A 72,089-nucleotide genomic window follows, 5' to 3' on the forward strand; every position below is an offset into this window, starting at 1 on the left:
AATAAAGAATTTTTCTACGGCTCAAAAAGGCAATTTATACGCCAATTTGAGCACAAGCCGGTCAAAAATTCAAAAACGACCGCAAAGAGGCAAACGTGATTTTATCACGCCTCAAGGTGACCTAAACTACCAATAAGGTCCTTTTCAAGGCAAGCTGACTCAATTTAAGCCCAAACAGGCGCTTATTTTGTCAGACGTAAGACCGTCACAAAAGGCAAAAATTCCAATTTTGCCCACAATACCCAACAAAGATCCACAATGGCAAATACGGTCTTTCCCGACTATAATGCAACCTAGTGGGGCCCATTATCCAAGCAAATAAACTTGGCGTTGCGAAAAGAGACGGTTTCTCACCTCACTCATGTTTTTCGAGCATGGGGAGCGGGAACGGGGACCAAAATGCAAGCTAAAAGCACTCCTATACTTCTAAACAGGTTTCTAACCTAATGCAATCATCAATTTCACTTGAAATAGGCTCAATCAAAAACGCCCAAATCAATTTTCTAGGGTAAAACTTTCGCCCTAATTCAATCTATCAAGTGACCAACAAATTTAAATGGATTGAAGAGGAAATACATACCTTGAGATGACATTGATGATATCGGCGCAAATGAAAGCAAGCTAAAGGACCAACAATGGCGTTTTTTGGGTTTTCTTGTGTCGAAAGGTTGAAGATGAATGACGAGCAGCCAAGCCTCGCGTCTTTTACAGAAAAATAGGGAAGCCCCTTTGGTTCGTCAGGTGGCTCGCGCCTAAACCAGGCCTCCCCTTGCTCTATTCAGTGAATTATGGGCTTTGGCCCAATTCCCACTTAACAAACTTCAAATTTTCATCGACGACCTTCAGGACCGTCGTTTCTTCAAATACAAAAACAAATAGTGAAAATATAGATTCACTATTTCCTCAAAATTCAAACGACGGCAATTAAAACCGTCAATTTAAAAATAATGGTGAAGATTCCAAATTCACTATTTCCCACACATGTCAACAGCGGCACATAAACCGTCACTTCAAAAATAATGGTGAAGATACCAAATTCACTATTTTCCACACATGTCAACGGCGGCACATAAACCGTCACTTCGAAAATAATAGTGAAGATTCCAAATCGACTATTTCTTTCAGATATCAACGACGGCACATAAACCGTCACTCCAAACGCGATAGCAAAATTCAAAATTTGCTATTTCCTTCAAAACTCAAACAAACAGCGACAAAAACCGCCACTTCTAATTCATAAAGCAAATGAATAGTGAAAATTCCAAATTCACCATTCCTTCAAATGTCAACAGGGGGCTTCCTCGCGGAACCTACTCTTGTAAAAAAAACAGTGATAGTGAAAATTCGAATTCGCTAATTCTACGGCGCCATCATGAGTCCGCTATTTTCAAAACAAGCCCATCCGACGCGGCTATTCTCACGGTCGATCAACCGACCGCCCCTTGGCTGGCGAGCTTTACTACACATCGCGGCTGGCGAGCCCTCCTCATATACGCCCCATGGCTGGCGAGCCTTACTACGCATCGCAGCTACCGAGCCCTCATATACGCCCCATGGCTGGCGAGCCTTACAAAGCGTCGCGGCTAGCGAGCCCTCCTCAGATATTCCCCTTGGCTGGCGAGCCTTACTACGCGTCGCGGCTGGCGAGCCCTCCTCATATACGCCCCAAGGCTGGCGAGCCTTACAACGCGTCGCGGCTGGCGAGCCCTCCTCAGATACGCCCCTTGGCTGGCGAGCCTTACTACGCGTCGTGACTGGCGAGCCCTCCTCAGATACTGTAATACTCCGTATTTATGAGTCTTGGGGTACTCTATCGAGTAGGCCTTACTCTGTCGAGTAAGGGAGTTTTGCGATATAAAATAGTTTCTGACCTGTTGGGTACTCGATCGAGTAACTAGGGTACTCGATCGAGTAAGGGGGCACTCGATCGAGTACCTTAGCTACTCGATCGAGTAGCCGGTTTACGGGGGCTGTTTTGTCGGGTTTTGTTAATAATGCGATTAAAGTATAAAACACTTCCGTCATTGTTTCCAAATCACTTTTCCAAAACCTAAATTTCTGTTTAAGAGAGAAAGCAAACAAGTTCATCTTCTTAATCGCATTCTTAGCAATTCCCGGACTTCAGACGGTCAGTTCTTGTTGTTGTTTATACCGTTGAGTTCCTTGCGTCGAGGGTAAGATCTACATACCAATTTTATAGTATTTCGTTAAGTTTCGTTAAACCCTAATTTTGGAATTGGGGGTTTTTGTTATGTTTCTTGATTGGTAGCAATTGCATGATTATATGCTAGGAGGAGGATTCGTAGGAGAGGAATTTTGATACAACTGTTGAGACCGTCTGATTGTGTCGCTGTTCCAGGTAGGGTTTCCCTACTCAGTATTACTTACATAATGTGTGGTGATTGTGCTGTAATTAGTGTGATTGATTGATTCAGACGGTTGTGCTTATACATTGTTGGTTGATTCAGACGATTGTTGATATTGTGATTGTGATTGTTTGTCTGTGGTTCACGAGATGCGTTCTCGGCTGTGTGGAGTCACTTGCGGGAGTGGCTTCACGCCCTAGTTTCGCCCTTCGTGGAACCCGCCACGGAAGGGGATGTGCAATTAATGGGACAGGGTTATCGCTCGGTATGATGAACGGGGCTTAGGTAGGAACGGCTGCGGTCCCCCACTGGCAGGGCTGGTCCAGTGGACAGTCGGTGACAGAGATTGATTGGAGTGGGTGAGATTGTGTTTGTGTGACCGTTTGAGTTGTGTTGTTTGTTGTGTTGTTGGATTATATAAATTGTGTGATTAGTACTGACCCCGTTTAAATGTTTTAAAAACTGTGGTGATCTATTCGGGGGTGGTGAGCAGTTTCTTGACAAGTATATGTTGGATACGCGTGGGATCTAGCTGGGGATGGAGTCATCACATATCAGAGTCTTTAGTCTTCCGCTGTGTTTGTTAGGACAGTTCCTTTCAGTTGGTTTATAGTTTGAGAACAGTTGTATTTTGCTTACAGTTGGTTTTATAATGTAATCACTTAAACTTATTTAATAAAGTATGTTTCTTCATTGTCTTATGATTATCATGCCTCGGGTAACCGAGATGGTGGCATCCTTATACCTGAGTGGTCCTGGTAAGGCACTTGGAGTATGGGGGTGTTACAAATGGTATCAGAGCGACGATCCTGAAACCTGTAACCAATGAATCTAATGAATCTAGGGAGTCAATTAAAATGAACCCGGGGTAAAGGTTGTAGGAGCTAATGCAAAGGCTTGGGAGACGTCCTAAAGTCGCGAACTCGCCTTACGATTTTGAACCGGTCACCATGGGATATGAGTCGGGATCGCTATGTGTTTATTTTGTGAATTGTGTAACAATATGGTGATGTGTGGCATGTATAAGGGTGATTTTGTATGCTGTTGGTTGAAAGCATGTTGGATGATACTTGGTTTACCATGTTGATTGGAATAGTTGGAAAAGTATGTGAGAATGACGAATGATGTGGTGGAAAAAGGAAATAGTTTATATGTGATGAATAATGATGTGTAGGATGAATGATTTATAATGAGGCAATCCTAATAACATGTGGATAGGGGGTGTGATAAGATTTGTTTTCATAGTTTTGTTTGCGTAAAGCTATATATTAAGTTCGTATAATTGTCTACTATCGTATCATATGCGCTTGTTAGTCAAGTATGTGATTGAACTAGATGAATTGATTGGAAAAGATGAAGTGGCAATTTCGTAAGGATATGAATTTCTTGATTATGGAAGTGTTTATGTGATGAAGTGGATTTGTAATGTTGTTGTATTAGCAACATGGAAATAGGATTTGTAGTGTAAGGGTGTGGTTTGTGTCATGAAAAGTTATGAAAATTAAAAACATGCGGGTAATACATGATTGAAAATTGAATGTTATATGAGCATGATAGATGGTAATGTTTGGCTTTTGTTAAGTAGTAACATGAAGAATAGAGGTTCAATGATATGTGTTTTGTATAACAAATTGGATGAAAAGCATGATGGTTGTTTATAACGTGGCACTTGATAACACGAAGTAGATTATTATGTTGATTATATGAGGAGTCGCGCAGATTTGAATGCATAGTTGTAATCATAATGTTGAAATAATAATGAATGCATAGTACGTTGGGGGTATGTTAGATAACATGCGGGTAGTATTCACGAGTCTACATGATTCGATCGAGTGGGTATTTGTCGTTATTTTGACCAGAATCGTGTTTTTGGGCACTCGATCGAGTACCTCGGGCACTCGATCGAGTATGGGGTCACTCGATCGAGTAGCCTGGCTACTCGGTCGAGTAAGTCGAGATCGAAGGTCTGTTTGGGTTAAGAGTCGGGGCACTCGATCGAGCATGTTGGGCACTCGATCGAGTAGCCTCAACTCGATCGAGTAGGTTCTGGTACTCGATCGAGTGGGGTCTGTGCAGGTCATATGCGTGTTTCGGGTCATATGTTTATTTTTGACATTCGTTGCATATTACGTTTAATCCAAAGGTGTTGTATTACTTCTTTATACATTGTTTTACGTATGTGTTGGTCCTGAAGCGTAAGTTACCCAATCTTATGATGTAAAGAGTGGCACTTATGATGAATATGAGTTCGGTGGGGAGGACATGAGATATATGTGATTATGATAGATGGTGGAAAAAAAGAAAAGGAAGATTGGTATAGTTTACTGAGGCATAGAGCACGTTTTGCGAGACGGGATGAGTGATATGATTATGTGTTGAGTAATGTAAAAGTAAGAGAATATGGGCAAGAGATGATGTGAGTATAATGAACGTGAGAATAAAAAGATTGAAAAGTAAGGATGCGGATAGTGGCAGCTTGAGATGTGTAAAGAATTATGGAGGGAGATGGTTAGAAATAGAGTTGAGTAAGGATATATGTAGTGAAAGTGCGTTTTAAAGGAGTTGAGAAGAGTAGTATATAGTGAACTTTGTGGAGACATGCCGCGAGGTGGATTTAGGAGATTTGGTTTATTAAGAGATGAAACTACTGTGTGATTTTCTTGGGCAATTAATGGTACAAAAGGAATTTTGATTTCTAGAGAGGTACAAAGGAGATGCAATTGTTAGAACAGTGAACGTTGATTTTATGGATAAACTAGAGGCAAGGGTGATTAATGGCATAATAAGATAATATTTATGGTAAGAAAGAGTGAGATGATATCGATATGAAATAATGGGATTTGAGTTTTGGAGCAATGAAAAGATAATCGGAGCACTAAAGAGTTAGATAAAAGTAATAAGGAGCTGAGCTATTAATGGTATTTTTTAGTATAACGAGAAAAGAAGGATAAAAGTAAGTTGAGAAAAAGTTCACCGGAGTTATGTGACATAAAGTAAGGAATCGTCGAGATGTATGATACTATCAAGGGTAAGTAAGTTAATAGTTATACAGAAGTTTCAGGAAAACATGATTAATCATGAGTTTCGAGGAATAAAGGGAGTATGAAGTTGGGGGAGTATTTGCACGATACGAGATTTTTGGTGGAGAGTTAGATGATGATACAATTAAGGATAGTATTGGGAAGAATGTTGAGGTAATTTTGTTAATGGATTGGATGTTCGTTATTTGGGTTGTCAACCAAAGATAGGAAACAAATCGTGATGTTTAGAGATGAGTGTAAGAGGTTTGATGCCCGGACAGCGGTAGTGTTATGGTTTGTGACTAGTGGTTAAGGGTAATGGTATATTAGAAAGGTAACAATTCTAAAGAGGTTGATTTTGCGGAGACCAGTTTGATAAGTACGATTATGAAAGAGTATAAGATGTGGTTATATGAGGCGGTTGTTAGTAGTTGAGTATTAATGGTGTGGCTACATTTGGCAGAGGGTGATGGATATGCGAAAGGGAGAATATGTTATGAGGTGTATACGAGTTAAGCTCGGGCGACTGGTAACCTATGTTGAGTGGTAACTTACGTAATCAGGATTGACTAGTTGGTTGTGATTACTGGTCTATGATATGTGTAAATGTTTGTGTGAGGTTCTGACCTCACAAGAAGTGGTATGGTGTGATAATTATAAAGTTGTTTTATGAATGTTCTGTAATATATAGGTTGGACACGGTAATTTAATTGAATAATATCCAAAAAGGTAATAACTTGATTAATTTGACATGGCTAGTTATAATTTTATGTGTATTAATAACACATGTGTATTCCGTGAAATGGTAGAGATGATGTTCATGAGATGCTTATCTGTTTATCCATATAATATGTCGCGTGGTGATTTAATAAAGTGGATTTGAGTAAGTTTTCTTGTCTGAGAAGTTATGCTCAGTCAGTGTTTATGGGAATCGTATGCAGTTGTGATGTCTATCGGTGTGGTTGTGGTGCCTCGGGTGGTGATCCGGGCACGGTACATAATGTTGTGATGCGGGTATTTTTGCACTACGGTGTGGCTGTTGGTGGCGGTGTTGTGATGCCGTCACCGGTTTTGGTGGAGTAGGCGGGATGATTATGATTCGAGTTTCGAAAGTGCATACCAGTTATTCATAGTTTGTTGTTTTGTTTGATGTTGCTCCTGCGAGTTTCGGTTTACGAGATAGACGGTTGTCTTGTTTATTGATGTTTTCTTTACCAGGTTAAGTTGGGAATGAGGGTATAATATGATATGAAATAGAGTCGTAGATGTTTTCGTGGTTGTCATGGTATAGTGATGTTCTATTGATGGGACACGGTTGTGAGAGGTTATTCTGATAATTTTGATCTTGTTCTAGATAAGGCTTTAGTAGACATGGTAATGACAAGTGGTCCGTAGAACATGTGTGGTAATGATCTGAAAGCTGCAGGTGGTTCATAATCTTTTGTTGGGACAGTGAGTGTAGGGTGTTGGGGGAATTAGTGTCATATTAGGTTATGTATGAGTCTTGCGGTAATGAAGGAAAGAACTGGAGGATCTAGTGTGAGCGTACGTAACGAGTGTGGATCGTGAGTTATGCGTTTGGGAGATAGGTGCTTTATATAGAGAGGTATGTCATGTTGCGGTAATGTGGAAAAGTTGAAGTTTTGGGTTAAGATAAAGATTTTGAGGTATAGGTTAGGTGGTGTGACGAATGAGTTGAGGTATGAGGAATGTTTAAGTAAGAGAGCCTTGGATATATGCATGGCGAGTGTTTAGATTATAAGTGGTTGCCTTTGACATGCGGTGGTGATGAGGATAATGACACGATATAGCTAGGATTTAGTATTAGTGAGTTACGAGGACGTAACATTTGTCTTAAGAGGAGTAGGATGCTATAAAAGAGAGTTTCATGGTGGTGCACGTTGTAATATAATTAGAAGTAGAGTGTTAGCGTAGCGTAAAGGAGGGATTTGTTTTGTGGATGATACTTATAAAAGGCCATGGCCGTACTTGTAGTAGTGTGATGCTTCGAAGTGTGAGAATATTTTATATAGTGTTGACAGTTGGAGGATGGTGTTATGAGTCTGAGTAAACTTCGAGGACGAAGTTCCTTTTAAGGGTGGTAGAATATAACATTCCGTTTGATGTTATGAGTATTTTGGTAGTGTATGGAGTTAGTGTTGAGAGAGATATAATGGAGTGGATACGATATCGTGAGCCATGTTGTGGAGGTAGGAATAGTTAGTGGAGTTGGTGTTACGAGTTCATGTTTGGGTTGGAGTTTTGTTTTGAGTTCTTAGTCACGTTGTTGTGTCTTGATCGAGTTAGTATGTTTGTTTTCATGTATGGGTTGAACTTCGGGGACGAAGTTCTTTTTAAGGAGGGAAGACGTAATACTCCGTATTTATGAGTCTTGGGGTACTCTATCGAGTAGGCCTTACTCTGTCGAGTAAGGGAGTTTTGCGATATAAAATAGTTTCGACTGTTGGGTACTCGATCGAGTAACTAGGGTACTCGATCGAGTAAGGGGGCACTCGATCGAGTACCTTAGCTACTCGATCGAGTAGCCTGTTTACGGGGGCTGTTTTGTCGGGTTTTGTTAATAATGCGATTAAAGTATAAAACACTTCCGTCATTGTTTCCAAATCACTTTTCCAAAACCTAAATTTCTGTTTAAGAGAGAAAGCAAACAAGTTCATCTTCTTAATCGCATTCTTAGCAATTCCCGGAGTTCAGACGGTCAGTTCTTGTCGTTGTTTATACCGTTGAGTTCCTTGCGTCGAGGGTAAGATCTACATACCAATTTTATAGTATTTCGTTAAGTTTCGTTAAACCCTAATTTTGGAATTGGGGGTTTTTGTTATGTTTCTTGATTGGTAGCAATTGCATGATTATATGCTAGGAGGAGGATTCGTAGGAGAGGAATTTTGATACAGCTGTTAAGACCGTCTGATTGTGTCGCTGTTCCAGGTAGGGTTTCCCTACTCAGTATTACTTACATAATGTGTGGTGATTGTGCTGTAATTAGTGTGATTGATTGATTCAGACGGTTGTGCTTATACATTGTTGGTTGATTCAGACGATTGTTGATATTGTGATTGTAATTGTTTGTCTGTGGTTCACGAGATGCGTTCTCGGCTGAGTGGAGTCACTTGCGGGAGTGGCTTCACGCCCTAGTTTTGCCCTTCGTGGAACCCGCCACGGAAGGGGATGTGCACATTAATGGGACAGGGTTATCGCTCGGTATGATGAGCGGGGCTTAGGTGGGAACGGCTGCGGTCCCCCACTGGCAGGGCTGGTCCAGTGGACAGTCGGTGACGGAGATTGATTGGAGTGGGTGTGATTGTGTTTGTGTGACCGTTTGAGCTGTGTTGTTTGTTGTGTTGTTGGATTATATAAATTGTGTGATTAGTACTGACCCCGTTTAAATGTTTTAAAAACTGTGGTGATCCATTCGGGGGTGGTGAGCAGTTTCTTGACAGGTATATCTTGGATACGCGTGGGATCTAGCTGGGGATCGAGTCATCACATATCAGAGTCTTTAGTCTTCCGCTGTGTTTGTTAGGACAGTTCCTTTCAGTTGGTTTATAGTTTGAGAACAGTTGTATTTTGCTTACAGTTGGTTTTATAATGTAATCACTTAAACTTATTTAATAAAGTATGTTTCTTCATTGTCTTATGATTATCATGCCTCGGGTAACCGAGATGGTGGCATCCTTATACCTGAGTAGTCCTGGTAAGGCACTTGGAGTATGAGGGTGTTACAGATACGCCCCTTGGCTGGCGAGCCTTACTACGCGTCGCGGCTGGCGAGCCCTCCTTACATACGCACCACAGCTGGCGAGCCTTTATCCGCAAACATGCAAGGACGTATCCGAATATGCCTCAGGTATGACTCTTTCTTATGGATGGCGAGCTTTTGTACATAATCTAACGGACTTTAAACGACCCGCACGGATAGTCGACAGACTCTAAACTGTTCCCGAAGACAGGTACTTGGCTCGTACCCTCGGGTCGCCCTTCCCGACGGCAGGTCCTTGGCCCGAATCCTTTCGAGCCGCCTCGACGTCACTTGGGTGTCCAGGTTGTAATCTTCGATTGACCTGGGGGCTCTACTTTGACTTTCGCCCTGTCCAAGCCTCGGTCAAAGTGGGGGCTCTGTAGATACCCAGTATCTGCTGAGACTCCAACAAACACCCGATGATTATCGGTCTATAACATGTTTCGGAATCGCGGCGTTTGATCGACAGCTTGTGTACAACTTTACGTCAGAAAACTTAAAACGATTTTGAAAATAAAACATTTCAAAACATTTTAAAAATACCTGGAGTGTTTAATGCACGATGACGGGGTCGCGATGACACTAACTAGAGTCAAAACCGACACCGGACCGAAAACCGATTAAAAAATTCAAATCCCGACTCCAACAACGAGTCAAACCGAGTCAACCACAAAAAAAAAAACCATTTCAAATTTTCTATGTTAAGGTTTCACGGAATCTTACATAGTCAAATATCAAACATGTTCATCCAAAACCTAGGATATAACAAATCATGACTGCTCTTGTGTGAAAGTGACAGGACAACTCGAAGACCCGCGATGTGGCCCGCGCCTCTTTGAGCAGCCCAGGTGGCCACGTCGCTCAAAACTCACACAACCACTCATTTTACTATAAATACTCCTCAAATTCCCCCATTTGAGAACTTACGCGAGTGTCCGCCCCCTCTTTTCTCCCTTAAAATTTTCGACTCGACTTTTTAAGTCACACTGCGACGCGTATTTACGACCTACCGATCGTAAATACAAGCCTTACACATTGTTTGGTACCGTCATCGTGCATTAAATCACTTGACTGACCACTTCGACCACTACACCGTCACTAATCTTAAAACACTCTTTTTTACTTACCAAAACGGTTTTAAACCGAGTTTTTTCCGTCCAAACGAGTTGTTACACTTACGTCGGTCACTCGCCATAACCAAACATATAAGTATGAGGGTGTAAAAATCCTTCTTTTATCATGTCTTCATTTGTTTCATGACTATAACATGCTAAAACATGCATAACATGAACCAAAACATAGAATAAACGAGCCAAAACTGATTTTGGCCTGAGACATAAGCCCCTTGGTTCGCCGGTTTTCCCGTGCCTTAATGGGGTGTCCAGGTCAGAAATCAACCGTGTTTGTTCTCATCATTTCCCTTTAATTCATCTTCATATATACAACCGGTTTTTATTATTTCCAATATTTTCGAACCCTTTTATTTCATTTTATTTGTTTTAACCATAAAACATTTTTTTCACCCTTGGTTCCTCATACTGTGATGGTTAAATCCGTGTTTCGGTGATAATATTTGGTTAATAATATTTAAAAGGTATTTTAAAACTTTTTAATTCATTTTTGGGAGGTATTTTAAAGTCTTTCATCATTTTTTTATATTTTCAAAACAAGCATATTAGTCACCAACACAAAGTCATCCTTGGTTCTACATACCATGCTGGATTTTAACATGGGTACGATGATGAATATCGACTAATTACATTCAAATGAACTTAAAACAATTAGTTCATAATTATTTCCAAAACTATTCATGTCAAGTTTGTCAAAGTCGAACCCGACACCGAATATTATCAAATAATGATGATTATTCGAGTCTCGTTCCTCAAATCAACAAATGCGGTCTAAACGACCCTTTCAAATCAAATTGGGTCAAATACCCATTTTTCAATACGTTTTATAAACATTTTTCAAAGGTCATAACACGGCATATCACCGTAGGTTAACCCGCGCCTAAAATAGGCCTTTCAATTCTTATTCTCAAAACCAGGGGAGACCCCCTTGCATCGCCAAAAGGCTCGCGCCTCATATGGCTGCCTCGGTGTAGGGTCTGTTCCCCTTCCAGCATTAGTCCAGGACGATCCTGACTCCGGTTAGCCCGGATATAGGACGAATCAGATGACTATTTGCTCATTCAAAATCATATGTGCAAAATGCTTTACTAAGACAAATGGATCACGTTATGCATCATGAACCTAATACGGTAAATGGATGTTTAATTTCCGTCTTGCATGCAAATCAACCATAAATCCAACTCGAGATCTTATACTTGATACTTGGATTAAATAAACCGACTTAGAAAGCTCTCACATGTTAGGTTTAAATTATTGGATGCGCATTCATGCATTTAAACCGTTTTATCAACTTTTGCATTCAACCAACGAAAATCGATCAGTAGAGGCCGCTACCGTTGGCGGGATTGGGTGTCTAATTAAAGGGCTTCCCAATACGTACCTTCACCTCTTACTCAGAAACTTTGGATAGTGGACGACCTTATCCAGGGCGTACGAGAGTCATTCTAGAGATAGGATGCTAAAGAGGGACGATTTCCTTTTCTTTAGTACCTATGTCAAACGCTGCTTTGTGCTTCGATTTGACCGAGATATAAAGTGGATTTCGAACGGGTTCCAAGGATCCCACAAATGCTTGGTGGCGACTCCGAACATCTCTAATCGTTTCGAGACCCTTACCGAGACGAAACCGACCGATCTAAAACGATCCGGTCGAAAGCATCTTTACGCCTCCGAGCGTGGCTTTCAAAAAGTCCGCTGCACGTCCGCAGATCGAACCGGACCCGTAGGTGGGCCATTTCCACAGAATGTCGAGACTAAGTCTCAAATGAGTTTTAGTTTTGGTAATGGATAGAAAAACTTCTAAAATAGATTTTAGTTTCGAATCTGAAACTAGATATGAGATTAAAGAAGAATTTAAGCTACCCAGATGGGAGATTTTCAGGACATGGTTCCTAAATTTTTTTGATGATAATCAAAAAGCAACAATACAAAAGGAATTTTATGACTTGTGTACTTTTCATAACCAGATTACATATTTTGTACCTTGGTTTTGTGCTACGTATGTAGAACAATACCTTTTTGTTTTAGAAAGAAATTATATTTTATCTAATAGAGACGAGTTAAATGATATTTACCCTCCTTTACAATCTTTTAGGATGGAAAACTGTAATTTTATTGCCCTAGCAAAATTATTTGACAATAAAGATACTGTAATGACATCATTTCATCTAAATGTTTTGATACAACAACAAAACTATTCAAATATATTTTTAAAAATAGTAGGAGAACAAATTGGTTCTTTACACGAAAAAAAAAAGATAATATCATTTCTCTTTTAAATAAAAGAACTACGTCTGAAGGAGATACTTCTTCGTCAACTTCTTATTCATCTTCTTCAGCTGTTAGTATCCAAGGTCCTCCTGAAATCAAGGACTCGTGTTAAAACAAAAGCCAGAATGGGAGACCAAATTAACAGAACAAGTAAAACTGATCGAACAAGTTCAAAATTTCTTAAAGAAAAAATGAAAAGCCTATCTTTAAAAACTCTTAGTGACGATTTTACTAGTCGTTTTTATAACAACCTTGACACAAGGAGGTCATAAAGGATGAGTTTAATAAACTTGATACAAAGTGGGCCGATAAACCTAGTCAGAGATTGTATTATTATAATCGTCCTTCCCCCAGAGATGTTCTTCATGAAGAACAAGAATACCAGTTAATTAATAGTTACAGTGGTAAATGTATCTATGAATGGAATATCGATGGTTATACTGATAAATAAATTTATAATCAAATTCATAGAAGGCTCATGTATTCGACTATTTGCAAAAGTTCTGGTAATACCGATGTCAATATAGCTATAATGATAGCGGCAGGATTCACTGGCCAACTTAAAGGTTGGTGGGACAATTATTTATCTACCACAGGAAGGAATGCTATTCTTAGCACTACAACCAATGTTGATGGTAAAGAAAAAGAGAACACAGTTTATACACTAGCCATAAATATTATTGAATACTTTACAGGAAGATATTCTGATAATCATGAGAATATCAGAACTTTATTACAGAATCTTAGGTGTAAAACACTTACTGACTTTAGGTGGTATAAAGATACTTTCCTTAGCAGGGTTATGGAACTCCCCAAATCTAATAGTACTCATTGGAAAGCCAAATTTGTGGATGGTTTACCCAATTTATTTGCTGAAAAAGTTAAAAAATCCCTCAGAGGTAATATGACCTCTATTCCTTATGATAATTATACTTATGTTAAACTTATAGGCACTTGTACCCAAGAAGGCTTGAATCTCTGTAATGAGTTCAAATTAAATCAACAATTAAAACGCCAGAATTTGGTTGAAAGAAACCAACTAGGTGAATTTTGTAACCAATTTGGCATGGATGTGCCAGCTTCTTCCCATAAGAAGAACAAACATTTTAATAATTCTTATAATACTTATAAAAAAAGAAAAAAGAAATATTACTCTAAGGACAAGCTGGATAAAAAGGTTGAAAGAAAAGCCTTTAGAAAATCTTATAAGAAAAATAAAAAACCAGACAGACAGATTGTCTGTTATAAATGCAATAAGATTGGCCACTTTGTTAAAGACTGTTCGACCAAAAATAAAATTGCTAGTCTTGATATTGATAATGAAATAAATGACAAGTTATAAAAACTTTTTCTAGTTTCTGATGAGGAATTTGAAGAATCTAGTTCCAGCTCTGATAATGAGGTTAAGATTATGGATAATGATTCTTATCTCTTTGAATCCGAAAGCTCAGAATGTGAACCTTGTTTAAAGGGTAAATCTTGTGACAAAAATAACATTAATAATCATGATTATTATAATCTAGTATCTCAGTTTCAAGAAAATCAGATAAATGTTCTCGATAATAATTAATGTCTTGAATTACTTAGAACTATCAAAGACTCTGAAATGAGGTCTAAGATAATAGATCAACATAATTGCTAAATCCCGCACATAAATTTACTCAATCCCGCATATTTTTGTCTTTCATTCCGAATATACCCCTCTTATTTCTCACCTACCAAAGAGAAACAAGAGAGAGAAAAAGAAAATAAAAAAAAAGGAACCCAGTATACAGATTTCCATCTACACCCAAAACCAACAACCCCCTCCCCCTACCGTCGGCCACCTTAAGCCGCGCTGCTCACCCCTCCCTGCCCTTAAACCGACGTCAACCACCCACCACTGGGCTGAGCACCGCAACCCTTGCGCCCGTATTGCAAAAACTCATTACCACAGTAACCCCACCCTTCGACCACCGTAGCAACCGCACCCTCCCCACCAACCTGCCAGCGTCGTCGGCCACCGAGTTAACGTCTCCTCATCACTCCACGAAATAATCCACCAACAGAGCTAGGATTTCGACGGTCGCCGTTGATTGACCGCTCTAATGGTTTATGCTTGGATGTGCCAAGTTGCCAACCATTAATCGTCCTTTTTGTTTTTCAATTGCTAATCTTTACTTTCATTGCACCATGCCATATGTTCTCTCATCCAATTAGATCAATCAATCAAAAGTGAAGCATAAGTATATAAATGAACCAATTAATTTACAAATAGTGGTTGGTGTTAAAATTACTGGCACGCACAAACTATTTTTACGTGTACGGGTCGAGTGTAGGAAGGGGTGGTCGGCGGCGGGATTAGGGTATGGAAAGGTGGTTGGCGGCGTTGGAAGGCTGGAGGGGAGGGTGGCGGTGGCATGGATGGGGGATATATTGGCCTTCTCTCTCTTGTGTCTTTCTTAGAAGGGTGAGAAATGAGAGGGGTATACTTGAAAAAAAAGGGGAAAATGTGCGGGATTGAGTAAAATAGTGTGCGGGATTTAGCAAGTCCCTAGATCAAATAGGCAATGAACCTAGTACTTCTAATACTGAAATTAGTTTTTGTACGGAAACAGATTACAAAGAACCTTATACTATGTCTGAAGTTTATAATCTTCTAAAAACACGACAGATAAATTCTCAACCAACTTCTTTAAAAGATATTTTATCTGAAATTGAAAATCTTAAACTAGAAATAAAAAATTTAAAGAATGAGACTAAAAGTCAAGATACTAGAATATCTAATCTTGAAATTCTTAGTCTTCTAGACCAAGCTCCCAAGAATAAAGAGACTCAAGAAAGTCAGATAAATTTCGAAAGCGCTAATAAGAATCCAGGCATACCTGACAAAATTGTTGGAAGTAAAGAGACTGTGAACTCTCTAAATCTTAATAATGAATTTCTTCAAACCCTTGAGACTGTTGTTAGTAAAAAAATGGTATATCAAAATTATACCAAAAATTGATAATTATTTTTCAAAAGAATTTATTGCTCTTATAGATAGCGGTGCAGATTTAAATGTTATTCAAGAAGGATTAATTCCTACAAGGTATTTTGAAAAAAACCTCTCATACTCTTTCTCATGCAGGAGGAGAAAAATTGAATATTAAATTTAAGCTTCCTAGAGCTTCTATTTGTGTTGATGGGAAATGTATTCCACTAAGTTTTCTATTAGTCAAAAACAAATTATCTACCTAAGTTATTCTTGGAACACCATTTATTAATAAGATTTATCCTTTTACTTGTGTGGACAAGGAAAAAATTGTTGCAACTTATGACGATGCTTCAATAACTTTTAAATTTATAACAAAACCTTGTCTAAAGATTTTGCATCAGATGTATGATCATTTGGTTTTAAAAGAAAGCCAATTGGGGTTTTGAAAACAAGAAGTTAATGTATTAACCATTGAAGAACGTCTTCAAAATCCTAAATTAAAGGAAAAGATTAAAATTTTGTCTGATTCTTTTTCCACGGATATTTGTGGAGAACACCCTAATGCTTTCTGGAATAGAAAGAAACATGTAGTGAATCTACCCTATGAGGATGATTTTAAAGAAGATAATATCCCTACCAAGGCTAGACAGTGTCAGATGATTCAGAGTATTTAATACCCTGTAAGAATGAGATAGCTTCTTTATTAGAGAAAAAATTAATTGGGCCATCAAAATCTCCATGGTCATGTACTGCTTTTTATGTTAATAAACATTATGAACGGGAATGAGGAGTTCCTAGACTTGTGATCAATTACAAACCCTTGAATAAAGTTTTAAAATGGATCAGATATCCAATACCTAACAAAAAAGATCTATTAGATAGATTATATGATTTTATCATATTCTCTAAATTTGATTTAAAATCTGGTTATTGGCAGATTCAGATTGATCCTGCTGATCGTTATAAAACAGCTTTTAATGTCCCTTTTGGACAATATGAATGGCATGTATGCCTTTTGGGCTTAAAAATGCTCAGTCAGAATTTATGAAAATTATGAATGAGATATTCAACAGTTATAGTGACTTTATTATAGTCTATATTGATGATATCTTGGTTCTCTCAAAGACTATTGAGATGCATTTTAGGCATTTAGATATCTTTAAAAAAATTGTTATAACTAACGGGTTAGTAATATCCAAACCAAAAATCATTTTATTTCAAACAAAAATCAGGTTTCTTGGTCATAATATTGAAAAGGGAAATATAATCCCTATCAATCGTAGTATAGAATTTGGGTCAAAATTTTCTGACGAAATAACTGATAAAACTCAGTTACAAAGATATTTAGGAATTCTAAATTATAATTCCCCCTACTACAAGAATATTGCCCAGGACACAACAATTCTATATGAAAGATTAAAGAAGAATGCCCAGCCTTGGACTGAAGAGCATTCTAATGCTGTCAGGTTGATTAAAAGAAAAGTTGTTTCTTTACCTTGCTTATCTCTTGCAAATCCCCATTGGGATAAAATAATTGAAACAAATGCCTCTGATATAAGTTATGGTGGTATTTTAAAACAGGTTGATCCCACCAGCAAACAAGAATTTCTAGTCAGATTTTATTCTGGCAAATGGAATAATGCTCAAAAAAATTATGCTACTATAGCAAAAGAAACTCTTGCTATAGTCAAATGTGTTTTAAAATTTCAAGATGACTTATATAATAAACATTTTATTATTAAAACTGACTGCAAAGCAGCCAAGTTTATGTTTCTAAAAGACTTTAAACATGATGTTTCTAAACAAATGTATGCCAGATGGCAGGCCCATTTAGCCCCTTTTGATTTTACAATTATTTACAAGAAAGTTGAAGATAATCACCTCCCTGATTTTTTGATAAGAGAATATTTATAATATTCTTTTCTTTTCAGGAATACTTACCCACAGTAAAGGCGACCCCTCTAATAGAGGTGGTAGAGGTCGTGGTAACTCTTCATATAGAGGAGGAAATAGTTCTAGTTATACCATAGCTCAATATGGTAATAAAAAGCTAATAGCAGCAGACTTATCTGGAGCCAGTCAAACTGAGCTTGAGGAGTTCACAAAATGGAGGCAGCTTCAGAAAAGAGGGACTGATATTCCCAGCTCTTCTTCCAATCCCTCATTTTCTTCAGCTGTTCAAAACACTACCCAAAAAGAAGATGAAATGCTTCAAAATGAAGATGAAAGAGTAATAATCTTACTCAATGAATCTGATAAAAAATGGGAAGACAAGCCATGGATACTCTATGACAGATATCTAGGAGGACATAGTTATACCATGGAAACATACAAACCTTGATATTTGTATGAGACAATACTCTCTAGTAATGGTTGCACTTTTACCCATTTTACTGGGACAAATAAGGAAATTTATAATTTCTTTAAAATAATTATTGGACAGGTAATATCCATGAACGACTGGGGAATATCTCCATTAACAGAAAAAAACGGTTGTGATAAAAAATACACCAGTTAAATATAACTATTGAGATTATATCCAGGCCTTTGATAAAGTATTTCTTTATGAAAATGATAAACGAAGTCATACTTAGTTTATCAAAATTAATTCTGATATTTATAATCATGACCTTCCAATATGGTTGGTTAATTGGTGGCACTTTTATGGCACTTCAGAGTATATTCTACCATCCGTTCTAAAAGAATATTTTGATAAATGGAAGATGGTAATACCGTCAGCACAAGATAATAATATGGTTCCTGAAAATATGAGATTTTTCATAGAATTCTCTATTCCATGGATCTGGAGAACCAGACCCGTAACAGGTTATAGCCAAAGTTTCTTTTGCCTTAAACAAAGATCATATTCTTGGTTTTGGGAGACGATGATAAGAAAAAATGACCAAGGACAGTTAAACTACACTCCTACCATAGATCTTCTTAAATAATGAATTAGCTCCTATACGAGTTTAAAAGAAATTGAAGATAAAGAATATAGGGAAAAGGAAAAAGCTCGATTCCTGGAGATTTTGGATGATGATGAATCTATGGACATCCATGAAGCTTTTGAGGAAGAAATCATAAAAGCATATACGGATGGTCTAAAAAAGACCCTTAAATTGAAGAAAGAAGGGGATAAGAAATCCTAAAAAAGTGACACGTCAATGGCTTCAAACAATAGGCATAATTCACTCAGCACTCTTCTACAGGATGCTCAAGACCCAGATAATAATACTCAGATTGATAAAATCACAGCCTTTTTACAAGGAGGAAATTAATTATTTATGTTTTTATCAATAGTTGTTAAACGACTTATTTCTACTGTAGGCATTTTTATAATGCTATAGTGTTATTACACTCTTGTATAATAAGGTAGCTTGTAACGTAAGCGCTTACGTTTGCGTTTTTGTTTGTTTGTACCCCCACTTTTCTATATAAGAGGACTCTTGTTCACTTACAGAGGCAGGTTCTTCTAACCCCTCTCTCTAGCTCTCTCTCTCTCTCTCTCTTTCTCTCTCTCTCTCTCTCTCTCTCTCTCTCTCTCTCTCTCTCTCTCTCTCTCTCTCTCTCTCTCTCTCTCTATCTATCTATCTATCTATCTATCTATCTATCTATCTATCTATCTATCTATCTATCTATCTATCTATCTATCTATCTATCTATCTATCTATCTATCTATCTATCTATCTATCTATCTATCTATCTATCTATCTATCTATCTATCTATCTATCTATCTATCTATCTATCTATCTATCTATCTATCTATCTATCTATCTATCTATCTATCTATCTATCTATCTATCTATCTATCTATCTATCTATCTATCTATCTATCTATCTATCTCTTGTAAAACCGTCCCTGTTAATCAATAAAATCCTATTCTGAGCACAACCTTTGAATTTGTAAGTACTTTTAATTCTGTACTTTTATTTTTTTATTCATCTTTTACATCTTATGGATAAGCCTTTTAGGCTAAATCCTTTGTGTTGCACTATGTCTTACTAAACCGATTAATTAAAGGCACCATGGTAATAATATTACAAATGGTGTTGGTGCTTTGATACTCTGATAAGGTCCGGCTGATAGTTTAAACTTTTGTTACTACCAGTTATTATATTCTCTTAGGTCCGTTCTGTTTTCCCGTTATGCCACAAAGATATGCGATTGGGGTGTTGTGAAGTGGACATTGAGTTATAATAAATGATAGTATAGTCTTTGTTTAGTAAAAACCTTAATCTATCCTGGGATATTGATATTGATATATATATATATATATATATATATATATATATATATATATATATATATATATATATATATATATATATATATATATAAAAGGGTGCATATAAATTTATTCTGGTTTTGTTTCAACGTTTTAAGTGACAATTAGTCTCATTATAGATGGCTATATCCGTCTAAAGATATAGATGGGTCAAATATGTCACCACTTTCATTATAAGACAACCCCACCATTCTACTTGTTTGTCTTATTATGAAAGTGATGTTATATTTGACCCGTCTACAACTTTAGACGGATAGTATTCGTCTAAAATGAGCTTTGTAATTTAAGTGATGAAACCCTTTTTGGTTTGTCGTCAGATGGAAATATTCATTACCAAAGCATTTGTTAGAATTTTGTTGAGTTTTATTTCATATATTGATTGATTATAGCAAAATAATGTTGGTTTATGTTGATTAATTGTCCTTTATAAGCTGTAATGGGATGTGGCTGCTTGCTCGTTTATGAGATCTGGACTTGGTCCTCTTCTCGTTTATAGCAAAACAGTGTTGTTAGCCTTGTTTAATGACTTACATGACATTTGAATGGATTGCTAGTTTTCTGGCTGATAATTAATTCTCTGAAATTTCCCACTTCAATCTTCTTGAAGTTTTTTTTTTCTTTTTTTTTTCTTTTTCTTTTGGGCCTTTGAAGATTTAGCTTTTCCTTGTTAGAATCTTCTCCTTGCCCCCCTTTACTCTGGTCTTATTATGATTTCTTGGTATTTTGAAAGTCTTTCACTTTCAATTGCCTTCTACATCCGCGAGGATGTTATAGGTTGATTTCGATTAACCTAGTTTATTTACCTTATAAAAAAAAGCATTTGTTAGACACACATGATAACTTTTCCATGCACTTTATCATATTTAATATTTTAGTGGTGACAAAATACATCACACATAATAGAGCTTTAATAAGTCTTCTAAGAGATGATTTCTCAATAAATTTATTAAAAATCACTTTATAATTTTGAGTAAAACTGGTGTCATACGTAATTAAAAAAAGTACAAATCACGGTAAAAAAAATAAAATGTGTACGCTTGTTATGAATATATGCACGAAATTAAAATAACACTTTATGCTTTGATCATCAATATAAGGGGCGGGAAAAAACATGTAAACTGGTACGGAAGAGCGGCCCAGTAGCTTATTAGTAAGCGATCGTCTCTCTAAATTTTTTGTAATATGACCATGCATGAGCCGTAAATCCATTTAAATGTCCTTGGTTGACTATGCTATTTAGGTGCCTACAACAATTAGACTTGATTTAGGGCTTAGAATGTACTACCTCCATGTTTTCATCCCAATTATGAGAAATAATAGGAGTATTTGATAAACCTTCTAAAACAGAGTGAGATATGGTGGAGTTGTGATGGTTGTTGAGGAGACATAAGACGGGTCAGGAGACCGTCTTACGCTTGGGTCACCTCTTGGAATTTCCCACTCCAAGAGGGATGTGCAAGTTTATGACTTGAGTACGGAGAGGCTCGTATGGTGTCACGATGCCTGACAGGGGTCCGGTTAGCGCCCGGGCTCGGTACCACAGGTGTGTCCTGAGTACCTGTTTTACAGACTACGGTCCAGCTGTTTAGTGGGCGGTGTTGCGGTGCCGTCACCAGTTGTTGGTACTGCGCGGTGTGTCCTTGGTACCAGTGAGGTGGTTGCGGAGTTATCATGAATGGAGAGTCGTGTCTTGTGCATTTGGTCGGACTATGTCTTTTCGGTAACTTGTCGTTAGGAGCACCTAGACCAAAACACAATTTTTAACTTCACCAACAACTCTACAATTAGTAAAGAGGCAAGTAAAGGTCGGATCCCAAGGGACGGGAATTGAAATGAGATTTCTATTGCAACTTGTGGTGTCTTAGGGGTGTCACAATTGGGGTTGATGTAGAAGATCACTAAACTAAATAGCAATGAAAGTAAACAAGCAAGATGAATTAAAAGGGATGTAAACAATTGATGAAAAGCACTAGGGTGTCATGGGGTCATAGGGGATTCATGGGAATTGATCATACAAACATGTTCTCAAATTATAAGCAAGCAATTATTGTTGTGATGGATTGAGTTGGTTTATATCTTACAATCCTAGGAAAGTTTGAGTCCCGGAGCCGAATCGATTAGATTGTACAACACCTACAAGTCGACTTAATCTTCCCTACCCAACAACATGCATGGTCTAATGAGACCCGAGTTGGTTTATAACTTACAAGTCTCATTGAAAAGATAGGTGATGGGTAAAAAATGCAAGGATTCATAGGCTCACATTTCATCAAACATAACATGTGCATGAGTTGATATCACAACAAGCAAGCAAATAAACTATGAAAGCATATTAATTTAAGCATGAATCATTCCCCATGTTGGTTTCCCCTAATTACCCATTAACCCTAGCTAAGGAACTACTCACTCATTATCATGTTGAACATGCTAGCAAGGTTGTCAATCATACCAACAAAGTGAAACATGATGAATAAATGAAAGTAATTAACAATAATTAAAAAGGGATTAAGAGAATTATACCTACTAATGATTCCAATAATAAAGCAAAGAATAAAAGAAGTACTTGATTCTTGATTGGAAGGTTGTCAATCTCCCAATAATAACCCAAATAATCTTCAATTACCCAAAATAAAGGATGAACAAGAGAGAGATTAAGGAAATAAAACTTGTATTAAAACTTGATTAATTGTTGATTACAAGATTAAAGAGAGATTTGATTGATATTAACTACACTAAAGATTGCTAAGAAGAACATGCTCTTCTAATTAGACTAATGGGGTATTTATAGTGGGGATTAGGTGGATGAATTAGGGTTAACTAAGGGCTTAAATGACGATTAAGTCCCTACTTAAGAAAACGCCGGTCTTTTTGGAAAGACTCCGGTTTCTAGAAAAAGATGTGCATCCTTCCTTGAAGCTTGAAGAAGACGAAATGGGTCTGCCTGAGAATCCGGGCGTCTTTAGCACGGGACGGGCGAATTCGGTGGTCAGCCCGGGTGTCTTGTGGGGAAGACGGGCGTCTTCTAGAGCTGCTGCCCGGGCGTCTTGGAGTGAAGACGCACGGATTGTGGTGGTGGAGACGGGCGTCTTCTAGGGAAGACGCACGGATTGCTGTGCAGTCTTGTTTCTTCTTCTTTTCTTCATTTTTCTTCATAAGATCCTTAGGGATTTCCTCGGGGATGCAAGGATCTTTTCTCATCATTTCCCATCTACTATAGTATGTACAAAGGCCTTCTAATCTTGTCTCTCCTTGATGCTTGGTCATTGAATTCAATCAATTTAGTCTCGTTTTGCCATGAAAATGCAAGGTTTGCACTCCTTTCCTACCAAGGGATCAAAACCTCAAAGAATATGCAAAACAAAGAACTAAAGACAATGAATGACCCAAATATGCACTAAAAAGCATGGGAACAAGGCTAATTCGGGAACTAAATATGCTCTAATTATGGTCACATCAAATATCCCCAAACCGAACCTATGCTCGACCCGAGTAAAGAGGTGACAAAGACTAGGACCATTATTTAAACTAACCTAATAACATAGCCGATATGAGACAATTAGCGGGTCTCACTCCGCCCCTTCAACTCACAACAAGACAACCATGAGGTAGGATGCCGTCTTGCAAGGCAAGGTGGGTCTTGCCAAAATGGCGACACATCCAAACATTAAGCACACAAAATCAAATAATGGATGCATCTACAAAAGAATAGCCACTTTCCTCATCTAAGTGGCAGAAATTATCTACAAGGGAAGTAATTCAAGGGTACACACTCCTTCATAGATGCAATTTCTTCAAACTACTAAGCCTATAAGAATACCAATAAATCACCTCCAAGTTGTGTCAAGCTAGGGTACCTTTGTCCTCAATCGTTAAATGCTTTTGTCAAGAGTAGACTCCCTACGGTGTTAGAAACACTGGAGGATCGCAGAATTCCCCCTCTTGCCTAGACAAGAAGAAGGGTCGTCCCCTCTCTACCATGCACAAAAATGGATACAATGGATAAAGGGATCGATAGTATTTGAGTTTCATTTGGGAGTTTGCTTTTGTTTTTGTTTTTCCCCCCAATTTCTTGTGGCATTTGACATTTGAGAACACTTTCTTTTGCCATTTCTTTTGATTTTTGGCTTTTCAACACTTGACAACTTTCAACTTTTTGCATTTTCTTTTTGAACATTTTCAAAGTCACCCCATATGTAGTGAGGGTGGCTTATATTTGAAGCTTTAGGAGTTCTATTTTTGCTCCTCCTTTCATTTGATGCATTTTTTTGCAAACTTTCTTTCACTTTTCATTTCATTGAACTCAAATTGATTTCTTTTTGTGCCCATTCCCTTTGATGACAAAAATGTGGTAGAACATGGATGATGGATGGATGCATGGTTTCAAGGGTCACCTTGGAATAAACGGTAGCCAAGGAGTTATCACACCATAAGGTACTCTTGACTAGACCTTAATCCATGGGTCAAAGGATACTAGCATGACACATTCTAGGGTGTTTTACAAGTATTCTAACAAGCAAAGTCTTAAGAAGAAAAAGCATCTACTAGGGCCTATATACACTTTTCAAACTTCCCAAGTAGACGGTTTCGCAAAATTTTTCTAACATTCAAACTACATGCCATGATGAAACTAGCCTATAAACATCCTAATGCAAATGATTCTACCAACTAATATGACATATACACTAAATGCAAGTCCTAAGTTCACATTGTTATACCGCATCAATCAAAATAAAGCCACAGTCATTAACATAAAGAGAAAAAACGAGATTGGAACGATCATACCATGCGGTCTTCAATATCCTCATGTCTCGGATGTGGCGTAGTCGATCAATGTGAACAAGGATAAAACAAACACAATATATACAACAATATATACATGACTATACTACAAAGGAAATGAACTTGTTTTTGGTTTTTCAATTTTTCAAATTTTTATGGTTTTTCGAAATTTTTCATTTTTTTTGAATTTTTGAATAAGAGTCAAGTTAGAATTCCCCATCCCCACACTAATATGGGCATTGTCCTCAATGGCCAAAATGATGAGAAATCATGCAAGCATGATGCATGAATTCTACTCCAAAATGCAAGCTACGCTAATCTACACTACATGATGCATGGGTTTTTGTTTATGACGGAGAGCGTAATTTAGATTACCTCCCGTTGCGTATGCATGTACTTCTCCAAACCGAGTTAGACATTATTTCTAATGTCCTAAGGTTGGGTGTAGTTCATGCACACAAGATGCAATGCATGAAACTAAATTTGTCATTTTGGATTTTCAAAAGTAGGAACAATGAAATAGGAACACCTCAATGGGGCCGAGGTGTTAGTCCTCTATGTTGCTAGGACTACTCCAACCATGATCAAGATAAATAAATAAAACAAAGAAAGAAGTAGACAAACCTCAAGAGGGTAGGAGCCTCCAAAGCTTGCTAGTCTTCCATCATATCATCATTATCATCATCTTCCTCAATAGAAGTGGACTCATCACCACTTCCTTCTTCACTTTCTTGTTCACTTTGTTCATCATCCTCTTTTTCTTCTTCTTCTTCTTCTTCTTCTTCTTCTTCTTCTTCTTCTTCTTCTTCTTCTTCTTCTTCTTCTTCTTCTTCTTCTTCTTCTTCACTAGCCTCTTCATCAATGCTATCAACAACCGCATCACCGACAACCTCATCGTCACCCGGAATCTCACCCCTAGATGCACTCGGAAAGAAGACTTCCCTATCCGCCCAAGTAGGCAAAGGACATGAAGGATCAAGTAGTCCTTGCCTATATAAATGAAGGAGGGGTGGATATTGGGCTAAGTAAGCATCTTCCCGATCCTTAAAAGCTTGCTTGTGCATCTCTTGCATAAGAAGAGTCATATAAGCTTTGCTTGCTTCAACACCTTCGAGTTTGAACTCTTGGTACTTGAAAGGATAGGGTGGTGTGACAATGGAAGAGGAGGGCATTTCAACTTCACCCCTTTGTTGTCGGATGATGTATTCGGCTTCTTTTGAGAGGGGAAGGAGGTAGTTGGTCCGATGGACACTCAAACGACAAATCTTATAAGGCAAAGTAAAAGATCTAGCCTCATTGGTGAGCCACCCATACTTGGTGTCAAGAGGGTTATAAGTAACCCACTTTTACTTGTTAATAATAGTATCCATATCAATGAGATGACCCCCCTTTTTCGCCACATACTTGCTATCCTTGTTGAAGTTCGGATCAAAGTACTTAGCTAAAAGAGTGACTAGACCTCCATTCACAATAACGGTGGTGCCTTGCTTCCCACAATCAACATTTAGCCATCTATCGACCAAAATCCTTAGAGAATTGAAAGGTTTGGTGAATTCCCTTCCAATGTTTAAGGCCGACTCAAGAAGAACACAATCGAGCTTGGTAAAGTGGTTGGTGTCTTTTCTTGCAATGATGGTATTCCCTATGACCTTATGCCACACTCTAATGCCTGGATGGTGGACTAATAGAGCGCGACTAGCATGATAGTTCTCAAATTTCCTTCCGGAAATCGCCTCCCAAAGAGGAGCGGGGTCATACTTCCCGGAATTCTTGAAATAACTATGTGAATCACTAAGACCCAATACTTTACCCAATTCCTCAAAGGTGATGCGCCTAATCACATTAGCTAGGCGAAAGTCGATGTTTTCCATAGTCTCTACCTTTGTAACTTTCAAAGAACTCAAGAATTCTAAGGTAAGGGAGGGGTATGTCAATTCTTTTGTTGCAAACAATTTTCCCAACCCCATGGCTTCAAAGAAGGCTTTAGTTTTCTTAAGGACACCTAACTTATCTAAGGCATCTTCACAAATAAACTTGGTGGATAGAAAGGATTTTCTAGCATACTTGGCAAATGTTTCCCTATGGGAGTTAGAGATGAAAATTACCTCCGGATAGTTCGAAAGTTGAGCAATTTCCGGAGTTGTTGAAGTTGTTGCTTCCAAGGGCGGTTGTTGTTGTTTCACTTCCAAGTTTGAACTAGCTATCACCATAGCCAATGAGGCTTTCTTTGCTTGAAGACTCTTTTGTCTTGTTGAAAGTGCCTTTGCCTTAGGTGCCTTTGTTGCTCCTTTTGTTCTTGCCATTGATGATTTAACCAAGAAAAGAGTGAAAATCTTCAATTTCCAAGTATACCCAAATCGATCTTAAGGTGAAAGGCTTTGCCATTATAATTTCAAAAATCGACTCAAAGGTTGAAGATTTTGGTGCTTGGTTTGATTTTTGTTGAAAGAGGAGTGATTAATTTTTGTTAGAAGGATGTTTTGATTTGATTTTGATGAATGTGGTTGAGGAAATCTTTTTTTGGTGATGGAGAGGATGAGGGTTTTGAGTTTTGGGGTTTATAGGTAGTGTTTTGAATGAAGGAATGAAGAAATGAATGGGGGATGGGGTTTATAAAAGACCCAAAAAATTTGAATTGCAGGGGGAAGACGGGCGTCTTTCCTTCGGGACGCCCGGATTATGCCTGTTTTGGCTTCAGAGTTCTCGCCTAAAGACGGGCGTCTTTCAGTAAAGACGCTCGGATTGTTCAACTACGGGACGGGCGTCATTCACTGAAGACGGGCGGATTCCTTTCCAGTGATTTTTCTTGTTTTTCTCAGCCAAAAAGACGGGCGTCTTTTCTTCCAGGACGGGCGGTTTCTTTTGCAGGACGCTCAGATCTGTTAACAGTCCTAAAATTTTAAATTCTCAGCTCAGAAGGACGGGCGTCTTTTGACAAATACGCCCGGGTTGCCTGAAGACGGGCGGATTCCCTATAAAAAGCTCGGATTCTACCCCTTTTACCCGGATTCAGTTCCATCCGTGTACTTGCATATCCCGTGTCATTTTTCATTCTTCAAAATCCCGTGTTCTTCATTGTGGGGGCACTACTAAGGCACGAATAGCCTAGGCAATTGCTATCCCCACACTAAGCTAAAGCACTACACATCCATTAAAATCATTAGTCCCTCCCTCACTTCTCTCAAAAATGATAATTATCTTGATCAAAGTATAAAAATCCAAGAATGACAAAAATGCAATGTAAGAATTAAAATGCGAGTTAGGGAGTTAGAAATATTTACAAATGGTGGTTTAGGGAGGACTCCACCAAACTCTCATCCTTAGTGAGATGTCATGGGGGCATGTCCAAGGTATTGTTGATGTTGCTCAACACCTTGAAGAAGTAAACAAAAGCTTGTTCATTATCATGATAAAGATCTTCAATAGATCTTTGCCCTTGTTGTCGGTCTTGATCGATAACATTACCAATATAAGGATTGAAAATCCCTTCAAACTCATCGTCCCAAAGACCACAAACTTCATCTACTTGATCACTAAAGATCTCTTGAGTTGATAGAGATAACTCTCCCACTTTCTTGTCTTGGCCAATGAGGCCATCCTCTTCATTGCTTGACTTTGGTGAGCTTTTCAAGCTCTCTTTGTTACAATTCACTTGCTCTTTGAATGGAGCATCTTCAATTTTCTTTTTCCATTGAAATTCCGACTTCTTCCTATCATCCTTCCGGCTATAATGATCAATCATAAAACATGGTTCATGCAAATGGGGAGCCATGGTCTTGTCAAGATTGAAAGTTATGCTCTCATCTCCCACTTCTAGAGTGAGCTCTCCATGCTTCACATCAATCACCGCACCCGCGGTGTGTAAGAAAGGTCTTCCTAGGATGATTGGAATGTTGGAATATTCTTCCATGTCAACAATGACAAAGTCCACCGGGATGAAAAATTTCCCAATTCTTACGGGAACATCTTCCCATATCCCTAATGGTGTCTTCGTCGATCTATCGGCCATTTGGAGTGTGATATTGGTTCATTTAAGCTCTCCCATCCCCAACCTTTTACTCACCGAGTATGGCATAACACTCACACTAGCCCCTAGATCACATAAGGCTTTGTTGATCGTGGTGTCGCCAATGGTACACAGTATTGAGAAGCTTCCCGGATCTTTGAGTTTTGGAGGTGAAATCCCTTGAAGTATTGCACTACTCACCTTAGTGAAGGCGATAGTCTCAAGCTTCCGGATCGACTTCTTCTTTGTGAGGATGTCTTTCATGTATTTTGCATAGGCCGGCACGTGATTGATTAATTCTGTGAAAGGAATTGAGACTTCCAAATTCTTCACAATTTCCATAAATTTTCCAAGTTGGTCATCAAATTTGGGCTTGGCTTGACGACTTAGAAAAGGAAGTCTAATCACAATGGGCTCCTTCTCCTTGACATTGTCTTCATTTTTCTTTGAAATTTCTTCTTTTGATGGTTCTCCATCCTTGGAGTTTTGCACAATTTCTTCTTTATCACTAGCTTCCACAATTTCATCCTCAACTTGCTTCTTCGGTGCTTCATACCTTGTACCAATCCTCAAGTGAATGGCACTAACCGTTTCATATCTTGGGGGATTACATTGAGGTGGTAGTTGCCCCTTTTGTCTTTGTGAGCTTGACGATGCTAGTTGGGTCAATTGGGTTTCCAACATTTTGGTGTGAGCTAGGATGTTGTTGATGGTGGTTTCCTTTGTTTGACTATCTTTTTGCATTTGAGTGAAAAACTCTTGTTGATTTTTTTGCATTTGAAGGACCGCTTTTTGAACATCAAAACCTTGGTCATTTTGTTGATTATATGGAGATTGATTTTGGTAACCTTGGTTTTGGTTGTAAAAGGGTCTTTGATTTTGGTTTCTCATGGGAGGTGGGGTGTCTGTTGTTTGAGGGTTTTGAACATTTTGGCTTTTGTATGAGAGATTTGGATGGAATTTGGTGTTTTCATTGTAATAGTTTGAACAAGGGGTACCACTCTTGTATGCTGGAAAAGCATTCACTTGTTCATTTGTTCCCCTACATTCACTTTGGTCATGTCCCAAAGTTCCACAATTCTCACATATCCCATTTGGGATTGATGAAGATGCCGTCATGGCATTAACATGATGCTTTGGTGATTTTGAGGCTTCTTCAAGTCTAGCCATAGCTTTTTCAAATTTCAAATTGATGGTATCAATGTGAGCACTAAGTTGAGCACCCAATTGAGTAATGGAGTCCACTTCATGCTTTTCTCCTCTAGTAGCCTTGCGAGGTCTACTATAATGTGAGTTATGGACTGCAATTTCCACAATTTGGTTCCAAGTTTGATTGTCATCAACTTCGGTGAACATTCCATTTGATCCCATGTTGAGAATGTTCCTTGAATCTTCATAAAGACCGTTCCAAAATTGTTGTACCAAGAACCACTCGCTAAGTCCATTGTGAGGACATGAGCGACAAATTCCTTTGAACCGCTTCCAAGCTTCATACAAATATTCTTCATCTCTTTGCTTAAAGCCGGTGATTTGAGCTCTTAGCATGTTAGTCTTTTCCGGTGGATATAACTTTTTGTAGAAAGCTAGAGCCAACGTTTTCCAAGAATCAATTCCGAGAGTAGCCTTATCAAGGCCTTTCAACCATTGTTTCGCGGTGCCAATTAGAGAAAAAGGAAATAAGACCCATCGAATTTGGTCTTGAGTTACACCGGTTTGAGAAATCGCATCACAATAGTCACAAAAAGTCTCCATATGAGAATGAGGGTCTTCAGTAGGCATCCCCCCAAATTGGCTTCTTTCGACTAATTGGATAAATGCGGATTTGGCAATAAAATTTCCGGTTAGATGTTGTGGTGTGGGAGTACCATTGGGTAGGTTCTCCTCGGTGGGTACGGAATGTGATGAAAAGTTAGGCATTGTGGGTTGATTTTGTGTTGGATTTTGTGTTGGGTTCTCCTCACCTTCTCTTGCAAAAGGGTTGATGAACTCAATAGTATTTGGTTGAATATCTACAACCTCACCAATACCTCTCAAATTTCTCCTAGCAAGTCTTCTATTGGTTGTCAATGTTCTTTCAATTTCACGATCAAAGGATAACAAGTCACCTTGTGACCTTCTAGACATGCAAAATATCAAGCAACTCGAAAACAATTAGAATAAACCTTGAGGAGTTTTACTTCCCCAAGGCAAAGAAAGACACAACTAATAACAATGCAAAAAAATCTAAATCAAGTTAACACCGTCCCCGACAACGGCGCCATTTTTGGTCGGACTATGTGTAATACTACGGATTTTATAAGCTAAGTACTCGACCGAGTAGAGCCTACTCGGCCGAGTAGTACCAAGAGTGTAGTTTGTTTGGGTTCTGCCGAGGAATACTCGGCCGAGTATGGTGAATACTCGACCGAGTATACATTTTACTCGACCGATACTCGGCCGAGTATCCGGTCTGATGGGTTATATTTTTTGCGATTAATTTAGAAAGGATTAGAGTTATTTATAAATGCAAAACAGTTTCCTATTACATTTCATAAAACCTAATCACTCAAACGACGCTCTAATCCTCTCCAAATCTCACCTTGTGTGTGTGTGTGATCATAGCAAGTGCATTCATCCTTTGTTTCTTTCGCCGGTAAGTCTTTATCCCTATGTTGTTGATGATTAATTATAGGGTTTGTCTTTATTCATGAATTGGGGGAAATGGGGTTTTGCAGTTAGTGATTGGAACTATATGATTGTTGTTGTAGGTGACGATGTGGTAATTGTTATGCATTTGTATGGTTTATTGCAGCGTAAGCGGATTGCGAAAAGGTAGGGTTTCCCTACTCAGTTCTTGTGTAATTGATTTGAGATATTTGTTGTAATGTGTATGATTGTTGTCTGCTGATCATCGGAGTGTTAGTGTTGTGGTGACGGTGGTGATATGGTTGTGTTGTGATGGAAGTGGTGTTGTGACAGCTGTGATGCTGTGGTATGTGTGATTGGGGTGGAGTCACTTGCGGGAGTGACTTCACACCCTAGTTCGCCCTCCGTGGAACCCGTCACGGGAGGGGATGTGCACATTAAGGGACAGGGATTGTTAGTCGCTCGTTGATGAGCTGGACTAGGTGGGGATGGGCTGCGGTCACCCACTGGCGGCGAGGATTACCTGTTGCGATGGGTAATCTGGCAGGGCAACACACTTCGGTGTGTAGTCGGTTAATGTGTGAAATCGGGAGACCGGGGATGGAGGATGATCAGCCGGTTACATTATTTGTTTGTCTTATTTGAATTATGCGGTAACTGACCCCGTGTTGTTGTTTTGTAAAACCTGCGGTGATCCATTCGGGGATGGTGAGCAGATATGACAGGTAATGCAGATGTTTAGTTATGGGACAGACATGGGGAGACATCACTTCGAGTCTAGTTTCCGCCGTTACGAGTTTAGTCGTCAATGATTTCAGTTGTATTGAAGTTCTTACACTTTTAGTTTGAGTTGGTTTGAGATAATGTATTCGCTAACTCTTTATACTTTAATAAATGTTGTTTGGAAATTGTAACTTTGATATACTAACCTCGGGAAACCGAGATGGTAACAGCCTTTTATGCTAGGGTAGTCCTTGGTAAGGTACCTTGGTATAAGGGGGTGTTACAAAGTGGTATCAGAGTCGACGATTCCGGCACCTAAAACAAATGAACCCAATGAACTTAGGAAGTCTAAATAAAATGAACCCGGGGAGAGTTTTTTGGAGCTACCGCAAAGACTTGGGAGACGTCCCGAAGTCGCACTTTGGCCTTCACAATCTCAAGCTGGTCACCAGGGGGAATTTGTTGTGAGTCTTTTCGATGTGTGTGTGGTATGTGTAACTTGAATGGTTGAATCATGTGAAAGGAAGTGAGATGTGTGGAAACATGTGTAAGACATGGTGAAACTTGTTGCAACGGATTTGGTATGAAATATGTTGGCATGTTAAGTGTTTATTATGTGGCTTTCAAAAGGGTAGTGGAACATGCGTACATAATCATGATGATGTTAATGTTTGGTTGTTGGTCGTAGCATGTGATTAAGGTCATGCGTCTATGCATATGAATGTCGTGTTTAATTTCCATGTGGATATGATAAAAGTTCAACCATGTACTGGTTTTTAGAAGTATTGGATCGTTATTGTTTGTTTTATGCATGTTTAAGTTGTTTTGTTAAGAAATTTTGATTTGTATACCAACCGATTTTGAAATGGTTGTCTTAAACTGTCCTAAGTCGAGTTCTGGAAATCATATCACTGTGATTCCAAGTTGAGGTGATAAATTATCCTCTTACGATTCTAACGATAGGTCACACGCCCAAAATGACCAAGTAACGAGTGAGATATGACTGTTTTTCACGAAAAAACTGGACGGTCTTTGAATCTGCGCCGATACTCGACCGAGTAGTCCCTACTCGACCGAGTATCTTTTATACTCGACCGAGTATTCCATGTTCGGCCGAGTAATCTCTCTGTGATAATACTGTTTAGCGTCTAGAGTCGTGAACTCGGCCGAGCAGTCTCATACTCGACCGAGTAAGGTCTACTGGGCCGAGTATTCCCAATACTCGACCGAGTAATCCTTCTGCGACAATTGAGTTTGCTTCTGGAGTCGAAAACTCGACCGAGTAATATAGTTACTCGATCGAGTACCTTGTACTCGACCTAATATGTTATGTACTCGACCAAGTACCTCATTGGGCGACCACTTTGAGTCGGTGGCTATGTTCTTACCTTTGTTTTGAGTCGGTGGCTATGCTCTTACTTTTGTTTTGAGCCGGTGGCTATGTTTTTACATTGGTTTGAGTCATAGGGTATATACACATGTATGTTTTGAGTCTTAACGCATTCTTTTATATGTGAGACGTCTTGATACGTAAGTTACCGGAAGTTATGATGTGGAGAATGACGGCTTATGAGGGACATGTGTTAGGTAAGGAAGATATGTGTTAATGTGGTTGTGAAGGATAGTGGAAAAAAAAGGGAAGAATGATGAGCTAATCGAGGTAAAGAGCATGTTTTGTGAGATATGATGAGTGATATAGTCGTGTATTGAGTAGTATAAAAGTAAGTGTATATGGGCAAGGGTGATGTAAGTGTAAAGAAGCATGAGAATGGAAGATTGAGATAAGGGATACGAATAGCGGCATATTTGGATGTGTAAGGATTTGTGGAGGAAGACAGCTAGGATAGAGTTGCTTAAGGATATATGTAATGGGAGGTTGTTGTAAGAAGATAGGAAAGAGAGGTATATAGTGAATTTAAAGGAAGTTATGTCGCGATGTGGATTTGTAGATAGTGGCTGAGTTTGGGAAGTTGGAATATCAAGGGGTGAGCCTAGCGTGTAATTCTTTGGACAAACGGTATGAAGTGAATTTTGGTTTCTAGAGATGCGAAAGGGAGATACGACTAATTGAAGAGTAACTGTTAGTGCGTGGACTTGATGGTGACAAGGGTGAGGGTGAAGCAAGATGAGAGATGATAAATGATAAGAAGAATGATAAGATATTGATATGAATTAATAGAATTAGAGTTGTGGAGCTATGGAAATTAAACAAATGACTAAAGAGTTAGGTAGAAAGAGAAAGGAGATGACTTATTAATTGGCATTATTGAGTAAAAGGAGGGAAAGAGGGATGGAAGTAAGTTGAGAGAACGTTGACCGGAGTTATGGAGCATGAAGGTAGGAAATTATGAAATGTACGATATCCCCACTAGAGGGTGTGAGTTAATGGTTATATAGGAGAGCAGAACGACGTGTTAGCCGTGAGTTTCGAGGTATTAAGGGAATAAGAAGCTTGTGGAGTGTTGCAAGATCTGAGATTTTGGTGGAGAGTAAGGTAGCGATATGATAAAGGATAGAATTGGGAGTAATGTTGAGGTATGTTTTGTTGATGGATTGGATGTTCGTATTTGGGATGATAACCAAAGAGAGAAAACAGATTGTTATATTAATAGGTGATAGTAAGAGAGTAGTCACATGAAGGATGTTGGTGTCATAGTAGTGTCACTAGTGGCTGAGGATGATGTTACTTTAGGGAAGTTAGTTGTTCTAATGAGGTTGATTTTGTGGAGGTGGTTATTATGTTTGGTTGTGAGGAAGTATAAGATGTGGATATACGAGGTGTTATTTGGACGTTGGTGCGATGTTATGGCTAGATTTGCCGGAGGGGTGATAATTGTGTGTAAGAGAAGATATGTTAGGAAGGGCACCTGAGTTAAGTCCGGATAAGAGATATTCATTGTCAAGTGGTAACTTACGTGATCAGGATTGACTAGTTGAATGTGATTATGGGTCTAAGATGTATATAAATGTTTGTGTGAGGTTGTGACCTCACGAGAAGCGGTATGGTGTGATAGTTATAATGTTGTTATCTGAATGTTTTGTAATATATGTTGGATACGGTAACTTAATGGAATGATGAGCAAAAGTGATAGTTTGGGTGGTCTGGCAAGACTGGTTATACTTGCATGTGTATTCATGATATATGTTTATTCCAAGAAAAAGTATGGATGGTATGCATGAGATTCTTGTCTATTTATTCCGTATGATATATGGTGTTGTGATCTGGTAAAGTAGTCTTGAGTAAGTTTTTCTTGTCCGAGATGTTATATTGAGTCAGTGTTTATGGGATTGTGTATGTTGTGATGTCTATCGGTGTGGTTGTGGTGCCTCGGGTGGTGATCCGGGCACGGTACTTAGTGTTGTGATGCGGGTATTTTCGCACTACGGTGCGACTGTTGGTGGCGGTGTTGCGATGCCGTCACCGGTTGTGGTGGAGTAGGTGAGATGATTATGATATGAGTTTTCGAAATTGCATACCAGTTAAACATAGATTGTTGTTTTGTTTGCTGCTGTTCCTTGTGAGTTTTGGTTGAACATGTAGACTGTTGTTTTGTTTGTTGATGTTTCTTACCAGTTTCAGGTTGGGAATGAGAGTAGAGTATGATATGAAAGAGAGTTGTATACGTTTTCGTTGTTGTCATGGTATAGTGATATTCTGATAATGGGACACAGTTGTGAGAAGTTGTTACAGTAATTTTGATCTTCTTTTAAGATGAGGCATCGATAGTCATAGTCATGGCAAGTGATTCGTGGAATATGTGTTGTAATGATCTGAAAGCGGCAGGTAGTTCATAATCTTTTGTTGAGATAGTGAGTGCAGAATATTGAAAATTGGTGTCATGTTAAGTTATGTATGAGTTTTGCGGTAATGAAAGAAAAGAACTTGAGGATCTAGTGTGAGTGTACGTAACAAGTGTGGAGTGTGAGTTATGCTTTTGGTGATATGAGTTTTATATAGTTTATATAGAGAGGTGTGTCATGTTGTAGTAATGTGGAAGAGTTGAAGTTTTGGGTTAAGTTAAAGATTTTGAGGTATAGGTTAGGGGGTGTGACGAGTGAATTGAAGGATGAGAGTTGTTTAAGTAAGAGAGTCTAAGATATATGCATGGCGACTGTTCGGATAATAAGTGGTTATTTTTGACATGCGGTGATGGGGATAATGAGAAAATATAGCTAGGATTTCGTATTAGTGAGTTACGAGGACGTAACATTTATCTTAAGAGGAGTAGGATGCGATAAAAGAGATTTTTATGGTTGTGCATATGGTAGTATAATTGGAAGTAGAGTGTTGGTGTAGCATAAAGGACGGATATTTGTTTTGATTTTATTAAAGGTCAAGACCGTGATTGTAGTAGTTCGATGTTTAGGAATGAGAGAATATTTCAATAATGTTGACAGTTGAATGATGATGATTATGAGTCCGATAGTTTTGACAGTTGGAAGATGATGTTTATGTGTTTGAGTAAACTTCGAGGACGAAGTTCGTTTTAAGGATGGTAGAATGTAATATTCCGTTTTGATGGTTGATCTTCTTTTGTGGATTGAGTGCTATTGAGTGTTATGGAAGTGAGACAAGGTTGACAACATTATATTGTGGTTATTTGGTAATGTTATTGAGTTTGTATTGGGAGCCTATGCTATAGTTGAGACGATATCATGAGCCATGTTGTGGAAGGAAGAGTGGTCTGTGGAGTTAGTGTTAAGTGTCCATGTTTTATAGGTTGGGTTGGAACTTCAGGGACGAAGTTCTTTTTAAGGGGGGGAGACTGTAATACTACGGATTTTATAAGCTAAGTACTCGACCGAGTAGAGCCTACTCGGCCGAGTATGCTGAATACTCGACCGAGTAGAGGATACTCGGCCGAGTATACATTTTACTCGACCGAGTATCCGGTCTGACGGGTTATATTTTCCGCGATTGATTTAGAAAGGATTAGAGTTATTTATAAACGCAAAACAGTTTCCAATTACATTTCATAAAACCTAATCACTCAAACGACACTCTAATCCTCTCCAAATATCCCCTTATGTGTGTGTGTGTGATCATACCAAGTGCATTCATCCTTTGTTTCATTCGCCGGTAAGTCTTTATCCCTATGTTGTTGATGATTAATTATATGGTTTGTGTTTATTCATGAATTGGGGGAAATGGGGTTTTGCAGTTAGTGATTGGAACTATATGATTGTTGTTGTAGGTGACGATGTGGTAATTGTTATGCATTTGTATGGTTGATTGCAGCGTAAGCGGATTGCGAAAAGGTAGGGTTTTCCTACTCAGTTCTTGTGTAATTGATTTGAGATATTTGTTGTATTGTGTATGATTGTTGTCTGCTGATCATCGGAGTGTTATTGTTGTGGTGACGGTGGTGATGTGGTTGGGTTGTGACGGAAGTGGTGTTGTGACAACTGTGATGCTGTGGTATGTGTGATTGTGGTGGAGTCACTTACGGGAGTGGCTTCACACCCTAGTTCGCCCTCCGTGGAACCCGACACGGGAGGGGATGTGCATATTAAGGGACAGGGATTGTTAGTCGCTCGTTGATGAGCTGGACTAGGTGGGGATGGGCTGCGGTCACCCACTGGCGGCGAGGATTACCTGTTGCGATGGGTAATCTGGCAGGGCAACATACTTCGGTGTGTAGTCGGTTAATGTGTGAAATCGGGAGACTGGGGATGGAGGATGATCAGCCGGTTACATTATTTGTTTGTCTTATTTGAATTATGCGGTAACTGACCCCGTGTTGTTGTTTTGTAAAACCTGCGGTGATCCATTCGGGGATGGTGAGCAGATATGACAGGTAATACAGATGTTTAGTTATGGGACAGACATGGGGAGACATCACTTCGAGTCTAGTTTCCGCCGTTACGAGTTTAGTCGTCAATGATTTCAGTTGTATTGAAGTTCTTACTCTTTTAGTTTGAGTTGGTTTGAGATAATGTATTCGCTAACTCTTTATACTTTAATAAATGTTGTTTGGAAATTATAACTTTGATATACTAACCTCGGGAAACCGAGATGGTAACAGCCTTTTATGCTAGGGTAGTCCTTGGTAAGGTACCTTGGTATAAGGGGGTGTTACACTATGTCTTTTCGGTAACTTGTCGTTAGGAGCACCTAGACCAAAACACAATTTATAAATTCACCAACAACTCTACAATTAGTAAAGAGGCAAGTAAAGGTCGGATCCCAAGGGACGGGAATTGAGATGAGATTTCTATTGCAACTAGTGGTATCTTAGGGGTGTCACACTTGGGGTTGATGTAGAAGAACACTAAACTAAATAGCAATGAAAGTAAACAAGCAAGATGAATTAAAAGGGATGTAAACAATTGATGAAAAACACTAGGGTGTCATGGGGACATAGGGGATTCATGGGAATTGATCATACAAACATGTTCTCAAATTATAAGCAAGCAATTATTGTTGTGATGGATTGAGTTGGTTTATATCTTACAATCCTAGGAATGTTTGGGTCCCGGAGTCTGTGGACAGCGGGGGGCCCACGGGGGCCCTTGGGAGAGAAGAGAAACAAGCGTTTGCATTTTTGTTGGAGTCGCCACCAATTTTTATGGGAAATTGGAACCGTTCGAATACCTCGCATCATGTCAAGACACAAAGTAAAGACATGAACACTAAGCAATCGTTACCCTTAGAATTCTATGTCTAGAATGACTCTCGTGGATGCCAATGAACACGGGTGTTCACGGAGATCTGTCGTAAGGGGTGAAGGTACGTAATAGGAAGCTCTTTTGATCGAACACCTAATTCCGCTCGCCTCGATAGCGGCCTCTACTAATGATTAGGGAAGTTATTCGTACTCGATATATCGTCGATTGTATGGATGCAATGCAACATCCAAGTTTTAATCCTAACATGTGAGAATTAGGCTACGTCGGTGAACAATTAATTTAGCATACAATTAAGGTCAAAGTAGGATTTAATGCTCAATTACATGTGAGTACATTCAAATGATACAAGAAATAAGGATAAATACAATAAAATAAAATTACGATAAAAGAATTACAATAATTACATTGGATTAGGCGATTTATGTCGAAAATACCTTTAAAACGGATGTTTTGAGAAAAAAGAATAAAAGAACGAAATTACGAACAGATCAGAAGGTGATAATACGATTAATAGTTAATTATACGTGAGCTAATTAAACTAGGTCAAGGCAACCACGGAGTTCAGGGACAGAATTCAACCCGGAACAGGCGCATCAGAGCTGTGTCCTTTGGATAGGCGCAACAGACGCTGCGTCTGTTCCTGACCTGAATTCTGGCTGTGAAGCCGGAATTGCGTGTTGTTAATACTCATTGGTGAATTTGACGATGGATTAATTTATTTACTCGGATGGAAGTGATTAGTAGGTTAATTACATACGATTAATGGGTCATGAAAATGATAAAACATGGATGAGACGGATGCAAACGAATTATTTACATGATTAATGATTGATTAGTGACATGGGTGAATGAAATAAACTAGATATGACAAATTAATGACAAATTAATGACGAACATGCGATGAATATGACAAAAGACAGGTTAAAATATATCAAAGACGAATTCCAGAAACTCAATATTGAACAAATCGAACTTCTACAACCCGGATTGAGTTTAATGACGAAAACCCGCAAATATGAGATTATAAGGGATTTAAGTCGGATTTAATGACCAATTAAACGTGTTAATGATGAATAAATAATATACATGTGTTTATTAGACTATCATGACGAAGAATTAAAGAAAACAAACGAAACAAATAAAACAAGACGAATTACAGAGGACGAAGGAAGAAGAAAGGAAGCAGGAACTGCGGCAGCCTCACGAAGAGGCGCAACAGGAACTACGCTCTTTCGAAGAGGCGCAACAGTTGCTGCGTCCTTACTCGACGGTTAGTCTTCTGGAAATCCGTAAAAAGAGGTTTTAAAGCACGGTTTAGAAATCGGTTTTACGAGGTATTTTCGACATAAACCTTACAATTGTGATACAATAATTAAAATACAATAAATAAAGGAGAGATTTATACACCCCAGACTTACATGTTGACGAAACGAGAAGGACTAAGATATCGATTAGTGATACTCGACGCGAATGCAAAGAAAGTGCCCTCGTAAGAGGAAAACGATTAGATTAATTAAGTTGATTGATGTGTAGTTGGTCAAGTTGGTCGGTCAGGCAAACGAGGCTGGTGTGGGGTAATATCCGTATAAAACCCTTAAATTTTAGGACTATAACGTAAATTTAACATGCGATTTATGGTCATAAACGAAAAACAATAGAGAAACGATAAAGAACAAGAATCAACCTCGGGTCCTTTGAAATGCGGCCTAAGAACAGAAATCAAAGTAGATTTCCTCCTAATCGTTGCACCCAAGACCGTCTGAGACTATGCCCCTTATGCTAGAAATACTCTCTAATTGACTTGCAATATTGAGAGAGTTGTTGTGAATTTTCTTGATGTGAGATCTAGGTTTTTCAGAGAAGGATGCTCTCAAAAACCTAATTTTTCTTTCAAAATGAATTAGGTCACAAAAGGAGAGAAAGCTCTCCTTTTGTTCTCCTTGGTTCGGCCAAACCGAGAGCCTCATGGGGAAGTGGGCTTTCACTTCCTCTTTATTTTAACTCGTGGTCCGACTCGAAAATGCTAAATGTATATGACGCGATTTTATTATAAATCGTCATCGGTTATCGGTTATTAAAATATCGTCTAGTAACATGAATTAGTCGATATAATAATACATGTCCGATAATGACAATATTGTATAATTAATTTATTCAATATACATTAATCAAATATAATCGTTTATATTTAATTTACGAATTAACTGCTTAATTCGCCTTAGCCATTATTATTTAATCCGTATTAAATAAAATATCTCAACATCGCGTTTGACTAATTATTAGTCAATAACTCCGACTAACTGCTTAGTCATATTAGGCATCAACATGACTGTATTTTCATACCGTCACATCTCTCAAACGTATCCTATAGGTGTGACTTTTAGGGACCAGTTGATCACCGCCATCTGTATGACAATAACGTCAAACTTATCTAGCAAGCCAACCGTTATTGATAAACGTGGACCAACTGATAATAATACAAAAGTATACCCTTTGATCCTTTTAGAGATTTAAATGTTATTGCACTAACTGTAGAGGACACCAGACCCAACAAGCTCCCACTTGTCCGTACAAGTGTATGTGTAATAACGTTATCCGCACTAACTGGAGGACACAGCTCCAACAAACTCCCACTTGTCCGTACAAGTGTATGTGCGATAACCGATTCTCATATTCATTTAAAATTTCTCCCACTCAATGTAAAACAATTTGCAGATCCGGATCCGCAAAGGTCGTATTTTACAATCGATCTGTATCAAGAGTGGTTTCCCCGACTAGAGAGTAACTCAACTGATAAAACAAATTCGTATTCGAGCATGGCCATGCATTTCAGTTACAGCTCCTCGAGTGGCCCTGACAAATATCGAGTACCTGATAAAGGCTGAATATTTCCTTCAACTCGACTCCTTCCGACCTAAGCACAGCATGAAATGACCCATAAAAAATCTACTTGGCCCCCTGTTACGGATGACCGTGAGAAAGAAACCAAAGTCACCCAAAATATGCCTTAGTCTCAAGAGACAGTCGATAGTCAAAAGAATCGACTCTTAGGATCACCATGGAGGTCCTATCCACGACCTGACACCGAATGTTATAAAACATTTAGGACTCCACGTCGATGTCACAATTGTGTCCTACGAGATATCCGTATAACTCGCCTCTGTGATTGGTCAGTCAACCTTTTGACTTATGGCTCGTTGAACCCACCATCAACCAACGTCACAAAATAATTGCCAGAGTTATCAGCTCACGTGGGCAATTAAGGACCAAAAATATAATGTTTGTTCAGTTCACTTTGTGGTGTTCAAAATTGTCGTACAAATCCACATGAAAAACAAAATATATAAATATCAAAACGATGATGTCGTATAGAGTACAAAAGAGAATGAATCTAATCCATAAAAGAGTACTACAACTCAGGAACACGTTTAATTCCCATGGAATTAACATGCCCTTCATGCTTATCTTGTCGTAATGGTTTTGTGAGAGGATCTGCTATATTATCATCTGTATCAATCTTTTCTATCACTACTTCCTTTTGCTCCACGTAATCTCGGATTAGATGAGCTTTCCGTTGTACATGTCTAGACTTGTTGCTAGACTTAGGCTCCTTAGCTTGGAAGATGGCACCTCTATTGTCGCAATAGATGGTGATCGGGTCATTCGAACTAGGCACTACGGATAGTCCTTGTAAGAATTGACGCATCCATATCGCTTCCTTTGCAGCGTCAGACGCGGCATAGTACTCGGACTCGATCGTAGAATCTGCTTTGTAACACTTTGTTTGGAACTCTTCCAGTGATGCAGCGCCATTAAGAGTAAAAACGAATCCAGACTGAGATTTTGAGTCATCTCGATCCGTTTGGAAGCTAGCATCTGCGTAACCGGTTGCGCATAGCTTTTGATCGCCTCCATAAGTCAATGCCCAATCTTTAGTCCTCCGTAGGTACTTAAGAATGTTCTTGACAGCCATCCAATGTGATTCACCTGGATGTTGTTGGAATCGACTTGTCATACTCAATGCATATGCCACGTCCGGACGTGTGCATATCATGGCATACATGATTGATCCTATAGCCGAGGCATAAGGAATCCGTGTCATGCGCTCTTTCTCTTCCGGTGTCTCTGGTGCTTGAGACTTGCTCAAATGCACCCCTGGAGCTATAGGAAGAAACCCCTTTTTGGAGTTAGTCATGCTGAATCTCTCTAGTATCTTGTCTATATAAGACTCCTGACTGAGAGATAACATCCGACGTGATCTATCTCGATAGATACGGATGCCTAAAATTGTTTGTGCCTCACCCAGATCTTTCATCTGGAAATGGTTCTTCAACCATACTTTTACCGAAGTTAAGAGAGGTATGTCATTCCCAATCAGGAGTATGTCATCGACATACAATATTAGGAAGACAATCTTGCTCCCACTCGACTTGATATATAGACATGGTTCCTCGACCGATCGAGTAAATCCATTTTCTTTTATCACTAGGTCGAAACGATGATTCCAACTCCTAGAAGGTTGCTTAAGTCCATAAATGGAACGCTTAAGCTTGCACACTTTCTTAGGATGTTCAGGATCGATGAAACCTTCGGGTTGTACCATGTACAACTCTTCCTCCAAAAAACCGTTTAAGAAGGCGGTTTTCACATCCATCTGCCAAATTTCATAGTCATGAAAAGCGGCAATCGCTAAGATAATCCGAATGGAACGCAACATGACTACGGGTGCAAAAATTTCATCGTAGTGCAAACCTGACACTTGGGTGAAACCTTTAGAAACTAGTCGTGCTTTATAGATATCTTGTTGACCTTCCACAGAATGCTTTATCTTGTAAAGCCATTTGCATTGAAGGGGACGAACCTTAGCAGGTAAGTCAACAAGGTCCCATACGTTGTTCTCATACATGGAGTCCATCTCGGATTGCATGGCCTCAAGCCATAGCTTTGAGTCAGAACTAGTCATGGCACCTTTATAGGTTGCGGGTTCACTACTCGTTAAGAGTAGAATGTCATCTATGTCATGTTCCTCGACCATACCAATGTATCTGTCCGGAATAATAGAGACTCTTCCCGACCTCCTCGGTTCCTCAGGAATATTAACCGCAGCCGGGATTGAAGAAATTGGTTCCTCCAATGGTTGCTCGGTATTTGGTTCTGGAATCTCCGACAGTTCGAAGGTTCTATCACTCTTTGCATTCTCGAGAAATTCCTTCTCTAAGAATGTCGCACTAGCCGCAACAAATACACGTTGTTCGGTTGGCGAATAAAAGTAATGACCAAGTGTTCCTTTAGGATAACCTATAAAGTATGTCTTGACCGATCGCGGGCCGAGCTTATCCTCTTGTCTCCACTTGACATAAGCCTCGCAGCCCCAAACCCGTATAAAGGATAAGTTAGGGACCGTTCCCTTCCATAGTTCATATAGAGTCTTGTTAACAGCTTTAGACGGACTTCGGTTAAGTATTAGAGCAGCTGACAGAAGAGCATAACCCAACAATGAGTCAGGCAACACGGTGTGACTCATCATGGATCGAACCATATCAAGTAGTGTTCGATTTCTCCGTTCGGACACACCATTCAACTGAGGTGTTCCAGGTGGAGTTAACTGCAAGGCAATCCCACAGTCTTTGAGGTGTTGATCAAACTCGTGAGAAAGATACTCGCCACCACGGTCTGAGCGCAGTGTTTTAATCTTTCTACCCAGTAGGTTCTGTACCCGATTCTGGTATTCCTTGAATTTCTCAAAGGATTCACTTTTGTGCTTCATCAAGTAGACATAGTCATATCTACTTAAATCATCCGTGAAAGTGATGAAATACCTATAGCCTTCTCGTGCGGTGATTGACATAGGTCCACACACATTCGTATGTATGAGTCCTAATAGGTCAGCAGCGCGCATTCCAACACCTTTGAAGGAAATTCGAGTCATCTTACCAATGAGACATGATTCACACGTGCCAAATGATTGAAAATCAAAGGCCGAGATAGCTCCATTCTTTATGAGCTATTTTACGCGTTTCTCATTAATGTGTCCCATACGGCAGTGCCATAGATACGTTTGATCTTTGTCACCAACCTTTAACTTCTTATTCATTACGTGTAATATTTCGATGGTCTGATCTAAAACATAAATTCCATTCATGGAGACTGCCTTGCCATAAATCATATCGTGTAATGAGAAAATGCAAGTATTATTCTCTATTACCAATGAAAAACCAAGTTTGTCAAGTGCAGAAACTGAATCAATGTTTTTAGAAAGACTGGTACATAATAGCGATTATATAAAAATAACTCAAATTCGCTAGGAAGCTGGATCACGTATGTTCCCCTCGAGACGGCAGCTACTCGTGCTCCATTCCCGACACGCAGGTCCACCTCACCCTTTACGAGGGGTTCGATGTTTCGGAGCCCCTACACATGATTACACAGATGAGAACCACAACCAGTATCTAGTACCCAAGTTCCGTAACTTGCGTGGTTAATCTCAATCATATGAATAAAAGTAGGAGAGGAAGAAGACATACCAACAGGTTTAACGCGACCTGCTTTTATGTCCTCATGGTAAACAGGACATGTACGCCTCCAATGCCCAGTCTTGTGGCAGTGATGGCATTCCATGTTTTCGGTCTTGCTCTTTGTCGCACCTGATGAGTTGCTTGACTCACCAGGCCCACTCTTACCTGATCCCGACTTCTTAAACTTCGGTTTACCTACCGCTAGGTCTGCCTGAGCTTTGCCCTTACCCTTGCACTTGTTTGACACAACGAGAACATCCTGTTTCAAGCTCCCACTAAACTTCATATCCTTCTCGGTCTGTACGAGAAGGGAGTGTAGTTCATGAGGACTTTTCTTCAAATCATTCATATAGTAATTCGCTCTAAAGAGCGCAAAACCATCGTGGAATGAATGAAGCATGCGGTCAATCACGATGTTCTCGCTGATTTTACAATCAAGCGTCTCCAGTCTCTCGACATTCTCAATCATGTTGAGAATGTGTGGGCTAACCGGTTGGCCCTTCTGGAGTCTCGCATCAAAGAAGCGAGTGGTATGCTCATAGGTCACGATTCTCGGTGCTTTCGAGAATTCCTTAGTGAGCGTGGTGAAAATCTTGTTCGCACCTTGGGCTATGAAGCGTTTCTGCAAATTGGATTCCATTGCAAAAATGAGTACGTTTTTAAGCGCACCCGCTTCCATGACGAAATCGTTATACTTGGCGATCTCGTTAGCTCCAGCCGTGGGGCCTGGGTTTGACGGGATGGGCTCTGTCAGATATTTGAGCTTCCTGTCGGCGGCGGGCAGCATTCCGTAATGCCGCCTCCCGATCCGCGAAGTTTGATCCATCATTCTTGATCGAGTAGACCGATTCATCCGATTCATGAAGATCCGGCCGGACTCACGGTCCAATGTGGCACTTGGCATTGGGTCGTCAAGCACGGCCACCATTTTGTTATTAGCAGTTTAAGTGATCGTGATCTACACTGAAAAAGAAAGGAAAAACAAAACGAAATAAGCAACTCATCGAGGTGATTTAAGTCTATTTAAAATTCATTTTAATCGTGTAGACTCATTGCACTTGCATAATTGATCTCCCTCAAGAATAATACAAGTGATCCCAAGACTCAATTTCCGTAAATTGATAAGTCAACTGTTTAGCTAGTTCTATCGTTAGAACTCTTGGTCGATAGATTTCCGTAAATCCTATCTATAGTCCACCATAATCACAGGATCGTACGAGTGACCATAGTGTTGAGATAAAATAGGTCAATCAGTTCCAACTTACCCGACGTAGAAGGGGTCATATTATGCCTACAGACGAAGAAGGGATTTATTGGAGTTTGACCTATAAAGACTATTCTCAATTTTTGGTTATACGAGGAAGATCCCATCAACTTAGTTTTAATTCATTTTAAGTGAACGAAAAACTAGCAACTGCGTGAATGAATTAATTTAGGTGATGGCTTAATTAAAAACATGTGATATCTGTATATAAAAGAAAACTAACGCGTGACCTCTATATGAGTCAGTTTTCATGCAATTATTAGGTGGTTTGGTTTTAGGCGGAAAATGATGTAAACTATCGTTACGATAAATAAATAAAAGAATGCAAAACGTAAATAAAAATTCCTAGTGTGGCCTATCCTAGTAAAAAGAACATAATACAAGATTGGAATCCACCGTTGGACCCGAGAAGCTTGTCTTGATGCTCCATCTTTGTCCATGCAGCGGGAGTGAGCATCTGATCTCTATCTTTGGTCTTCTCAAAATTACAATTAGAATTTACAAAAATAAACCTATTTACATTCTAACTAAAAACTGTAATTACAAGGAAAAAATCAAAATGGAGATACGAGATCTCAAAATACAACTAAGACCGTGTTCCATCATTACGGTAACACGTTCTACTAAGGCCACACTAAGTTACAACTATTTGTAAAAATTAAATACGTAATTAAAACATTCAAGGCATTCAAAATAACGATAAATAGAAATGCATCAACTAAAATAAAATTTATTCGTGACATAATTCCGTAATTATGTTAAATTTATCCAAACCACCTTTAATGATTAAAATTATGTGACAAAACCGCTTTAATCAACTTAATTTTAATCCATGATAATCCGTTACTTTAAATCGCTTTAAAATAACTAAATGGTACGTGAGTGAACCGTTTCACTATCAAGCGAATGCATAAAATCCGCATTATGCAATATGTTAAGGCCGAAAAAAAAATGAAACAATTTTTTTTTTTTTTTTTATTATTAGCTGCTGATTGCCGAGAGCTCAAAAGAGCAAAAAAAAAAAATTTTCAGCAGCTCAAAACCGTGAGCCTCAACAAACCAAAACAAAATCGATTTGTTAAAAACCAATTGCAATTTAACCTAATCCGTATAGAATTGAAAGTACAATTGATAATACTTCAACATATTGCTATGATTATCGTTTAAAATAACAATATGCAAAGAACAAATTGAAAACAAAACATCGTCTGATCAGCATAAAGCCGTGTGGCACGATTACCAATGCAAAGAATGTCACGGTTTGCCCAAAAAAAAAAAAACAAAACAGCCGAGACAAAAAAAATTTTGCCGCACGGAATTTTATGCAAAAAAAAAATATCGATTCAATTCGTTTAATGAAAATCTCAATGAAAAATTTACGTGGCCTCGCTCTGATACCAATTGTGGGGTAATATCCGTATAAAACCCTTAAATTTTAGGACTATAACGTAAATTTAACATGCGATTTATGGTCATAAACGAAAAACAATAGAGAAACGATAAAGAACAAGAATCAACCTCGGGTCCTTTGAAATGCGGCCTAAGAACATAAATCAAAGTAGATTTCCTCCTAATCGTTGCACCCAAGACCGTCTGAGACTATGCCCCTTATGCTAGAAATACTCTCTAATTGACTTGCAATATTGAGAGAGTTGTTGTGAATTTTCTTGATGTGCGATCTAGGTTTTTCAGAGAAGAATGCTCTCAAAAACCTAATTTTTCTTTCAAAATGAATTAGGTCACAAAAGGAGAGAAAGCTCTCCTTTTGTTCTCCTTGGTTCGGCCAAACCGAGAGCCTCATGGGGAAGTGGGCTTTCAATTCCTCTTTATTTTAACTCGTGGTCCGACTCGAAAATGTTAAATGTATATGACGCGATTTTATTATAAATCGTCATCGGTTATCGGTTATTAAAATATCGTCTAGTAACATGAATTAGTCGATATAATAATACATGTCCGATAATGACAATATTGTATAATTAATTTATTCAATATACATTAATCAAATATAATCGTTTATATTTAATTTACGAATTAACTGCTTAATTCGCCTTAGCCATTATTATTTAATCCATATTAAATAAAATATCTCAACATCGCATTTGACTAATTATTAGTCAATAACTCCGACTAACTGCTTGGTCATATTAGGCATCAACATGACTGTATTTTCATACCGTCACATCTCTCAAACGTTTCCTATAGGTGTGACTTTTAGGGACCAGTTGATCACCGCCATCTGTATGACAATAACGTCAAACTTATCTAGCAAGCCAACCGTTATTGATAAACGTGGACCAACTGATAATAATACAAAAGTATACCCTTTGATCCTTTTAGAGATTTAAATGTTATTGCACTAACTGTAGAGGACACCAGCCCTAACAGCTGGTACTCAGAAGGATCCGAGCTTACGTGGTTGAAAGATCAAGCACGTAGACGCCAAAAAGTAAGAACAAAAGTCTAGAATGCAAAGGGAGAAGAGAAGGGCGGACACTCGCGTGAGGAATATGAGGAGCGAAGGCTCCTATTTATACTAATCACATGGAGGAAATAGGGTTCCGGAGACTCTTTGGAAGTGAATCTCGGAAAGATATGAAAAAGATACGAAAATTACGCAGAAAAGGACCTGGGAAAAGGCGCAGCAAGCACTGCGTCTTTTGGAAGAGGCGCAGCACCTGCTGCGTCTGTTCCCAATTGGTTTCCTCCTGCGGAAGAAAGATTTCCGTGTTTGAGTTATGGAAGGACGGAATAATTTGGTTTTCCTTAATACTTTATATGAATATTACGGGAAATTGTTTGCCAAAAGATAAAGATTGTGAAATATTTATAAAATATGGAATAGAAATATCCGGAACATTCCAGAACATTCCGACTCGGGATTGAACGATCATCAGAAAATGGAGACGGTTTTAGACTCGGACTCCAAATGTACTCTAATTACTGTCAAAACGACCGTATCGGCACGTAGATGACAACTAAGAGGTAGATATTAATATTTGAGCAATCACTTGACGATAAACTTATGAATTGTCACAAATCGATCCGCGTACCAAACATGCGGCCCAATCATCACCGGGTGGTTTGCGAGAGGTGCAGAAATGAGGTATCTACAGAGCCCCCACTTTGACTGAGGCTTGGACAAGGCGAAAGTCAAAGTATAGCCATCAGGTCAATCGAAGATTACAACCTGACGACTATGGCGACGCGAGGCGGCTCAAGGGGTCTGACCCAAGGACCTATCGTCGGGAACATTTTAGAGTCTGTCGACTATCGGGGAGGGTCGTTTAAAGTCCATTAGACTACGTAAGGAGGCTCGCCAGCCATAAGAAGAGACCATACCTGAAACTTTTTGAGAGACGCTTTCGGAGGTGCATGGGAGCTAAGGAGCGAAGATCGGGTGTGAAGGTTAAAATAAAGTGAGTAGCAGGACACAGACGGGAACTGCTGAGAGAAGACTGCTTGGGTAGCCTTCGAGAAGTAATTACGAGTAGCAGGACACAGGCGGGAACTGCTGAGGAGAAATCTGCTTGGGTAGATGTTAATCTCCATATCGTGAGAGGGAAAGTATATCCGCTTACTCTCGTGAAGGTGTGTCGAAACACCTGTGAAGGAATAAATGCTTGTTGTGACGAGCAAAGGTCTTGGAAGCAATAAATGACGTGCAACAGTCTGCTAGTGGCTTGAAAAATGCAGGCCGGAACGAAAGATAATCGTCAAAAGGACCAAAAGGATAAAATAGCATCAAGGAAGAGGCGCACCAACGATGGGCCCCCAAATAACGAACTCATAACGAATTTTTGAAAATTCGTATGGAGGGAACACAAGGAAGAGGCGCAGCAAGAGCTGCGTCTCTTGGAAGAGGCGCAACGCCTGCTGCGTCTGTTCCCCAAAGTGTCTATTCTGCGTAAAAACGCGATAATCAGAAGGTTCATTTCATTATTTCGAAACACAATTCCTTCAATTTCTCTCTCAAATCTTCACCATTTCCGCCAAGGTTTGATCCAAAAGCTCGCATTAATCATAACTAATCGAGGTATGTGTCTCATTCTTGCATTAATCTTCTGTATTTGTCGAATTTTGTATCGAAAAATTTGGGTTCATGACCCAATTGATCGAAAATTTTGGGCTTTTCCCCCAAATGCATTTGCCTTGTCAAATTGACATTAGAAATGGATAATTGGTAGTATAAGGAACACAACCATGTATTTGTTTCAAATTTTCGTTGAGTTTTGAGCATTTGAGTGAAATTTGAGACGGTTTCACAACTGAACCGTAAATGGCTTCGCAAATAGTCTTAGGATTGCCCATTTGCGATGAAACTTGATATTTGGGACCCTTGGATGATGGGTAAACTTTCTATCATCTCGGAATTTTGGTTTGTGATAGCTTTTTCAGGACACTTTCTAAGGCATAATCGCCATTATAACGAAATGCTGCCGAAATTTCGACTCGAACCCGGAACTAGGCTTCAAATTAGGCTTGACTTGACCCATATTACCACATGAGTGATCGGGTTGGTGAGAATATGGCCAAAGACGGCGAGAAAAGAGCGGTGTCAGGGCTTCCAAAGGCTCGAAAATCCCTTAACCAAGGCTTGTAGTCATGCGACGCGGCCTAAATTTGCTTTAATGTCACAGGTGATGTGGCTTCTACTTCTGGGAGAGCTCCTATGAAGATAGACACTGCTGCTGTCGAGAAGGCTCTAGAGCAGGCCTTCACCGCCGCGGTGATGGCTGCTGGAGACGAGGTCCGCGAAGAGGAGGCTGCTGAGGAGAAGGAGGCCCCGAGACGGGCCAACGTTGGACGAGGAGGTCGTCAGCTGAGAGGAGCTCCTGCGTGGGCTGAGACTTGGGAGAGTAGCCACCTGCTGTGGGATGCCGAGAGTCACCTGTCGTACAGGACGGTGAAGAGTTTGGTAAATAGGTATTAACTACTCACCACTCATCTTATCTCGTTTCATTTGCTCATATCTTTTCCAATTTTCATTCAAAACTAAAGATAGCTTTTTTTTCAAATCACAATAGGAGGCCGGGAACATCAGGTCGTTCTCGGGCTACACGACAGCGATGGAGTGCTACGAGCGGCTGTCGGCAGAGGAGCGCGCCATGATCGAGCGCGGAGCGTTTGGTTCTTTGGTGCAGGCCTGGAGGGATATCGCGAAGAGGAAGCTGCGGGATAACCTTAGCCTGGTCCGCGCTTTCTTGGACCGATTCTGGGATACGACTTCCACGTTTCACATGCCTTTTGGTGAGGTGGGAGTCACTCTGGAGGACTACGGCATGATTTCTGGTCTGCCGTGTGGGACCGAGGAGGTGGAGTGGCCAGAGACTGCCATGAGGGCGGACTCGGCCGAGGCGAGGTGGCTGATCGGCTGGAACTTGTCGCCGAAGGCCGTCACAGTGCCGGGCTTGGTGCCCAGCTCCTACGTTCGAGACTACTTTGTGGGAAAGATCCCGGCGCTGGTGACGATTGATGGGAGGGAGACGGCTCCTCCTCCTGTCAACCGAGCGAGAGGGCTCGTTTGTGGCTCTGGTGGTTTCTGTCTTCGATTTACCTCGGAGACAAGGGAGAGAGGCTGTCGACGAAGCTTATTCCCTTCCTTTTTGACCTGAGCTCCCTAGGGCGTTGGGACTGGGTCACTGCTGGCTTTGCGGTCCTCATTCGCTTCATGAGGGCCATGGTTCGTCCGGAGTTGATGGAGAAGGGGACTTCTCCTGGTGCTGTCGGACCTGGACTACTGCTGGAGGTATGAACCTTCATTGAGGCTTGAAATGAATTCCTTTCTTTATCAAATCACGAATGATCGTTATTGACTATCTTGTTTCACAGGCGTGGGTGTACTCCTACTTCTCGGGCCACGCGCCCAAGAGGACGGAGCCGCTGGAGAAGGCCTATCCCGTTGTGAGGGATTGGGTGATGTGTAGGACGCGGAGCAAGCGTTCCTCTCACGGCGTTTACCAGCGGGACGTGAACGCTCTTCAGCTGGACAGCGTAAGCGTCTCACTTATATTCACTTCTTCATTGTTTTTAATCGATCATAGGAATGATCCTTGTTCGTCTTATCACAGTGGGTGCCTAGACCTTGGGCGAAGTACGCCGGAGCGCCTCCTTTTGTGGCTGAGGTCCTTCGTGTGGCAAATAATCTGTATACTTTCCTTAATTTAGAAGGATTATAACGATTTAACAAAGATGATCTAAGGTCATAAAATAAAATACATAAACAAAAGTAAAAGATTCAGAAATAACCTTCGGTCCTAGCAAATATGGCCTAAGAACAATATCAAAATTGATATTCGCCTATTAGTTGCACCCAAAACGATCTGAGATATGCCCTTCGATTATGCTAGAATCGATCTAAAATTTTCTGTAAAATTTAGTTATTTTTGTGTTCTTGTGATGAGAGAGAGGAGGCAATGTCAAGAAAAAGCATTAGGGTAGAAATAATTCTCTACCTTTCTTTTTATACAGACCGAAACTTGGAGTCAATTAGGAAAAGAAAAACTTTCCCTAATTTCGGCCAAGTGAACCGAAATAAGGAGTATTTTTCTCCTAATTTGGTCTTTCCAAAAATATATAAAGTGTGTTAAATTGTCATCTAGTGAGGATCGAACCCATGACCTCTTGGCTTGTGTACCCTCACTATTACCACTATGACACATTCAACTTGTTGATATTAAATACAACTGATTATATTTAACTACGAATTAACAGATTAATTCGTCCAAACTAACCTTATATATATTTAATTTAAATATAACTTATTATATTTAATTTACGAATTGACAGTTAATTCGTCTCAACTTAATATTATTTAATTTTCATTAAATAATTATCTCATCAACACATTGACTAACTTTTTAGTCATTTTGGGCATCAATGTAATTATATTTCTATAACCACATTTCTCAAACACGTCCTATAGGTGTGACCTTTAGGGACCAGTTAATCACCGCCATCTGTATGATAATAATGTCAAACTTTCTAGCAAGCCAACCGTTATTAGGTAAACGTTAATCAACTGATTAAATATACGAAGTATACCCTTGTGAACCTGTAAGAGATTTACAAATGTTATCACACTAATTTGTGGAGGACACCAGCTCCAACAAACTCCCACTTGTCCTCACAAGTGTATGTGCGATAACCGATTCTCATATCCTATAAAATTTCTCCCACTCAATGCAAAACAATTTGCAAATCCGAATTCACAAAGGTCGTATTTTACAAGCGATCAGTATCAAGAGTGGTTTTCCCGACTAGAGAGTAACTTAACTAATAAACGAATAAACATTCGAGCATGGCCATGCATTTCAGTTACAACTCCTCGAGTGACCCTGAGAAATAACTATACCTGATAAAGGTTGGATATTTTCCTCAACTCAAATCTTGCAGATGTAAGCACAGTATGAAATGACCCAGAAAAAATCTACTTAACCCCAGTTACGGTAGACCGTGAGAAAGAAACCAAAGTCACCCAAAGACTGCCTTAATCTCAAGAGACAGTTGATAGTCAAAAGAATCGACTCTAGGTACACAATGGATGTCCTATCCACGACCTGGCACCGAATGTTATAAAACATTTAGGACTCCATTACGTTGTCACAAAAAGTTGTCCTACGAGGTATCGTCATAATCTCGTATCTGTGATCGATTAGTCAACTGTTTAACTTATGGCTCGTTGAACCCACCATCAATCGATTGCACAATATAATAGCCGGAGTTATCAGCTCACATTGGCGATTACGGACCACAACAAATATAATGTAATTCAGTTCACTTTGTGGCGTTCAATGTTGTCAGTACAATCCACATGAAAAACAAAATATTATATATATAAAACGATGAAGTTATAAATAATATATGAAAAAGATAATGTATCAAATCCATAATCAAGTACTACAACTCTGGAACATGTTTAATTCCCATGGAATTAACATGCCCTACATGCTTATCATAATTCAACGGTTTGGTGAGAGGATCTGCGATGTTATCATCCGTCGCAATCTTGTAAATCACTATCTCTTCTTGCTCCACGTAACCACGGATCAGGTGAGCCTTCCGAAGTACATGTCTAGATTTGTTGATAGACTTTGGCTCCTTAGCCTAGAAGATGGCACCTCTATTGTCACAATAGATGGTGATTGGGTCATTCGAACTAGGAACTACCGAAAGCCCTTTTAAGAATTGACGCATCCATATCGCTTCCTTTGCTGCCTCCGAAGCGGCATAGTACTCGGATTCAGTAGTAGAATCTGCTACAACACTCTGTTTGGAACTCTTCCAGCTGACCGCAACACCATTAAGAGTGAAGACGAACCCGGACTGAGATTTTGAATCATCTCGATCCGTTTGGAAGCTAGCATCTGCGTAACCGGTTGCGCATAGCTTAGTATCGCCTCCATAAGTCAATACCCAATCCTTAGTTCTCCGTAGGTACTTGAGGATATTTTTGACTGCTATCCAGTGTGTTTCACCTGGAGTCTTTTGGTACCGGCTCGTCATACTCAATGCATATGTCACGTTTGGACGTGTGCATATCATGGCATACATGATCGATCCTATTGCAGATGCATAAGGAACACGACTCATGCGCTCAATCCCTTCAGGTGTCGTGGGTGACTGAGACTTGCTCAACTGGATCCCAGTCGTCATAGGAAGGTTCCCCTTCTTGGAGTTGGTCATGCTGAACCTCTCAAGAACCTTATCCAAATAAGACTCCTGACTAAGTGATAACGTCCGTCGTGATCTATCTCGGTAGATACGGATTCCCAAAATACGCTGTGCCTCACCCAGATCTTTCATCTGGAAATGGTTCTTCAACCATTCTTTAACCGAAGAAAAGAGAGGAATGTCATTCCTAATCAAGAGTATGTCATCGACATACAATATCAAGAATACAATCTTGCTCCCACTCGACTTGATATATAAGCATGGTTCCTCGACCGATCGAGTGAAACCATACTCTTTTATCACTTGGTCGAAACGATGATTCTAACTCCGAGAAGCTTGCTTAAGTCCATAAATGGAACGCTTAAGCTTGCATACCTTCTTAGGATGTTTAGGATCTATGAAACCTTCGGGTTGCACCATGTACAACTCTTCCTCCAAATAACCGTTTAAGAAGGCGGTTTTCACATCCATTTGCCAAATCTCATAATCATGAAATGCGGCAATCGCTAAGATTATCCGAATGGAACGTAGGATGACTACAGGTGCAAAAATCTCATCATAATGCAATCCTTGCACTTGAGTAAAACCTTCTGCCACAAGTCGTGCCTTATAGATATCTGGTTGCGCGTCTACAGAACGCTTTATTTTGTAAAGCCATTTGCACTGTAGAGGTTTTACCTTATTAGGTAAATCAACTAGATCCCATACGTTATTCTCATACATGGAGTCCATCTCGGATTGCATGGCTTCGAGCCATAGCTTTGAGTCGGAACAGGCCATAGCACCTTTATAGGTTGCGGGTTCATTACTTTCTAGAAGTAAAACGTCATTCTTCTCGACCATACCAATATATATGTTCGGAGGATGAGAGTCTCTACCCGACCTCCTAGGTTCCTCAGGAATATTAACCGTATCATCAGTTGGAGGTACAGCTTCCTCCATCTGTTCCTCGGTTGTTGGTTCTGGAATCTCCGACAGCTCGAAGGTTCTATTACTCGACTTGTTCTCGAGAAATTCTTTCTCTAAGAACGTCGCACTAGCCGCAACAAGAACTCGATGTTCGGTTGGCGAATAGAAGTAATGACCAAATGTTCCTTTTGGATAACCTATAAAGTATGTCTTGACCGATCGCGGGCCGAGCTTATCCTCGTGTCTCCACTTGACATAAGCCTCGCAGCCCCAAACCCGAATAAAGGACAAGTTAGGTACTGTTCCCTTCCACATTTCATATGGAGTCTTGTCGACAGCTTTAGACGGACTTCGGTTAAGTATAAGAGCAGCTGACAAAAGAGCATAACCCCATAATGAATCAGGCACTATGGTGTGACTCATCATGGATCGAACCATATAAAGTAAGGTTCGATTTCTCCGTTCGGACACACCATTCAATTGAGGTGTTCCATGTGGAATTAACTGCAAAACGATTCCACGGTCTTTTAGGTGTTGATCAAACTCATTTGAAAGATATTCGCCACCACGATCTGAACGGAGTGCTTTAATCTTTCTACCCAGTTGGTTCTGTACCCTATTCTGGTATTCCTTGAATTTCTCAAAAGACTCACTTTTATGCTTAATTAAGTAGACATATCCGTATCTACTCAAATCGTCCGTGAAAGTGATAAAATATCTATAGCCATCTCTAGCGGTAATTGACATAGGTCCACATACGTCCGTATGTATAAGTCCTAATAGGTCACTAGCGCACATTCCAACACCTTTGAAGGAAATTCGAGTCATCTTGCCAATGAGACATGATTCACACGTGCCATATGCAGAAAATCCGAATGAGGGAATAGTCCCATTATCGACGAGTTTCTTTGCGCGTTTCTCATTTATGTGTCCCATTCGACAATGCCATAGATAGGTTTGATCTTTGTCACCAACCTTTAATTTCTTATTATTCATGTGTAATATTTCCGTGGTTTGATCTAAGATATAAATTCCTGAAGGAAATGTAGATTCATATACATATTAACATACTCATATATGTCTAAATAATTTGTCATAAAATTAAAACGGATTTTATGCATGCAAACAATATATCAAAAGAGGAGAAATCATATCCTTACATTGATGTTTCGGTTTTATAGGGCACAAATAAAATCTCCTTTTCTTTTGTTCTTGAGCTTTCCCTTATGGATGAACAAGATCTAAGTGTAAGATCTCTCCCTAAGCTTTATACCCAAGGCTTTCTCTTAATCTAATTAATATTATTTGATCTAGTATAATATTAATCTTATGAAAAATTGAACCAAAATAGTTGGTATTTTAGCTCCTAAAACCGGGTAGAGGAGAAGAGATTTTGGAGTAAATAATCTCTCTAATTTATCATAAAATGTAGAGAGGTTATTATCTTTCTAACACTAGAATATTATCAATGTAATTGAATGAATAATTTTAGAGAAGAAAACTCTCTAAATGCTTCTAGGAAAACCGGTTGGGAGAAGCCTTTTAGGGGAGCCAATGCATGCCCATATTTGTCTTCACAAGGTGAGTAGGCTTGCCTGGCTACTTTAGCTTTTCATCATTATGTTTTCTATTTAAAATATAAACACAATTTAACCCTAAAACTCCTCTAATATTTCGGCACTTATACCTAATATGGAGTCCATATTATTTTTGTCAATTGTCAATATGTCACATGTCACATGTCACATAAATTTGTTATGTATTTTTAACACATTAAAAATCAACGTATTAATAAAAATACGTCACATACAAAAATCGACTTAGTAATTTCATAATTACTTGTGCCAAAATATTTTACCAATTTATAAATCACAACAGATTGTATTTATAATAATTCATTCAATTCCGATTGTTTCTTTAAACAATAATTTCATCCGAGTAATGATACAATTCAATTACTCAGACCGTATCTCATTTAATCACATTTCAATTTGATACGTAAATTTTACTTCCAAAATCGTCCGTCAATTTTTCAAATAATTTAATTAACTCGCAACATTATACGATTAATTAAATAGTCAATTAAGAGTATTGCCCTATAGGTATGACCTAGGGGTCAATGATCACCACCGTCACACGACGATAATGTCAAACTCTAGTCGACCAATCATTACCGATATATGTTGACCATTGTGATAAAAAATTAATTCCCAATTGTATTCTTTAAAATGAGATTTAATAATGATATTTAAATCACGTGATCGCACTATTGTTGAGGACACATTTCCCAACAATCTCCCACTTGTCCTCGACAAGTGTGCGTCACCAATTCTCTTGTCCTATTACTATCTCCCACTCAATGCAAGGTGTCTTTCGGTCGTACTTGCAAGTGATCACATCGAGAGTGGTTTCCTCGATCCGGAGAATAACGATTGACCGGATTTATCCACTCTGGATACCTTCCGAGCGTGGCCACGCATTTCCAATTCATTACTCCTCGAGTGGCCCTGAGATATTGTTTTAACCTTGACAAGGGGATGGACAATTCCTATCGCACTCATTCCCTTCGACTAGCCACAGCCATCATAACCCAAAATATGCCCATTTGACCCCATTTACGAAGGTCGTAGTAACACAAATCAAAGTTAATCTGAAACTGAGCCATCTTAGGAGAATAGTCTTTAGTCAAAAGAATCGACTCATTTGAATACTATAGCAGCTCTCGCCACGACCAGGCTATATAAATTTGCCAGAACTCTATAAGCGGTCATAAGGCCCGACAAAACGTTCCTAACAGTCTGCCTATGTGATCGACTAGTCATCTCACATGACTCTATGGCACTTGAACTTGCCATCAATCGCATCACACTCTAGTCACTTCGAGACGTCACCTCATATAAGTGACTATGGGCGAATACAATGTTAATCCGTGTTCACTTTAACGGGGTTCAATTGTCACTACAACCCGTTTGGATGTAACAAAGTATAAAAGGAGTTTTTAAAGAAAAACTCGAACGACAAATGCGATTATCACATATGAATAGTCAATGCCTGATTACTATTTCTTATTCTATAATCTGATTTGATCTTGCATGTAGTTGTTAATTTCAATTCAATTGAAATGACATGACTCATCATGTTTAGCCTTTGAGAAGGCTTTGGTTAGTAGGTTTTATCAATTTCTTGTACCTTACTCAACCTTACTACATATTCGTTTTCCTTTGTAATGTACACATTTGCATCACAAAACTTTCTGAGTACGTGTCGAGATCCAATCAAGACATAGGCCCTCTTAGCTTAAGAATAGCTCCCACTGTTTTCACAGTGTGTGGGACTCATCCTCTTGCACATCTCATGATTGCAAGTGTACTCAATTTCCGTTATAAATATCTCTTATTGTTATTTATTGTCTAGAACGATTCTAGAAAATCTACTTCTTAATTAACATAGCCACAATGGTATCTTAACCATCCTAATGTGTTTCGATTATGGTTTTGTAGGAAACCATGCGCAACCTCAATTGTCAATTGTCACTTGTGTAACACCCTTACACAAAATTGCATCATAAACACTTTGCTTTACTTCCTTAATGCTTCTGCATGCACTTAAGGGTAATCTTTATGGCTTACTTGGCAAGGATTACTTAAATTCGATTTTGAAAACAATTCATCATACTCAAAGCATATGAAGTGTTATACATCATTACTCATTTAATTGATCCGGCAGCGGAAGCAAATGGAATCAATCAAATATGTTCAATTTAATTGAACTAGTCATGAATCTTATCAACATAAGACTTCTTACTGACGCTAATATCATGTGGATTTATCTTCATAAATCCGGATATTCAAGATGTATTATAATACTCCAAAAGTCTTAAATCATTCTCAATGATCAATATGTCATCCACATATCGGAATAATTAAAAATTCCGTAATTCCCACTAATCTCCATGTATAAACATAACTTCTCGACTTATCGAGAAATGTTTTATCGCATGATCAAAATGTTGATTCCAACTCATTGATGTTCTACTTAAGACCCTCTCTTAAGTTCCACATTATCTTAGGATTGCAAGAATCTACAAAACTCATGACATGTATTGAATACATTCCTTCTTTTAAAGAAGCGGGTTTTAGATTCACTTGCTACGTATTTCATAACCTCATAATGAAACACAATCCTTAAGAAGATCCAAATAGACTTAAGCATTTCAATTAGTGCAAAACCCTTTGCAACCAATCTTACTATGAAATATCTCTTTATTAGTGCAAAACCCTTTGCAACTAATCAAGCCCTTTTATTTCGGATTTCCATGGCTCTAAGCCTTATATTGAGTTGTGACTTAAACACTCTTATGTAAGTCATATGTTCATTACTTTCTAGAAGTAATCAATTTGAATCAAACGATTTCTTTGTAAGTTATAAGCTCTTTACTTTCTTAAAAGTAGCATGAATTCATCATCTCCAACAAGTGACGAATTTAACCTCCTAGGTTTAAAAGAAACAACATCCTACAAAAAACGTCTCATGTAGCCAAGAAAGACCAGTTTCTTGTGACATAACATTCTTTGTGGTTCTTGAATAATTTTCTCCCACTCTGTCTTCTAGAAATAAACTTGTATTTTAGAAAGACAGCTTCACGAGCCGCAAACCCGTCGTACTCGTGTTAATTGAAGAGGGAAAAATGAGCATTTGTTTATTTGTGAAAACTTACAACCATGGTACCCTTACCATTTCATATCTCATATGATTCGATTTAGTGGAAAATAAATTAGACAAAAATGATAAATTCCCCAAAAGGATCAAGTAACTCAAAGTAACTTGATTGAAGTCCAAACCATATCAAAAGCGTTTGAATTCATATCCAACCACACATTATTCCATAATGCGTGTTAAGAGAGATTAATTTGTGATACTATATCACATTTCTCTTGGCTTATGTCAAAGTCTTCACTTTGATAATCCCATCACGACTAAATCGTGATTCCTTGAACTCTTTAAACTTCTTCAAAGATTTCTCTATTTACCTTATTAAGTGAACACATTAGCATCAACTTAAATCGTTGGTAAAAGAAAATGATCAACCTATTATGGATCAATGATTTACAACCTCGATCTCCTTTTCAACCAAAAGGCACGAGACATCTTGCTTTGAATACAAGATACGCATATACCATTAACAATCTAATGGTTTCAAGAGTACTCGATAACTCTTTGCGTTACCAATCATTCCAAAATTTAAGGTTTAATCTTGGGTTACCAATTTTGGGTCTTGTATCATCTTCATGATATGTCATTCTAGTTTGGTTTAGAATATAATCACCTTGATAATGGGCTAGCCATACATCAAACCATGGTGTATAGGGTCACAAAAGTGAAACCTCTTTTGTATCTTTAACAAGTTTATATTCTTATTTAGAGTTTATGCACTTAATAATCATAATTAAGTACAACTCCAAACCCAAAAACTAGATTGAGTACACAATTACTCTATCTCTCGATGTTGTTGTTGCTAGTCGTCATATTCTAATCACTCTATGTATCTAGTACAATGATGAAAACCTCCATTGGTTTCTAATATTGACGAAGTGGTACTAGCAAAATTTATGTTTAATCAAATAAACATTTAAAGAAGAAGGTCTCATTAGATGTCCCACAACTAACTTGTTGATTCTTCAATAATTTGGGGTAGTTTCCTTTCTTGTGTCCAACATTTAAGACAATGGAAACTTTATCGGTTGGGATTGATAGGTTTAGTATCGCTATTCTCAACAACTTTACTTTTAACATTACCTTGTATCAATTCCATTATAATCTTGACTTCTTGAACCTCGTCCTCATCTTAACGGTTTAAGAGAATGCTCCCACTTAATTAAATGAGTCTTTGCTTTGAGAAGCAAAATTGAATTCATGAAGATTTCTCTTCATTTGTTCGTTTAGTCTTAAAACTTTCATTGAAGTGGTTTGCGTTATTTTGGTCAATTACGAATTCTGAAAATCTAATCACCAAAACAATTTATCGCTTCAAGGTACTTAATTTAATTAAGTATATGAAAAACAATCCATTGTAAGTAGATGTGTTAGTCAAGAATCAAAAACCTGTTTGATAATGAATAACTTTAATCTATACTCTTTACAAGAGATCCTTAGCAATGGTTCATTTGAGGTTTTAGAAGCAAACTCATATTTGTCTTTAGTTACGATATTTTAATGGAGATTTGAATCAAAAATCGAAATGATATCGTATATGAATTGTGGTAAAGAAATAGAACAATATGATAACGGAATAGTGGAAAACTCAACATTTATCGTTTTAATAGTAATACTTGTAAATAACAAGTAAAGCATTTACATAGTGACCTCTACCCAACTATGATAAATGATTCCAAGACCCAAATTCATATCGACTTAGGCACGGTATGGCCGATGAAACCCTTATCAATATAACTCGGTGGATTAACGCTTTAATCGATTCTACTTTTAGAACTCTTGGTCGATAAAATTACTCTAATATTTATCTATAGCCCGGAACACATGCAACTACGGTCGCGAATACTTCCGTTGAGCTCAATCCAAATTTCGAATAAATGTGTCCATGATCCAAATCCACATCAACTTGGGCACGGTATGGCCGATGAAACCCTCATCAACATGAATTCGGTGGATTGACATTTATCACCCACTTCCCCTACGTAACAAGGTTTGTACCCCGGTAGGGCCGAGTGCACTCCCTCACGAAATAGGTTTTCATGGTTTCTACTATTTGGTAAGGCTATGTCTCAATTATTTGTTTTAGCGAGAGGTCATGTCAATTTATTATCTATCACGTTTTAAGTGAACTAAAGCGGTGAACTACGATAATTCTAATTGACACGGTCGATGAACTCGATAAAATGACAATGCATGTTTAGTTATGGCGATTTAGCAATGCATGTGACATAAAATAAAATGCAAGCATAAAAGTAAATAAATCCTAGTATGGCCTTTCCTAAAAAAAAAAAGAAAAACTCTTTAACTATTACATTTCGGAAACCAACTCCATTGGTCCCTTGAACTTCGGTTGTGGCACGCATCTCGAGGTAACACCGTCTTTATGTATCGCCATTCTTGAAGAAATCCGTCTTTGGGAACTCCGGAATGAATAAAATTACATAATAAATTACATAATTTCCTATTATACATTTGTAACTAAAATAAAATAAATCTATTAAATTACAAAACGGTGATACGAGATCACAATAAAATTACAACCGAATCGATATTCCCATACATTTCGGGAAATACCAATTAAAATCTAAGGCCATACTAAGTAAAATTACATAATTCAAAATTACATAAATTAAAATTATGACAATCATAAAGAAAATGCAGCATTATAATATGTATGAACATGCTCAATTTTATGCTAAATCTCCTTTAATTAGCCAATATCGTATATTACTCGGTTTTTACGGATTTGCGTGATTTCAACATTTTAAAATCACAAAAAAATACATAAACTCATATTTATGCATAAGTTAATTACCCTAACCTCTTAGGACTCAAAATTTAGTTTTCACTAATAATTTGACCATAATTAACCCATATTTTATAAAATTGTTCATAAATGGACCAAAATTACAAAAATAAGCTATTAAACTTCAAATAAATCACAAAATTTCAAATAAATTCAAAATTTGAAATTTAAACTCATGAACATTCTGGAAAAATACCATGACACTCATAATGTTCAAAATCTTAGGTTAAAAATTTCGAAAATTTTCCGGAAAAACAATGTTGCGGTTTATCGATTTTTAATAAAATAATCATAAAAAACATGGAAAAATTATTTTCATTAACTTTTCAATTTTAGATCTGAAAAATATAATAAAATGCAACATTAGACGTTTTTCCTAAGTCATAGATTATGTTTTATTAATTTTTAACTAATAATGTCACTATTTATGCTATTTTTCTTCAAAAATCCATAAATCATGCATAAGGACTTCTTTATGGCCAATTATTTTACACACATCTTGTAAAATTGCATGTGACAACATATAAAATTTCTATGACCAGATTCGAAATTTAACTCATATTAACCTAATTTTCACTTTAAATCCGAATTAAAAATGAAAAATCCATTTTTCGAGCATAACAAGTCCAAAAATTATGAAAATTTACAGGTTATCTCAAAATAATATATGTGACAACATATCCAAAAATTACTGGAAAATTCGAAGTATAGCAAATTTTAGACCAAAAATGACATTTTTACTCATAAAATCACATTTAAATGCCATTATTGTAAATTATGAACAATAAAAATCCAAAAAATTAACCAAAATATCCTAAAACATTTTAGGACCAGAAATATTAACATGCATGTAATAATTTCGTGATATATCATAATAACACAAATTTTACAAGTTTTATTTGTTATTCTTATAACTCGGAAAAACTTTTAACCAATTTGCATGCAAACAACCGTGGCTCTTGATACCGATTGAAGGAAATGTAGATTCATATACATATTAACATACTCATATATGTCTAAATAATTTGTCATAAAATTAAAACGGATTTTATGCATGCAAACAATATATCAAAAGAGGAGAAATCATATCCTTACATTGATGTTTCGGTTTTATAGGGCACAAAAGAAATCTCCTTTTCTTTTGTTCTTGAGCTTTCCCTTATGGATGAACAAGATCTAAGTGTAAGATCTCTCCCTAAGCTTTATACCCAAGGCTTTCTCTTAATCTAATTAATATTATTTGATCTAGTATAATATTAATCTTATGAAAAATTGAACCAAAATAGTTGGTATTTTAGCTCCTAAAACCGGGTAGAGGAGAAGAGATTTTGGAGTAAATAATCTCTCTAATTTATCATAAAATGTAGAGAGGTTATTATCTTTCTAACACTAGAATATTATCAATGTAATTGAATGAATAATTTTAGAGAAGAAAACTCTCTAAATGCTTCTAGGAAAACCGGTTGGGAGAAGCCTTTTAGGGGAGCCAATGCATGCCCATATTTGTCTTCACAAGGTGAGTAGGCTTGCATGGCTACTTTAGCTTTTCATCATTATGTTTTCTATTTAAAATATAAACACAATTTAACCCTAAAACTCCTCTAATATTTCGGCACTTATACCTAATATGGAGTCCATATTATTTTTGTCAATTGTCAATATGTCACATGTCACATGTCACATAAATTTGTTATGTATTTTTAACACATTAAAAATCAACGTATTAATAAAAATACGTCACATACAAAAATCGACTTAGTAATTTCATAATTACTTGTGCCAAAATATTTTACCAATTTATAAATCACAACAGATTGTATTTATAATAATTCATTCAATTCCGATTGTTTCTTTAAACAATAATTTCATCCGAGTAATGATACAATTCAATTACTCAGACCGTATCTCATTTAATCACATTTCAATTTGATACGTAAATTTTACTTCCAAAATCGTCCGTCAATTTTTCAAATAATTTAATTAACTCGCAACATTATACGATTAATTAAATAGTCAATTAAGAGTATTGCCCTATAGGTATGACCTAGGGGGTCAACTGATCACCACCGTCACACGACAGTAATGTCAAACTCTAGTCAGCCAATCATTACCGATATATGTTGACCAGTTGACAGTAACAAAATTACTTCCCAATTGTATTCTTTAAAATGAGATTTAATAATGATATTTAAATCACGTGATCGCACTATTGTTGAGGACACATTTCCCAACAATTCCATTCATGGAAACTGCTTTGCCATAAATCATTTCATTAAAAGAGAAAATACAACTATTATCCTTTATTGAAAATGCAAAATCGTCTTTAGCTAGTACGGAAACAGAAATAATGTTCTTAGATAAACTGGGTACATAGTAACAATTATTTAAAGATAACTCAAAACCACTAGGAAGTTGGATTACATATGTTCCCTTCGAGGCAGCAGCTACTCGTGCTCCATTCCCGACTCGCAGGTCCACATCACCTTTTTCGAGAGGTATGATGTTCTTTAGGCCCTGCAAATGATTACACAGATGAGAACCACAACCAGTATCTAGTACCCAAGTTCCGAAACTTGCATGGTTAATCTCAATCATATGAATATAAGATGACATACCAACAGGAACGCCGCGGCCTGTCTTGATGTCCTCACGGTAGACGGGACAGTTCCTCCTCCAATGTCCAGTCTTGTGACAATGGTGGCACTCTATGTCACCGCCCTTGCTCTATGTCTTGCCCTGTGGGCCACTAGTCTCACCAGGCACACTCTTACCGTTTCCTGGCTTCTTAAACTTTGGCTTACCTACAACTAGGTCGCCATGAGCCTTGCCCTTACCTTTACCTTTGTTGTAAATTGTGAGAACATCCTGCTTCATGCTCCCACTCAATTTCATATCCTTCTCGGTCTGTACGAGAAGGGAGTGTAGCTCATGAGGACTCTTTTTCAAGTCATTCATGTAGTAGTTCGCCCTGAAAAGGGCAAAACCATCGTGAAGAGAATGAAGCATTCGGTCAATGACAATGCTCTCACTGATTCTACAATTCAGTGACTCCAGTTTCTCGACATTCTCAATCATGTGAAGAATGTGTGGGCTAACCGGTTGGCCCTTCTGGAGTTTCGCATCAAAGAAGCGACAGGTATGCTCATATGTAACGATTCTCGGTGCCTTTGAGAACTCGTTAGTGAGCGTGGTGAAAATCTTCTTTGCACCTTGGGCAATGAAGCGTCTCTGCAAATTGGTTTCCATTGCAAAGAAGAGTACGTTCTTTATCGCACCCGCTTCCATAACGAAATCACTATAAGCGAGTGACTCGTTGATTCCTGCATTTGGCCCTGGGTTGACCGGTATTGGCTCAGTTAAATACCTGAGCTTACCGTCGCCAGTGGCGACATTCCGTCTTCGCGCCTCCCGATCCGCAAAATTGGACCCATCATTCTTCAGTCGAGTGGACTGATTCATTTGGTCCATGAATATTTTAAGCCAGGACGAATGATCTAGTGTGGCACTAGGCTTTGGGATTGCGTTATTTCCAGCCATTTGTTGTAACAGTATTATTGATAATAAGCGTGTTCTACACTGCGAAAGACGAATAAAATAATAAGCATGCATCATTTTTATTTTAAGTCTAATGAACTAATGTCATAACGCGAAGACTCAAAAACATTTATACAATTGACCTCCCTCAATAATTATATAAATGACCCCAAGACTCAATTCTCTGTAAATTGATAAGCTAACCTGTTAGCTAATTCTACCGTTAGAATTCTTGGTCGATAAATTTCTGTAAATACTATCTTTAGTCCATCATAATCACGAGAAACTATTCGGACTACAATGTTGAGGTAAACTAAGTCAACACAACTACTTACCCAACGTAGAAGGGGTCATAGTAGGCCTACCGACGAAGAAGGGCCTCATAGATGTTTGCCCTTATAAAGACTAATCTCAATTTCCGTTTTAGAGGAAGTTCCCATCAACTTTTTAATTCATTTTAAGTGAACTATAATCTAGCATGCGAGAATGATTTAAACTAAGGTGATGGCTTAAAGATCATGACATCTCGCATGTCCATGAAAACTAACATACAACCTATATGAGTCAATTTTCATGCATTTTAGTAGTAGGTGGTTTGGTTTTAGGCGGAATATGATGTAATTACTAGCATGTGAATGAAAAGCAATAAATTGAAAATCGTAAAAAAAAAAAACAGTAAAAGTCCTAGTGTGGCCTATCCTATCAAAATGAACAATAAATACAAGTTTGGAATCCATCCTTGGACCCGAGAAGCTTGTCTTGATGTTCCATCTTGATCCATATAGCGGGAGTGAGCTTGAATCTTCATCTTTAGTCTTCTTTGAAATTACAATAAATAAAATTACATAATTGACCTATTAATTACATTCTAATTTCAAAACCCAAAACTAAAATAAAGGAGATTCGAGATCTCATAATTACATAAAAATCATGTTTCCTTCATTACGAAAACATAATTTGACTAAGGCCACACTAAGTATTACAAATTACAACCGATTGCAAAAATTAAATATGTAAATAAAATTCATTCATTCGATTCATTCAACAAAATTAAAAGCATCAACTAAAATAAATTAAACATACATAATACAATACATTAATTATGTTGATTAATTTATCCAAACCACCTATTTAAATTAAATTAAGTGACAATTCCGCAATTTAATCACATTAATTTCATACTTAATCCATATTAAACTTGTAATATGAATTCTATCCGTCAAAATTTTAAACTGCTTTAAAATAACTCGGTATCTTTAAATTGTGAACCGATTCACAATAACTAATTGGCCAAAATAAAAAAAAAAACAAAATCCAATTTTTTTTTAAATTGGTCTCGGCTGGGAAGAAAAAAAACAATTTTTTTTTTATTTATCAGCTGTCACGGCTGATTATTTTTAAAAAAACTCCTTTCCTATTTTAATTCGGTAAATTGGAAAAACAAGGAAAAATTTCCAAAAAAATTTTTTCTCTTTCTTTTTCGGCAAAAAGGCAAATAAAAAAAACTTTCCTATTTTTTTTTCTCTCGGTTCACCAAAAAACAAAATTAAAATAAAGTTTTTTTTTTTCGGTAAACCCTAAATAAACTTGTGGGAAATAATCTGTATACTTCCCTTAATTTAGAAGGATTATAACGATTTAACAAAGATGATCTAAGGTCATAAAATAAAATACATAAACAAAAGTAAAAGATTCAGAAATAACCTTCGGTCCTAGCAAATATGGCCTAAGAACAATATCAAAATTGATATTCGCCTATTAGTTGCACCCAAAACGATCTGAGATATGCTCTTCGATTATGCTAGAATCGATCTAAAATTTTCTGTAAAATTTAGTTGTTTTTGTGTTCTTGTGATGAGAGAGAGGAGGCAAGGTCAAGAAAAAGCATTAGGGTAGAAATAATTCTCTACCTTTCTTTTTATACAGACCGAAACTTGGAGTCAATTAGGAAAAGAAAAACTTTCCCTAATTTCGGCCAAGTGAACCGAAATAAGGAGTAATTTTCTCCTTATTTTGGTCTTTCCAAAAATATATAAAGTGTGTTAAATTGTCATCTAGTGAGGATCGAACCCATGACCTCTTGGCTTGTGTACCCTCACTATTACAACTATGACACATTCAACTTGTTGATATTAAATACAACAGATTATATTTAACTACGAATTAACAGATTAATTCGTCCAAACTAACCTTATATATATTTAATTTAAATATAACTTATTATATTTAATTTACGAATTGACAGTTAATTCGTCTCAACTTAATATTATTTAATTTTCATTAAATAATTATCTCATCAACACATTGACTAACTTTTTAGTCATTTTGGGCATCAATGTAATTTTATTTCTATAACCACATTTCTCAAACACGTCCTATAGGTGTGACCTTTAGGGACCAGTTGATCACCGCCATGTGTATGATAATAACGTCAAACTTTCTAGCAAGCCAACCGTTATTAGGTAAACGTTAATCAACTGATTAAATATACGAAGTATACCCTTGTGAACCTGTAAGAGATTTACAAATGTTATAACACTAATTTGTGGAGGACACCAGCTCCAACACTTCGACCCAGGAGCTCGAGCCGGCTGCTGCTGAGGACGTCGATGGGTCCTGTGTGGTACTTGGGCGAGCGCTTGGCTCGTCAGTGCTCTCGGGACGTATTGACGGTTCCCATCGATCCTCCTAGGACGATGTTCAGGGAGCCTTCTGAGGCAGAGAGGGAGGTTGACCTGGTTGGCGTCGGTGGTGACGCCCTCCTTCTTCCTGGCGAGGACTACTCGGCGTTCCTCTACGGGAGGTTGGCGTACTGGCCGGTAGTGGTGAGCATCTTTACTCTTTTCCTTTACTTGATGATTTTTTGAAAACTTATGATGAAAGATCATCGATTAATGAGAAATATGTGGCTTCACAGGAGGTTGAGGCGGCGGGCATCGAGCCCCCAGAGTACCCCGAGACCCTCGAGTACACTGACGCGACAGGGAGGACGACGATCTCCGAGCTGCGTGACTTTGACGTGGCTGTGACGGATGCTGGCCTGGACGACTGGCAGCATCTGATTTGGAGGGTGAGCCTCTGACTTGTACAATTTTTGTGTAACAACACGTTTGACTGAACTTTATCAAATTTATTGAGAACTTCCTTTTGAAAATGCAGGTTGCGCCGTCTCGGTTCGTGGCGCTATGGTGAGTGGCCAACCGGCTGCGAGCTACTGCCGTCGAGGCACTTGTCGGCGGTCGAGGTCGTCAGGTATGAACCTTATGCTTACTTCATTTTTTATTTTTAATTCCTTTGTAATTGCTTGGACTGATTTGACACGATTGACATGAGCCAATTTTCTTGTTGTTTACAGGGGGACCGTGAGCTGGAGCGAGAGTTGACCCAGTCTCGGGAGGAGACAGCTCGCTTGTTGAGGGAGCTCGAGGTTCGGGACGCCGAGATTGCCGCTCTTGCGGCAAGAGTTGCGGAGCTGGAGGGCGACCAGCAGTAGCTTTGCTTTGTTTTTGTAGACTTGCACACTTGTACATTTTGGACCTTGATTTTGGACATTTTTGGACTTTTGTTTGGGGCGAAAGCCCCCAGTTTGCTTTACATTTCCTTGTTTGGTGTATATAAGATGGCCTGAGAGCCTTGGCTGCTGGGTTGTGTTGCTTGTATCTGCAGGTTAGCTTTGAACAGGTTTGGTAAATGACGGTTTACGCCGTCATGCTGCCGAAATTTGCAAAAATGCAAAAATTTTGCTGGAAATGACCGGACGGTAGGGAGGGTTACCCCTAAAAAAAGAAAAAAATAGAAATCTATAAGTTAGATATGTAGAAATGGAATTAAGAAATTGAAATTAATATATAAATGTTGAAATTCAGTAAATTGGAAATTATTTTCTAAAGTGAATGAATTAAATGAGAAATGTAAATGAATTAAAATAAATTAAAACAAAATTATTTCCTAAAATGAAAAATGAAAATTATTTCCTAAAATGAAAATGTGCATGTGTGGTAAAATGGCGAAAAATGTCGATGTCGTTTCGAAATTCGTGCCCGCGGAATTAGGAAACTTGAAACATGGTAATTTTCACGTATTTACCAAAATAATAACCCGTAGGAATAGGAAATTATTCGTCATGGAATTAGGAAAGATCCAACGCGGAAAATCACAGTAGTGAAGCTGAGGAAGAGGCGCAGCATGAGCTGCGTCCCTTGAAGAGGCGCAGCGGGTGCTGCGCCTGTTCCCTTGCTGTCCTGTTCTGACGGATTTTTGGAAACAGAAATTAGTACAAATAGAAACGCGGATGGAGCTTTTATTCACATAGTTCTTCCGTCTCGTCTTCGTCTTATTACATAAAATTCTCAAAAGAAACTGATGGGGCATATTCTGCACCCGCTGACCGAGTCAACATATTGAGCAAGGTCAAAGCCAAAAGACAACAAGTCAACGTCTTAGACAGCCTAACCGACGCAGCCTGTCGGCCTGTCACTTGGGTCTCGGCTAGGCAACTAGCCAGCCAGGAGGCATATCCGCGTACTCACATCCAAGTCCCCTCGACATGGAGTCAACCAGGCCAGCCGGCCTGCCATGGGTCCCTCAGCCGAGGGTAGAACAGTCATTCCACCTGCTAGCCACTTGGCCACTTGGCCACTACGTGACAAAAAGTAAAAATCTATAAATACTCCTCAATCCTCATTGAGAAGAGGATCCACAATTCAACCTAAAACTCACTATTAATCTGGTATAAACTCCCTTATCTCTCTACAATATACTTTGCCAAGTAACATACAACTTAATCTCTTTAAGTTTACTGACTTGAGCGTCGGAGTGAGTACGCTCGGTACCAAGCCGAGCCCTCAGTTTGTTCATCTTAAACAGGAAAGAGCGAAAGGAAGAGACAAGCAAAGACATCATTCTACGAGCTTACGTGGTCACAAATCCTGCTCCGCAATTACACGCGGAACAGAAACTTTTCATCATGAATACTTTGGAGATTCGCTTGAAGGAATGGACCAACGAATTTTCGAACACGGAAAAATATGATATGGGTGCCTATAACCTTGGATCATTGTTGAGTTTGAGGCTAATCAAGGTTGTTAAACCGTTCTTGGATGCTTGTCTTGATTATTGGGAC

General features: G+C 38.5%; 1 non-coding gene across 1 annotated transcript; it reads left to right on the forward strand.

The window, feature by feature from the left end:
- Window positions 1-30,013: 30,013 nt before the first annotated feature.
- Window positions 30,014-30,120, forward strand: LOC141615671 (small nucleolar RNA R71). Its single transcript, XR_012530079.1, has one exon. It is a non-coding gene; the product is annotated as a small nucleolar RNA R71 (small nucleolar RNA).
- The last annotated feature ends 41,969 nt before the right edge of the window (window positions 30,121-72,089 follow it).

The sequence above is a fragment of the Silene latifolia genome, chromosome 11, assembly GCF_048544455.1.
Source record: "Silene latifolia isolate original U9 population chromosome 11, ASM4854445v1, whole genome shotgun sequence".
NCBI lineage: Eukaryota > Viridiplantae > Streptophyta > Magnoliopsida > Caryophyllales > Caryophyllaceae > Silene > Silene latifolia.